Consider the following 61,563-nt stretch of genomic DNA (forward strand, 5'->3'; position numbering starts at 1 on the left):
TACTGAACCCAAGATAATAAAGTCAGAAAGGCAGCCATGTGGCTTTGCAGCCAACTAGACTTAACATCTAATTCACAGCTTTTCTTAAATTTTTCTGGCATGATGTGGCAAATAACTTCTCTTTTATTGTTGTTGTTTGTTTGTTTTGTTTGTTTGTTTGTTTGTTTTTAACTTTTCATTTTAACTTATTTTTTGAAATCAAGCTTGTAAGTGTTCCACAGTAAAATAAGCTGAATGCTAGCCCAGTCTCATTCTATTTTGTATCAGTCTGCTCTTAATGAAAAATGTCATTTTTGCTGGGTCAAGAGATGACTAAGAAAACAGGCAGCTTAAATCACAGGTGAGTCTACAGAAACCCTCTCATTTCTGTACCAGAAAGCTATGAGATGAATGATGTTTGTTCTATAGTTTTAAGAAGCCAAGATAACTTAATAACTATCTTCTGATGTACCTGACATAGATACTCATGCATCCTTACATACCTTCTATTGTTTAGGACATAATACCTGCTTTGTTATGAAAGGTTGGCAAAATCTTCATGCTGTTGTTTCATTACCAGTCTCTGTAAGGCTGTGGTTGGTTGTTTCTTTTTTTCTTTTTGTTTGTTTGCTTTTCCTGTAAGCTGCAAATACAACAGTGTGTGAGAATCTAAACTACGTTTTTGGTGCTAACTGCAACTCAGTGCCAGGATTCTAACACTGGCAGCTCTGCAAGATACCTCCACTACTGCAACGTTTTCACCCTGGGTCTGCAATCAGCAGCATCTATATCCCCCTTTTCAATAGCCTGCTTACAGCAAGGCCTATGTTATTTAGGTTATTTCGAAGTCCCTGCATGCTCCCACAGCTCTGAGTGAGCAATTCTCTTTCAGGGAACAGTTATCACAGGAGTTCAGTTTGCAAAACTTCATGACTACCACTGTGTAGGCAGGTGAAAGCAAGTCTTATCTTCAGCTGTGTGAACTTGACAACGATTGACAGCTGGACCTCTGTGCATGAAGGGCTTTCACAATTCTGTCCAGCCTTGCTATCGTAGTCCCTCTGCTATATTCTGTCCCTGTGACTGGCAACCAATGCGAGACCTGCTGAAGGATCTTGCAGCTTGGTTGTCTGTATGCTTGTCCTTTCCACACATTTTGGCTCTCAGGGTAGTCTGACTTACATTCTTTTATCACAACACCAAGAAATAGGTGACCAAGACAGTAGTCTTCCCTTTTTGCACACTGACATGGTTCCACCATAGTCACTATTGATAGCAGTAGTTTTCCCTCATTAACATTATTCTCAGCATACAACCCAGGATTAATCACCTGAAACAGTATGACCTGGAAACGTTTTCTTCTTATGCATACACGTGTTACGATGCTGTAGCATTAACCAAGGGAGCCACATGAAACTACTGAAAACACATGGGTCCCTTATGATTTTTTTCCCATGGATTCTGATAAATTTATCAGCATTTTACTTCCATTACGTACGTCTGCACAAATGTGAAAAATCCAGAAGAAATATGATTCTAAAAGTCATATCTATTCTTCAGGATATACTTCATGCTATTTACTTCCTATGTGAGGATTAGAAAGTATTTTAATGAATAGGATACTGCTATACTCCTAAAAATTAATTTACTAATTTAGAACAATTGTTATCTGCAAAGCAGGCCAAAACAGGTTCAGAGAAGAGTCTATAGCAAAGAGAATGCATGTAGCAGATGTGCTGACTGGCATCTGTCTGATGGCAGGGTACCTGATGGTAAGGCTTTTCCAAGGTGCATGTTCAGAAAACTAAGGTAAAAATATCTTGACATTTTGCTTCCATATATATAGATAGATAGATTTCCAAGATATAATAGTTCTGTTTATGTTCTAAAACATACAGACAGATTTCAGCTGGAATATGGTAATAAACAAAAGATGTTTATTATCAGAAGAGGTGTTAGGGTAGAGTACTCCTTAGCTGTGGGAAGAAGCCATGTTCTTTGAAGGGAACTAGGTAACATGCATACAATCTGGGGACACCACAGTTCAAATGAGCTCCTGCAACAAGAAGCTCAAAAAAAAAAATGACTTAACAAGCTTCCCCAGTTATAAAATACTTGAAGCTGAACCTTTCCAACTCATGTGCTGGCCTTGGAATGGTATGGACACATACTGTCAATTCTCTTCCATCTTTTCCATCCCCTCAGCCTGACTCACTACATCCACCGGCGTACCTGAGGTTTAGACAATCCTCCCTTCTCACTAGACACTTCTGATCTCTCCTTCATCTGTGAGCAAAGCACTTTAACAGTTTTGGAAGTGAGAGTGGAACATAGGCACTGGCAGAAAAACAGCTTAGAGAAAAATGGTTTTATTTTTTATTTTATTTATTTATTTATTTATTTATTTCAGATTAAAGCATTCTTTTATTCAGATCATCCTTTGATGGAAGAAATGCCAGTTATCAGCATCTGATGGAAACTTGGTGCCAAATACCGCACTGTTGCACACACACTGCAAGCGTGATTCCTCTTGCACCCGCATTCCTCGTCCCCAGAAGAGCTTCAGTGCCAACACCTGTACTAACAACTCACCCAGATCTGTTCACCAAGATCAAAAACCTCTGGCGCACTGCTGCCAGTAAACCTCTTCATCGCCTGAACTGCAGGCAAAGAGCCCCATTTTGTGTGAAACCTCCAACAGGACAGCACCCATGCAGAGAACTGAAGTTCAAATATGCAGCCTTGCTCCCGCGGCAGATCCAGGAGACGAGACTCACCCCGGCACCGCCTTTGGGTCTGCCTGTTCCTAAGGTCATAGAAAACCCCGAGCTGGAGGGCTCACCCAACGATCGAATCCATTTCTGGCTCCACACAGGCCACTGCCAAGCACACCCCGCACCCACCGCCCCCTGCTGAAGCGCCCCAATCTACCACCCACCGCATGCGCATGCGCGGTACGCCACGAGCCGGAGGGAGAGCGCCACGCACCGCCGCGCATGCGCACGGCGCCCACCCATCCCCTTCGCCCGGCACGCCCCCTCCGCGCTCCTTCGGCGGGGAACCTTGACACGGCGCCCCCGGACCTGCGGGGGCGGAGCCGCCTCCGCCTCTGACGTCATTTCCGCGCGGCCCCGCGGCCGCGGCCAATGGGCGCCTCCGCGGCCGGCCCCGCCCCCTCCCACTCCCCCTTCCTCCGCCGCGGGGCCGCCGTCGCGCTCGGGGCCGTGGCGGTGGGACCGGAGTTGGGGGCGGGGAGATGGCGGCGGAGGCCCGAGCGGCGACCCCCACAGCGACACCCAGAGCGGGCGGGAGAGGCACCCGCGGGAGGGAGGAGCCGCCGCGACTGCCGCCGGCCCGCGCTCAGCTGTGACCGCTCGCTTCTCTCAGGCCGCGGCCCGCCGGACGCGCGTCCCCTCCTCGCGCTCTCCGCCTCCGGCGCGGCGCCGATCCTGTTCTCATCGCCTCTGCGCGGCAGCGGCGGCGGCTGGAGCCCGGCCGGGAGCCCTCGGCCGCCCTTCTCCTGGGCGGCGGCGGTGATTATGCGCGGGCGGCCCCGGGCCCTGCGGCGCTCCGAGCCCGTGGTCCCGAGGCCGTCGCGCGGGCGGGGAGCGCACCCCGCCTAGACCCAGCGAGCGGGCGGCCGGGAAGCCGCAGCCATGTACTTCCTTAGCGGCTGGCCGAAGCGGCTTCTGTGCCCGCTGGAGCGCCTGGAGCCGCCTCTGCACATTCAGACGGACCCCCGGAGGGCCTTCTTCGCAGTGCTTTCCCCGTCACAGCTCAGCATCTGGTACTGCAGGGTGAGTGTCCCGGCTGCGCCCGGCCCTGCCGTGTGCGGGCCGTTTTGCTCCGGAGTGGCCGTGGCGAGTGGGATCAGAGCTCACGGAGTTCTGGGCTACTTGTGAGTCGCTCCTCGGGGCCGGTGCTGCGCAGTCTGTTTCTTTGCTGCTGGCTGGGCAGTGTCGGGAAAGCACGAGATCCGTCTGCTCAGACTGCACCACGTATTCCCTGAGATGAGACTCAGAACCAACTTTAATTTCTTCCTTTTTTCTTTCTTTCTTTCTTTCTTTCTTTATTTATTTATTTATTTATTTTTTTATTTTGGCCGTAGCTGGATCACAAGCATAACATAGAGGCTTCTCGTGGGATTCTTTATTGCAAACATGCTTCGTGCCTTTTGTGTGCATATGCTACGCGTTCTGTGTAAAAGAGCATATATGCATTAAGAAAACCAACAACGAGGCACATGTGTTTTTGTGTTGTTTTTTTTTATAAAGCAAAACTGACTGTGACTACTAATTATGTAATCCAGAAGTCCACAAACATTGTTTGATGAGAGTTTAACTGTTTGGTGACCCTGAGAACAGCAACTGCAATGGCTTTTGGTTGTAAGTTGCTGCTGCTTTAGCAGTGTCGTATGAAACTGCATGTAATTGGTATTACATGCTGTGCTTTAAATTAGCTTTGGTAAGATTGTTAACACAAAAATGCTGCATGTCAGTTTGATTTGGAGCAGCATTACAAAGCAGCTGTAATACTGGTTTGAAATTTTGATGCTGGATATTTCAGAATTCTGCCTAAGTAAAAATCTCTGCCTGCCTATAAATATGTCTGATTCCAGGTAATTTTCTGAGATCAACTCAGATTACAGAGAAAAGTGAAAATCCAGTTTTAGAAAGCTGGTATAGAGCAGTGTCAAACGGCAGTTGTAGCCTTAAAATCTTGCTATAAATTATGCTGAGATTTCATCACTCTGTGTTGTGCTCTGCCTGTCTATTAATTAGTTCCTGGGTGCGGTGCCAACGCTGTATTTTAACTTTCATGTGTATTGCATCAGGGGGTATCAACCCACGTGTGAACTTTGTCCTGTGGCCTATGGTCCTTTTGATTTGTGCCTTGTAGTGTAGATGAAGTATGCAGTCTGCTAGCTTTTGCTGGTTATTAAATTTCTAGCTGCAGTTGTCAAGTAAACATAATAGGTGGCCTTGTCTGGGAACATAGGTAAATGAGGACAGGCTTGTAGAATGCTTAGCAAGATGTGTCCTATTGTCCAGAAGGCAGCCTGTTCTACAGTCTATTCAGAGCGGCTGCGTTCATTACCTGACAAGTTTGGACTTGTGTTGGAATGCTGAGCGATGTGTGGTTGACAGAAAGACAGAAGGGTAGATAGAGGAGTTTATTTGTTACAGGGAAGGTTGAGCAAACTTAGAAATCGTGAAAAATTTCTCGGCACATTCAGTTCTAGTATGTAGTGGTTTATTTTGGCACTGATTTTGCCTGACTTGATTTTAGATTACAAAAGGATTTCAGTGTCACCTGTAAACAGAGATTTATGTTGAGCATTTTTTATGAGACTCTATTGCTTTGTTAAGTGTGTTTATTGCAAGTGTGTTGTTTGTTGTTTTTGTTTGTTTCTTAAGGGTGAGGTCTTATGTTTAACTGTTACGAAATAAACTAAAATTTTAGCGTTCTACAAAATGTTATCATTGGGCAGAAGTATCTTTAGAACAAAGCTATTTTTTGGCCAGGTTGAACTAATTCAGTTTTGTGAAGTGGAAGAGCCTTCAGGCCAATGTCCTTGATAAAGCTTAATACTATCTCAAATATATGTGGAAGGCTTTGTGTGAGGATGAGGTGATGAGGCTGGTGAAACTGTTCTGCGGTTTTCAAGAGCAGGGGGCCCTTTCAAATACTTCCAGGCTTGTGAACTTACATTGAGTGTTGTGTGTTTTTTCAAGCGTAGTGGTAATGTTTAAAGCTCCTTTCTATCTCCTCTGTATTAGGACCTAACAATAGGGAAAATCTCTCTGAAAGTGTGGATTGGTTCTGGGGTTGGAAAACATAGACATTAAGGTTAGAAAATGAGTTAAATGACGTAGGTAAAAAGGGATCAAACTCTCTTGGTGTCTTTGAAACCTAAACAATTCCTGGACTGCTTAACTTGTTTTGTAGAGTGAGTTTTGACTTTTAGATACAAAGACCACTTAATCAGTAATGAACTTATTTCATTACATGCTGAGCACGCTCATCCTGTATCAGTATATTGGTTTATAAATATTACGTGTGTGTTACTGTACTTATTTGTATGTTATTAAACATACACAGAATGGAAATTAGGGAATGAAAAGATAAACTTAAAAGGACGGTTTATTTCTTTTAATTATTTCTTTTAATTTTTATTAGTGGTACAAAATTGCTTTCTTCTTGTTACCCCTTGGATTCTCTTAGTTTGGAGACAGCTGATATTAAGTGCTTTTCTTGATTATTATGATTATTAATAATATTGTAAGAAATTTGTGGCCACATTAAGAGCATTCATTGTCATTGAAAGCCAGTGAATCTGTTTTCATTGACAGCATTGGGAAGCTTGTTTGACTGTTCTGCTAACGTTAAGTACTTGGATGTTTGAAACATGAAACTTCAGTTCTTGAAAATAACTTTCTGAAATACTAAAAAGAGGTAATTTATTAATCTGGGAATGGAAGGTGTGCTTTCCTGAGGCTGCTGTGCAGTTTGAAGGGTTGTCATCTTCACTGCTTGAACTTGTATTTTTGTGGCTACTATTGGCTTTTATGGGGCAAGTCAACTTGCTGAACAAATGGAAACTTGCTTTTTGCTGCTCATGGAGGGATGAGAGGAGCATTGTTCTTAGCTCACTAAGAGTGTTACTTCTTCAGAAGCGGTGACTTTTTATTTTAGTTGTTTGGTTATCTCATGAAATAAGAACTTGAGGCAGTTTAGGGAATTTAGTTATTCTCTAGGTATTTAGTGTAGAAGTGTGCAGCTGTAGAATATGTTACAAAGGCATGGATTTTTCCACTGCGAATGCTGAAGAGTAAAACAAGAATAGAGTCTGATTACGTAGTTGGACATATAAATATAGTCTGGTGTTTCCTTTCTTTGATCTTAGCAGCTTGATGGCAATGACAGGAATAAGTACCAGCCTTAAATATTTAATGAAAACCCTTGCACATTGTCATACTGTCTGGTATGAGTCTGCCTGTCTTTGCCTGTCATTACCAGTCCTGCAAGCTCACTGGAGCCTATTCACTTTGAGGAAAATATTGTAATTACCTAGATGTTTACCAGCTTACAATTTAGATTTACCCATGTTTTTAAACTATTTCTTTTTGTGATATTCTGATGCTGAATGAGATCACTAAACTATAAGTTTGTAGGATAGTATGCATGTCAGAATCCTAGATTGCTGAGTAATCTATCTTTATTCTAAATGCTGACTTTCTCTATATTCTTCTTAGACACTCTTCACATGCTTTTCAGTCTCTAATTGGTTCTTTGTTAGAACTGAGCTTGATGCATTCTTTAAGCAAATTGGACACAACAGGGGAACTGTGCTTCTCTTAGAGAAGTGATCTCTGTAACCTGGCATGTTATAAAAGGAGTTATTTGTGAAACCAGAGCTAATAGGAAATGTGATGTGTGAAAAGATATATATGTATGCATATATATTAAAAATGCCAATGTAACTGTAATTGTTTTTTTATTATTATAGGTGACTATCAAAAGAAAAGAAAACAGGTGATTGTTTTATCTGTGCTTCCTGGATTAAGCTTTCAGAGTTATTCTCTCTAGCATTTGTACTTGAAATTTTCTTGGAATATGGACATCAGACATGTTGATAATCATAGAATCATAGACTCATAGAACTACCCAGGTTGGAAAAGACCATGAAGATCATCAAGCCTAACCACAGCCTAACCATAGTACCCTAACTCTAACAACCCTCTGCTAAATCGTATCCCTGAGCACCACATCCAAATGGCTCTTAAACACATCCAGGGATGGTGATTCGACCACCTCCTTGGGGAGCCCACTGAAGTACTTGACTACCCTTTCTGTAAAGAAGTGTTTCCTAATATTCAACCTAAACTTGCCCTGGCGCAACTTGAGGCCATAGTGCCATATGCATGCCATAATGACATGTTACACACTGTGAACAGTGTGGCACAAATGGCATCAGCGAAGGCTGGATGTCTTGCCTCTTCTGTTGGGGTTTGTGGTTTTTTGGCTGTTTTTTCTCTCTCTTTTCTTTTTTAGTTTTCATAGTAAGTTTTGTAAATTTGCTCTTCATTACAGAGTCCCACTGTTCTGTATTTCAAGTTTAAGCACTTGATAATTAATGGGACTGATAAGCAGCAAAGAGTACAACCAGTGTTTTTGAGCAGTAAGCCAACTGAAAACTTTTGCCTGGGAGACGCAGTGATTGCCATCAGCTGGGCAGTTCTGCAGCACTTTGGTTTTTCTTCTTCCATATCATCATCTGTGAAGCACAGTACTGGGAGTTGTTCATGTTGTGGTATTTCTTTGATGGACATGCTGCTGTTTTTAAGCCTTCCACTGCTTTTTTTTTTTTTTTTTTTTTTTTTTTTTAATTAAGAACAATATTGTGATAATCAACGTTACTTTCAGAAATCCTTCTACTACCATCATGTATCTACTTTGCTTACAAAATAGCTTTTCGTGGTCTGCATTTACATCCCTTTCTCCCCCCTCTATTTGAGCATTTGTTAGTAAACCTACACAGATTCAGCCCTGGAAGCAGATTACAAACTGACAACATACGCTGCTCAGTGTTATCCACTCTTCATTCTGTGTTTGTCAGCCTGCCGTTTAAATTCTAAGCTTGTCAGAATAGTACGTTTGGTTTTTGTCTTGTGCCTACATCCTAACACAGCACTGAAAAACCAACATTTCTGTTTCTGAAAGAAATTGCCTCCGAATTCTGAGCAAGATAAAATTTTTACGTCCAAGATAGTAAGTTGTTAGAGGGGAGGGAATGTAAGAGTTTCAATAGTTTACTGTGGCCAGAGGGCAAAAAAGATGTGGATCAGAGCTGAACTTGTTGGCCGTGTGTAGAGTAAGCAAAATATCTGGAACTCTGTAGAGTTTTTAGGCATTTGGGCAGAAGTGATCACATTCTGTGCAACTTCATCACTAATTTGGAGTTCCTTTAACTTCTTGCCCTGAGTAAGCATTCAGACATAGAACCTTGACAGTGAGGTTGTTATCCTTGCTTAGGATACAGTGTTGCAATTGGCATTTAACTCAGCTATCATACCTACTTCATTGTTCTGTGTAAAAATCAGGAGTCTGGCGATGCCTTTCAGGAACATTGCAGTCCTCAGAGAGCCTTCGTTCACAGTTCTGCTAATTTTTGGGGTGACTATAAATGGCAGTGCTCCTATCTTGTTCTTTCTGTCTTTGTTCAAGTCAGTTCTCAGTGAGAGAGCAACTGAAGATGAAGGAACATTAACAGGTTTCAGTATTTGAATCAACACATGCTGTTAGGATTTTAATTCTCAAACTTAGTCCAGTAGTTTTATGCTGTATTTGCTTGCCTCTTTAATGTGTTGAATGTGCTTTAGGTGTGGTTTGCCACTAACCCGCAGCAGTCAAACCACAGTATCCAAATTAAGGAAAACGTATCCTTTCATTATGTTCTGTTCTGTCAAATAACCAGCAACTGTACCTTTCTTCACTTGGCTAATATATCTTTTTATTTTGAGGCCTTTGAACACCTCAATAAAAGCAGGCACTTGCTCCTGTGAGAGCTGCTGTTCAAGTCCGTACAGCTTGTGCTATTTGAAGATGGACAGTTCAGATTTAAGAGTCTGCTCAATGTGTATTCAGTTCACGTGGTGGAATGCCTGTGTTTGGAGAAGTAAACCTATAATGTCTCACGTCTAGTTTGCTTAGAGAATGTTATGTGCAGCCAGTATATCTTGATAGCCCTTTTCATAGAAAATTAATTCATATGATCCTATGTTATGAGGCTGTTTACTCTGCTTCTGGTTCATGCAAAAAGAAAGGAAGTGGGAAAGGTGGTACACTCTTTGTCGGGTAGAGTTAAATGAAACTATTGATTTCGAATAACTTTCGCTGAGTGTTTGTTGTGGTCAGGTCTTGTTTTTTTTTCTTGGTCTTTATAAAGACTCTGTCTTTCTCAGTTAAAAGTCCAAGGGAATTCTTACTAAGCAGTGTTATGACTATTAATGAAACGAAAGTCAATTTTAAAGCAGGTAGTTGAATTGAATGTTTTTGCCTGTGAAACTGGCTTAATACAGTAAGGGTTTTATAGGTAGTCCAGTTTTTCTATTTCAGTACTAGTCAACCAAAATGTTTTGTTTCTTTTTTTAATTAAAAAGCTTTTTTTTTTTTTTTTTTTTTAACATTAGAAAGTAACAAGAAGCATAAAAATTTCAGAGTATGAGACCTGTGGAAAGGGTTCTTGTGAGAAGATAGGCAAAGTAACTGAGTGGTGGATAAGAAAGGAAGGAGATGTGGTATATTTAACTGTGGGAACAGGAAGTTGTATTTTATTCCTCTCTCTTTTTTTTTTTCTTTTTCTTTTTTTTTTTTTTTTTTTATTGCAGGAACACTAGAGATTTAACTTAATCTTTGGTGGATGATATTGCTGTGCTTTTCTTTTTTTAATTGCCCTCCCTTTTTCCCTTTTTTATCTATTTTTGTATCCTTTGAACATCCTCCCCCACTGTTCTGTTCATAAGCAAGTGCTGGCTTCTGGCTTCTGTTTTTGCCTGACCTGATGTTCTTTACTGAGAGGCAAAATGTACTGCATCAAAAAGCTAGACTTTCTCTGCAACAGATTGAGAAATGACTTCTTATCTATTCTGGGAAGCTTTTTCTAGCTTTAAGTTTCAGTTTGAGTGAGAGAATTATTACTGGTTTTGCAGGAAATCTTCCTTTGTTAAGAACTGAAGGTGTTTACTTACGTTTTGTGGACATTCTTTTTTTCTTTCTTTCTTTCTTTTTGAAGTGTGGAGAAGGAAAGAAAATAACATGGAGTTTTCATGAAGATGATATAGGGAATTGGTCATCCCAACAGAAGCAAATGCAAAGATGTAGAGAAAGTTCTGTACAGTGGAATCTAAATACCTGCTGTTTTTGTACATACTATGAGGTAGTTATCTTAAATTATCAGAGAAAGGTATTGTATTGACTGGGCCCTTATTTAAAAATGTGTGTCGAATGATTTGGTCCACTTGGGGCTAGTACTTAAAATTAGGCTGATAGTCTTATTTTTATACAATGTACTTCTGTGCTGTTATACCTCTTAGGGTCACTTTTTTTTTTTTTTTTTTTTTTTGTAATAAATGACTTCAGATATAAAATGGGTGTTTCACTTGCATGTGCAGAGCTTTCAAGGTGTGTGAAGCTTGCAGCTGTTCTGTCTCTAGTGGGGAGCTTGTAAACCTAGGCAGTGAACATTCTTGTGTTAGGGGTTTTCAAAACTCATAGTTCTCAGTATCTGAATGTGGAAATAAATTGCTCTGGTGAACTATTTATGGTTTAAGCATTAGTTAGGTAGACTTCCTGATTTATTGAATTAGAAATCAATCTGCTTGCTGATAGGAGATTACTGAAACTTGAAATAATAGAAAGAGCATGTACGCTTAGTGGTAACTCCTCTAGTCTTCATCTGTAAAAACTAAACGTAAATCAATCTAGAAATCAGTTTTGTGTGAATTTTACAATTGCTGTGTATGCAGAATGTTCTCCCAGATTCTAAGGTATAGTAACAGCTTTCTCACGGATAAATATCACAAGAACATTATGGTATAAATATGGTCATTATGATTTGTAAAAGTAGCAATACAGAGGGGAAAAAAAATGCTGTGCATTAATTTGGTTCTAGCACTTTTCATTCTGCTTGCTGCTAAAATTCTTGAAGCACAGGAGCGCTTTAAGGTTGGTGTTAGAATGATCAGAGCAGGTTACCATGGTTGTACTGTCACAAGGCACTTCTCTTCCTTTTATATCTAAGACCTTGAACTTGGTTTTAAACCAAATGGTGAAAGACCAAGTTGTTCACAAGAGCAATAAAGAAAATTCTGTTATGAGTGATCTAATTATTTCAACTCCATGCAATGCTACAGGCTTGGGGCAGAGTGGCTGGAAGACTGTGTAGAGGAAATGGAGCTGGGAGTAGTGATTGATGCTCAGCTGAATGTGAGCCAACAGTGTGCCCAGGTGGCCTAGAAGGCCAATGGCATCCTGGCCAACGGCATCAGAAACAGCATTGCCAGCAGGAATAGGGAAGTGATTGTCCCCCTGTATTCAGCACTGGGGAGGCTGCATCTTCAGTACTGTGTCTGGTTTGGGGCCCCTCACTGCAAGAAAGGTACAGAGGCCCTGGAACGTGTTCAAAGAAGGGCAACAAAGCTGGTGTGGGGTCTGGAGCACAAGCCTTATGAGAAGCAGCTGAAGGGGCTTGGAATGTTCAGTCTGGGAGTAGAGGAGGCTCAGGTGAGACCTTATTGCTCTCTATAACTTCCTGAAGGGAGGTTGTTTTGAGCTGGGGTTCAGCCTCTTCTCTCATGTAACTGGTGATAGAACTAGAGGGAATGACTTCAAGCTGTGTCAGGAGAGATTTAAGCTGGATGTCAGGAAATGCTACTTCTCTGAAAGAGTGGTCAGGTGGTGGATTGGGATGCCCAGGGAGGTGGTGGAGACACCGACCCTGGAGGCGTTCAAGGAATGTTTGGACACTGTGTTGAGGGACATGGTTTAGTGAGAACTACTGGTGATTGGTGGATGGTTGGACTGGGTTATCTTGTAGGTCTTTTCCATCCAGATTCTGTGATTTAGTGTTAGTTTACTTGATCTACTAATAGCTGTGGGGAAAAAACAACAACAACAAAAACCAACAGCTGTCTGAACTGAAAAAGCTGGTGTAAATAGTTCTTAAGGTAAAGATCAGTTTGTTTGTTGTGCTTTACAGCATGAATTCCTAACTTTATTTTAGGAAATCAGTTCTATGTAGATGTGAAATCTAATTAATAGAACTGGTCACAGATTGCAAAGTCATACTACGGATATGCCAAGGCTGACTGTCAATGTGGTATTAATTAAACTCCTTGTTTAAATGTGTACTAATTTCATATAATTTGTGGCTCTGCTTTTTTCTGTAGGGAAACTTGAAGCAACTGGTTTCAAATATGGTGGTAGTAAATACTCATGTTTCATGATTTCTGTGTAGAATTAATGATTTTTATTTATTTATTTATTTGCCAGTTCTGCCATTTGAGCTAGTAGGCTAGAAACAATCTTAAGTTGATGTCATCTCTGTCTGCCATGACAGATGATTTTTCCCATCCAGACGCTGGGGTAGTGTACTCTTTTTTTGTGTGTGTGCAGGGTTTGTTGCTACAGCTCTGAAGAGAAATGAACATTGAATGTGGTTTGAGAAAGCATCTCTTGTATTGATGAGTTTGTTTAATATGGCTGAAGGCTAAGGAAGCATGGTTGTGGTCAAACTAATGTATATGCACATAATTCTCTGTCTTCCTTCCCAGTGGGGGAGGGCAGCAAACAAGGGAATACCTGTCTAAGCTGAAAGCTATTATTGGTTCAAGAATGAGAAAAGTGAAAACAGATCTTAAATAAGTTTAGAGAGGAAGCTTGTTTCTAAGCCTGGGAGCAAAACGAGGTAGTTTTTCATTAGGATTTTATGTCAAATCTAAACTTTCCAAGAAAGGGGATGAAGACTTTGTGCCCTTGGTAGCTTTGTCTGAGCCTCTTGACTCTGGAAGTCATATTGGTCCCTAGGAATAAAGGTACAAATTAGCACTTCCCTTCATATGCAAAATCAGTTCAACAAACTGATTTTTTTTTTTCCCCCCCTCCTTTTCTCATTTGAAGCTTTGGTAACCCTTTGTCTAATTTGAAACTATTTTGTTCCCTGAAGTGACTCCTTTTTTGTTTGTTTTCATCTGAAATCCAGGTAGAAACTAAACTACTGCCATGAGGTGTTAGAAAGCAGCATTCCTTTATTCCTCACGAAATGTACCAGAAGACATAACAAACAGGAACATTCTCTCAGTGTTCAGGTTCCACATTTAAACAGTTAAGACATACATCTACAATACATTGGCGTATGTATTCATTCTTTTCCAAGAAATCATTAGCGAATGCTAAGGTTCCCCTAGCCTGCACAATTGCACTAGGGTGGTCCTATGCCCACTTAATCCCCATTTTTCCACCATCAGTTTCATCACGTAGGTTTTTGGCTGACCTTTAGCTGTTTTTCCCCAGTTTGGCAAATTTCCATTTCATGCCATAAGGAACAACTTCAAAAACAATATAGTTGGAAATCTGAGGAAAACATCCTTGCACCTAGTGAAATGCAAAGATAAGTAGTCTGTTATAACTCCAGTGCTTCTTCTAATTCTGCTTCACAAGAAAACAAGGCTGTTCACACACCAAGCAAAGCTGAAATGGAAAGTTTTAGAATTGGCACTCATTGATTCCTTTTGCTAAACTAATGTATTGGTCATTGTGGCAGGATTTCAAGTTATTATTTGTAAAAGCAGCATTGTATAGTGCATTGACAAATACTCATTTTTTTTTTAACTTTCCTTTCTGAGAGAAACGTGTTGTAAGGAAAGATAATAGCTTACATTCCCGTTTCTTCTAGACAAATAAGATAATCATTACCGTGTTCCTTTTTTTTCCCTTCAGCCCAGCGTATTAATTGTGAGCTACAAGGAACTGTCAAAAGCAGCTTCTCAGTTTGGACCTTATAAGCAAGCAGAGTGGCGGCCTGATGGCACCATGATAGCTGTTTCAGTAAGTAGTTTTTTTTTTTTTTTTTTTTTATCTTCTTATTGTGGTTAAATTATTGTAAGAAGAGTTTTGTATTACTGGTTTCCTTGCAGAAATCTGGAGTCTATACATGCACCTAACTAATTCTTTATCTTGCATGAGTATATAATACTACCAAGGGATAATAGAAACTTTCTTTAGTAATTCTACTGCTTTTTTTCTTTGAAGAATGAGTTGTAGTTCTTCATTAAAATGTTTAGATGTGTTTGCTAGAGGTTGTGCAGAACCTCAATATTTTTGTGATCTGATCACAAAGAATAAAGATATGAATGAAGGAAGTAGTTAAAGAGTTAGGAAACATAAGCATGTTCAGCTTGATAATTAGTATTTATGGGTTTTTCAGAAAGGTGAGTCTTAAATGGACAAATAGTTGAACTCATGTCTTGCATGTGGGGAAAAAATGTGTTTAGTCACATTTCATAGGTAGCGCTATGCTCACAGCAGTTCAGTGGGGTATTTCAGCTCCATTATTTGGGAATAAGTTGGAGGTGTAAGACACAGCAAAAGTAGATGTTTTAAAAGTCAGTATATTATGCAGCAGTACAGTGATTTAGAATACAGTATGTGATTCTTGCAGCTTTTGGCCAGGTAATGTATTACAAACTGGTCTTAAATTAGTTGTGAATCTTTTTGTAGCTTTTAAAGTCAAGGTTGTAGAATTTCGTTGTGAGAAACTGCAAAAGATTGAAATCATTAAAATTACCCACCAAATGGTGAAAATGTGGAATCTCAAATTGTGTAATAATTACTGTCTTGTTTGGTATGGCTATTTCATCTCCAAGTATAAACCATCTTTTATACTTTAAATGGTGCCTGTAGCATCTTGCAGATTTTAAACCAATTGGACATTCTATTATAGTGGAAAATAATTGATAATTAATAAAATTGTTCCTGCTTCTATTAAGCTTCCTAAGATCCCATTTTTGTATGTAATACTGGGGTATACTTTTCTTGAGAGTTAGCTTACAATGTTTAAATCATTTAAAAGTATCCATTGAAATCAATACAGTAATCTATTATTACTGCTATTTATTTTTGTATCAGATTATATTTGCAGGTTGTAAATGATCGTACTTATACACAATAGCAAAAAGGAGACTTCTGTAGAATTTACCAAGAGTAAACTAATCATTCTTCAATTTTATAATGCAGAATTTAATCACAAGTAAAATATTCAAGCATGTTACTATTACATCTTTGTGCAGGAATTCAGAAGAGACCCAGTTTGTTATATTGAAATAATTTGTGTATTTTTTCTATGATGTTGAGATCCAGTTACTCGAGACCTTATAGTTCAACTATGGTTAACTAGTGTTAAGGCTATTCTTATTTTTTTTCCATTTGGTTACTGGACTTTCAAGGTATTTTTTTGTGGTTAAATGCATTGTGTTGTATTCTTGCAGATGATATCAGATTGTACGTGCCTATATTGCGGACTTACGTATCACAAAGTAAATTTTTAAATGGTCAAACAGGGGAGGGGGGAATCAGTTTGTAGCATCTGCTGTGGGGCAATTATTGTTCTGATGGCAAACTTTGATCTGGCATGTAAGGCTTTATAGTATCTCAGGTATCTTTAATGTAGGCAGTTAAACAAGCTTAAGCAGTTTTCATCTGTTATCTAGAAATTCTAAGATTTTTCTATTGTATCTTCTGGTTAAATTGTTGGTACATTTCTACTACTGTATTGCTTTGGACTATCATATTCACCATCACTGTTCATGTATTGTTCATTTTTAATAGTTTGATCTCATTCTTTTTTTTTCCTCCCCAGTATTTACTTTGTGGGTTCTTTTCTCATATTACTGTATTCTTTTTCTCGTATTGCTGAGCTTAGGTTAGTATGTACAACCATAACATCTGATTCTAGAGGAGGAAAAACAAAAAACAAAACTTGGATCAAGACACTTCAGTGCAGAGAGAGATAGTGTCATTGTAGACATTTGCCTGATTTGGGCATTCCTCTGATACAGGCTGTTTTTTTAGGCTCTGTTCCCAGAGCTAAAGTAGAACTTTATGCAACGCCACAGTATATGAGAAAACATAGTGAAATCCCTTGTAAGGCATGGAATGTTTATGCTTTGACTGTCAGAGGTGAGAATGATTAGGGAATAGATGGCAGTGATGAAACTTCAGTAAATTTCATTACAGTAGAAGTGTTTATAAAGCAGTGGAGAAAACTACCTGAATGAATGTGATAAATTTCTAGCAAGTATCTGGTTGGATTTTATGCATTTCAGCCAATTATTCACGGAATAATTCTGTCTAGAAATGAACCTGTAGCAATAGTAACTCGTGTTTTGAATGGGATTCATCTAGGCCCTTTGTACAGTATCAGTATTAAGATTACTTCACAGTATTGTTTTACTTTTCCTTCCAGTATAAGGTAACTTAGAGGTTAAATATTTAATGATGTAATGGAAAGAACCTGTAAAGATATTAGAAATGAGCATCTTTGTTTTTTTGTTGCTTTTTGTTTGTTTGTTTTTCCAGTTTAATTTAATCTTCCACTTCTTTTCAGGCCATCTCAATATCACCTTTATGCTTTGGATAGTATTACATAGGAAAAGTATTTGCTTTGACTGCAAGAATTGTGTTTTTATTATGTTAGTGGACTTTTTTGAAGCTGAAACACAAGTTCATTTCAGAAAACTTGATTTCTGTGAACTGATGAACAAGGCTAACAAGTGTTACTTTTGTTCACAGAACAGGAAACCAACCTTGCAAAGCAACTTGAAACTATTCATTTCAGTGCTGCTTATCATAGTAATAATGTTTTAGGTACATACTCAGTCCATGTTGAAGTGTTTGTATGGAAATACTGTTTAACTGAAGTGCATTTGCTAATTTGTCTGAAGGTTAAATCTGCTTTGAGCAAATCGTACTTCTTGTTTTTGAACAAAAACTTTATTTGCCAGTCTTGAACTGGATCAGGTTCTCTTAATGATTGCAGCATTTGAAAACTAAATGATTTGTGTTTGTTCTTTGAATAGTGTTGTAGTTTGAAATCAATCTCTCAGAATAGCAGAATATAACTGGGTATTGGATTATAGCAGAATTTTTTTCAGACACAGAAAGAAAAAACCTCCCAGCTTGGTGTCATCTGCAAGCTTACTGAGGGCACACTCAATCCCCTCATCTAGGTCATGAGTAAAGGTATTAAAGAGGATGTGCCCCAGTACCTACCCGTGGTGGCACTGCTTGTCATGGGTAGCCAGCTGCACTTAACTCCATTAATCACTGTTGGGCAGACTACATCAACAGCCTTTCCCTCATCTACCAGTCTGGTCACCCAGTCATGGAAGGAAATGTGGATGGTCAAGCATAACCTGCCCTTCATGAACCGGTGCTGGCTGGCTGGGCCTGATCCCCTGGATGCCACGCACATGTCCTGTGATCTCACCCAAGATGATTTGTTCTGAAGTTTCCCTGGTACTGAGGTCAGGTTGACAGGCCTGTAGTTCCCTGGATCTTCCTTACAGCCCTTCTTGTAGATGGGAGTCACATTGGCAAGCCTCCAATCTTCTGGGACCTCTCCAGTTAACCCGGAGCGCTGGTGGATGGCAGGAGTGTCTCAGCAATCACTCCTGCCAGCTCCTTCATCACCCGAGGATGGAGCCCATCTGGTCCCATGGACTTGTGACAGTCCAGATAGAGGAGGAGCTCTCTTACTGTCTCCACCTGAATTGCCAGGGGTGTATTCTGCACAGCATCCTAGACTTCCAGATTGGGGCATTAAGTGCCCTGAGGATAACTGGTCTGCCTAGTAAAGGTAGATGTAAAGAAGGTGTTGAGGACCTCAGCCTTCTCCTTGTCCTCATTCACCACATTCCCCGCTGCATAAAGTAAGGATGGAGATTTTCCTTGGTTCTCCTCTAACCATGGATATATTTGTAAAAGAATTTCTTATTCTTTTACTGCAGCGGCCAGTCTGACTTCAAGTTGGGCTTTTGCCTTCCTAACTTCCTCCCTGCATACCTTAGCAACTTCCTCGTAATCTCCCCAAGTAGCCTGTCCTTTCTTGCAGAGGACATAGACTGTCTTTTTCTTCTGGAGTCTCAACAATAGCTCATGGTTCATCCACATTTGTCTTCTTCCCCTTATGGCATTTAGGGACAGCCTGTTCTTGTGTCTTTAAGATTTCCATTTTGAGGAGTATGCAGGCTTCCTGAACCCCTTTGCTCATAGCAGGCGACTCCCAAGGGACCCATGCTACAAGCATCCTGAACAGGTCAAAGTCCGCCCTCTGGAAGTTCAGAGAGCAGTTTTGTTAGTCACCCCTCTGACATCTCCAAGAATAGAGAATTCTACAATTTCATGGTTGTTCTGCCCAAGAAAGCTCCCGTGACAATGAGTCAGGACTCTCTTCCAACCCTCTTCTTCAGTCAGGTCTGTCTGACTGACAGGGCAGGGGATCAACCACTTTTCTGGGGATGTCTCCCTGGCACCCTTCCCTTGGGCACCAGTGAGTCACTCCACCAGTCAACATCTCACTCACATTCCCTGATGGTCCTTAGTCTCTGCACATCTTTCTTGAGCTCCACCACCAGGCTGAGCAGCTCATCCACCTGCTCACACCTCACACAGGTGAAATCCCTGCCACCCTCCCATGGCAGTAGCAGGTTCAGGCACTCCCTGCAACCAGAGACCTGACCAGCTACATTTCTGGCAGACCCTCTGTCTGTGTTGCCACAGTCTTCTAGAAATAAGCCCACTGTCTGATGAAGACCATGTTGAGGCCTGGAGTCTCAGAGGTTGCCAAGAGGAAAGCAGGTCTCCTGAGCAAGGAGGGACAATACTTAACACTCATCACCACTTGACCCACCTCCCACACCCACAGCTGCAGCATCACATGGGCAGCGCTCACTTAGGGAACCTTCCCATTCTCAGTGGACAGCAACAGTGGTTGCTCAACTGGTGTGATCTGTGATTTCCCCGAGGCTATTTTAAGCTTATCATCAGGTGTGAATGTTAAGGATGGGTGTTTAAACTGTACCACTAATGTGCCAGCTGACTCAGTAGCCTGTCCACAAGCTGCCAGCTCCCCAGCACTAAGCGCAGCATGGTTGCTAGCTTCAAAAAAAGCCTTAAGAAGAGCTTTTTCATTGGCCTTTTTTATTCCAGATCCCTTTCCCAGTGCAGTCATACCTGCTCTGAAGCTAGTCTCCGCAGCAAATGACACATTCGTACGGTGTTTAAACTGTGCTGCTAGATGAGTGACGTGTCCAATGGATTTTGAGTGGTAGTATGGATTTTATAGAGAATGAATTTCAAAGCATTTTTTTTAGTATGCCTGAAAATTGATAGCATGTAGATGCAATCGCTCTATATAAGACATGTAGAAGTGACAAGAATCTGTATAGAATTTACTTATGCATCTAGATGTCCAGATGTGCGTTTGATCAGTATTTCTCTTTCAGACTGCGAATGGATACATCTTATTTTTTGAAATCCCTTCAGCAAGAGACAAGTATCTTTATGAACCAATGTATCCCAAGTAAGTATTGTAAACTTTCCTTGAGTTTTCACAGTGTAGGATAATATGACCAGACAAGTTCTGGGCAGATTATATGTTCAGATACATTTTATTTTTTCTTGTTTGCGTTTTAAACCTTGATGACTATATAGAGTATCTTTCTTTGGAGTTGGAGTCCATTCAGTGAAGAAGCTGATCTAATTGGCTTGCTGTACGCTGACGGGATTCCTGGCACTTATTGGCAATTCATGAGGTCTCAGAATTCTGAATAGCGGAGCTAATAATGTCTAATTTTTTAATTGATGTAAGACAGTTCTTTTGGATTCCTGATTTTGCACAAACGTTAATAATTTCTTAATACTAGTTCAGTTAAATATATCATGTTTCTTAGGAATTTTTTTTATACATTCCTCTCCTCCCTCCAACTTTACAGTGCTTGAGATATTTTTGAAACAAATGGGGAAGAAATTTCCTGTATCTTATACATACTATGAGCTGTTTTTAGCAAGTACAAATATTTTAGTTTTAAGTGTTGTCATTATCATCTTATTTCCCCTGTGAACCATATAATGAATTGCCATTATTAAAATGTGGTGAGACTGTACCTGCGATGCATCTGTGGTTAACTTCATTGACTCCTAGTGTGATTTGGCATGATTTGAAGCTATTTGGGAGAGGTTAAAACCTTAATAGTACATTTGTGTATTTGCATCTTTACATAGGCAGACTGTATAGTTATTGATTGAATGCAGTTTGGTCACAGGAATAATAAAATGGTTTTGATTTATTATTGGCCATAGATGACTTCTGTGGGGGTAGGAGGTGCGTTTTCATGTTCACAGAATAAGTTAAAGTTGATGGATAGGTGTCATGGATTGAGGGCTTTTTGTCTGTGATTGGGCCTGGCCCTCCCCACCACTCCCTTCCCCTGTGAGAAGCTCCTAGAAAAGTGAGAAGGAGGAATTACTCAACTGAAATAAGAAATAAAATGTTTTACTAAAAATGATAAAGGAATTTGATATAATATAAAAGGTATCAAGAGGAATAAGTCACAAATGGGGAGAAGAGCATATCAGCAGGTCAAGTGCTGCTCACAGCTTCTGCCCATGGGACAGCCTCTCAGTGGCAGGATATGACAAAGCCCTTGTGTCTGCAAGTGAAAACCTGTGAGGAGTATTGGAGGCAGATGATGTCATATAAGAGGAAAACATAATACATAACTACTAAATCATGAACATTTAAAACTTCAGAGTTTATGAAGGCTTGTTCTGTGTTTAAAAAAAAATAAATCTAATTTACAAATATGTATTGGGAGAAATGACTTGTCAGCTAGTAGAAAATTTGAAACTGAATTAATTTTCACTTCATTGGGTGTTACACCATTGTAGTGCATCTTTTCCTCCTGAAATAGTCCTCAAAGCTGTGGAACATATTTGTCATCTTTTCAGAAACTTAAGACAAATATAGACAAGTTATATTACAATGCTTGCCTTTTCTGAGACCTGAGTAGGTCAAACTTGCAAACTGACTTTTCACATCTGATGTGCTGTCATAAGAAAAAAAGGAGAGGGATAAGATAGAGAAGCCTAACCTACCAAAAAAACCGTTAAAATAAATAAAGGAAATAGTATGTCTGTAACTGCACATAATGCAAACAAAGTAAATGATAACTGATAGCATACTCCTCTACTGGGCATATATTTTTAACTGGTAAAATCTGAAACTGTATGGAAATACGTATAACGTATGCAGTAAGAATGAAAGAAATTTTGGAACTTTTTATGTGCCATGTTAGGGAGGGATTTGTAAATAGCTATCAAGCTATATCAGACTAACTTACATATATTAATATTGGAAAGTGACTTGTCAACCTAAGAGTGCGTGTTTTTTGAGAAAGTATTTGTTAGCTGAGTTGTCTTTTGAATGGTGAGGACTTCAGGGTATGTTTACCAAGCCAAAAGGATACTATAATGCTTTTCCTGTGAATGAAAAAGACAAGGTGCTTTTCCCAACAGTGGTTTTGCTGGTTTTCTCAGAAGCTCCTAAGGCTAATGCATGGTCTTAAGAAGTTCTCACTGAATGTACTGGGATTACTAGTCTGTATGTTCAGATCTCAATTTTGAAAACCTTCTTAAAACTGCTGCAGTTCTGGTTATATTAGACCACAAGAAGGACAGCTAGCTAGTATTGTTTGTGTGTATATTATGTTTGTTGGGATTAACTGTAGATTGTTTTATTATGAGTTGAGCTTCTTTTCCTATACAGGTGCACTGCTTTGTCAGTAGGTAGTTTTGCTTTATAGTTTCTCCTGTGTTAATCAGATATTAAACAAATAAAAAAAAAAAAAGTCCCAACTTCCAAACCAAACCTAAGCCAAAATGAACCCACAGACAAGTTAAACAAAAATCTCAGAACTGAAACTTAAACCTTTTGGGGGGGATGTTTTTCTTTGCCAAAGATGAAACTGTATTTTATTTCTGCAGGACTGAAATTTACCAGTTTAAATTGCAGTTTACCAAATCTGTTAACTATGAAACAATTAAAAAATCATTGCAAAGGCTCATGTGTTTCTTGCATTGTGGCTGAAAGGGATGATCTTACTGTTTTCTCACACTGTAGCAGTGTGTTCTTTGGCTCCTTCTTATGTGCTGGCAGTAGTGATTATGCAGCTGTGATTTAAGTCAAACTAGGTTGCTGACCTGATGGGGAAACTAAACCTACCTCTTTCCCTTCTTTAACTCCCTGCATGCTGTCCCTGAGATTCTAGTGGCTTAGCTTGTGCGTCCTCTTACAGTGTAACAGGGGGGCTGGTGTTAGGAAGTGGTGACTTTGAAGTAGCTCCAAGTGCAAGAAGCTGGTTGTTAGAACTTTCTGTACATTAGCAGGATTGCGAAGTTCAGGAGTGTGGAACAGCTGGCTAGTGATACTTGTGTGGTGATTCTCTTCAGTTCATGATAAAGCAGTTGCTTGTGATATTTTTAACACTCATGCAAACATTAATTCTGACTTATCCAACTCTGACTTATGTAGTCCCTTGTCTGTGTTACCTGTGAGTGGAGGTGTGGTGAGTTTTGCAGAATGTTAGGAAGATTGAAGACTGTCCTTTTCTTTGAGTAGAGCAGGACGGTGTCTTATCAGCTGCTGGAAACAAAAATGAAAGGAAAACCTGTCAGCTGTAAGTCTACACGCTCTGCTTACCTCAGATGAAGTTTTCTTCCCTTTTACCATTCTTTTCTTTGGTTACCTCTGTGACATACCAGGAAGTTAACAGGTTTTGTAGAATATTATCAGCTATTAGACACACTTGCTTCTTCTGCTAATGTGTTCTTTAAAGTTTGGACTTGGTCTTATTCTTAAAATTTGGAATAAAGGTCTGCTTAGTGTTTTCAATCTGGCCAAATATACTTTCTGTAAGCAGAACAAGGCCAGCCCTGCAGTATCCTTGCTTTAAATAACCAGTTCTGACCGAGTCATGTATAGTAAGCATCGTGACAAAAAAGATAAAAGAAAAGGAAAATCCTTAAGAACTCTTTTCAAGCTGAAATTGTATTAAGCACTGCAGGTAAACAAAATGAGGTCACAGTGCACTGAGAGTACACACCAGAAATTTGCTCAGCTGCACTTGAATCCTGGTGCAAGACTTTCTTGTTTAATGAGTAGTTGAACTTGTGATTATATTTCCTCCCATAAAGATGAAAAAACTAATTAATATTGTGTTTAAGTACTCCTGTCACCTTTGCTCTCATGTAAATACAATGTGCATGTTTTAAACTGACAGTAATAAAAAATGTCAGAAAAACAGATTAGAATATACTTTCTTGGCTTTAGGGTTTCTTTTACATTCCTCTGCTTTAGGCAATTGGTAGATGCAGTGAAGTTACAGCTGTATAAGGCATTACTGTTTTCGAAACGAATTCTTGTTTCAAAACTTGTTTCACACTATAGAGTTTGGTTGACAAGTGAAATGCCTTAAAAAAATTATTTAACCTCTATTTATAGAAATGGACCAAAAAAGCTGATGAAAATAAAACCCACTGCTCTTCTATCTTTCACACAAAGTTTTTCCTACATATGATGGAACACAATGATCCTGAAGAGCTTATCAATATTTGTACTTTTAGAACTATCCCAAATAAACCCAACCAAACAAGTAAACAAAAAAAAATAAAGAAAGAAACCCATCTACATAGGAGTATGTGGGTGGGAAGTGAGGAAAACGCTTAAGCTGCTTGTACTTCAATATGCATTGCAATATATTGTTTTGAATTCTAGTCTTGTTATAGCTCTTGAAGCTTATTTGGTTTCAGATCTACTGAAGTAGATATTTTAAGTGTTTAGAGATTGTTCAGCATTATGCATGTTTTATATACAAAACAAAATCAGTTTAAAGTGGTAAAATTAATGCTCACAGAGTAGCAGCAAAATTCTGTTGTTCCAAAGGAAAAAGGAAGTTTTAATACTTTATCTAGTGTTGCTCGATCGTGCTGTTTGTTGTTTGTTTATTATTTTTTGTTTTATTGTTTGCCTGTCTTGATATTTTAGGTTATATTACAAGATGTAGCTGTTCAATTGAAGAAATATTTTTGTCTCTGTTAATACTTTGCTGGAGCTTGCTAGTCTGTGGAATAAATGCTAAGTCCTGCTTAATCCACTTGACTAAAAACATATTAAAAAAAAAAAAAAATAGACTGTCTCAGACTATTTTACTGTTCCAGCTCTTAAAAACCTCTCTCCAGTTCATAGCAGACTTGGAAGAGAGTCAGTGTTGGCTGTCAGCCCACATTCTGTGATACTTCCCAGAAGTGAACACAAGTACAAAGTCCTGCTTCAATTAGTTCAGTCTAATTTTATCACCGTATTACTAAAATTACTAGAAAATAAAAGAAAAGAATGTGTGATAGTAGGATGGTAAAATATGACTAATCCCTGTGTGTGATCTGCTTAGAAGTCTTAACTAGTGCAATGTAAGTAGTGTCACATTAAGTGGCAATGTTTTTTGAGGAGCTTCCAAACAAGTTTATACAGATATCATACAGATTGTTTCACAGGGATGAGATGTGCAGCAGCATCACAGTAGAGACTTTTCTCTGCTGAATTGTTAATTATTTCAGTTCAGAATTACAGCAAAAATAGTGACGTTAAGACTTGTAACTGAAAAGACATTGTGTGGTGATTTAATGCTGAGGATATTTTTGTCTCGTATTTCTTCATATCCTCAAGTGGAACTTGCATGGGAGTTAAGGGCCTTAAATTTAGAATCAGGCCTTAATGTCATGTTCTAACCAGCACGAACACGTTAACAAGCTAATGTTTATATTTCAGTTCATATTACTGTATCAATGCTTACATATCTGGTTAGAGTATTTGTGCTCAATTCTTTTTGTATTTTTCAATTTTTTTTCCTTTAGCGAAACTGTTTAGGTGCCATAAATTATATCAGTTGGGATTTTTTTTCCCTCATTCAGTTCACTTAAGATTAGTGTGCAGAAATGTTTTGAACTTTAAACTCTGCAGGGGTAATTGATGAGATATACAGCTAATTAACTTACTAAATAGTTGTTCTTGGGAATTAGACTTGCACAAAGTTTTAAGTGTGTGTGAGTTTTTTTTCCTTGTTAAAATTATAAAGTTGGTTTTAGCATTGATTGGATAATGTATATTTAAAACTAGATTAGTTGTAAAATATTATTAAACATTGTGTCATTTGCTAGCCCAGGACATGGTTCAGAAGCAATTAAGAAATCTTTGAAATTGAATCAACTTGTGACACCGTTTCACTTCTATAAGTAATAGTTGATTAGTGTGTCAGAATCACAGAATGGCTTGGGTTGAAAGGAACTCTCAGGATCATCAAGTTCCAGCCTCCCTGCCACAGGGAGGATTGCTAGCCAGATCACATACTAAGATCAGGTTGCCCACAACCTCATCCAGCCTGGCCTTAAGCACCCCCCAGGGATGGGGCATTCACAGCCTCTCTTGGCAACATGTTCCAGTACCTCACTACTCTCAGTAAAAAAACTTCCATCTGACATCTAATCTAAATCTCCCATCCTTTAGTTTAAAACCATTGTTCCCCTTGTCCTCTCAGTATCTACCAGGGTAAAAAGTTGAGTTCAGTCATGTTTATAGACTTCCTTTAAATATTGGAAGGCTGCAATGAGGTCTCTCCAGAGCCTTCTCTTTTGTAGTTCAAACAACCCTGGTTCCTTCAGCCTGTCTTAGCAGAAGTGCTCCAGCCCTTGGGTCACTTTCATGGCCTTCCTTTGGACCCACTCAAACAGCTCTAATTCTTTCTTGTGCTGAGGTCTTCATGCCCGGACGCAGTATTCCAGATGTGACCTTACATGGACAAAATAGAGGGGAACAGTCACTTCCCTTGCTGTGCTGGCAACCCTTCTTCTGATAGAGCCCAGGATACCATTGGCTTTCCAGTCTGTAAGCACACTCTGCTGGCTTACGTTGAGTTTTTCATCATGCAGAACCACTAAGTCCTCCACAGGGCTGCTCCCAAGGAGTTCTGCTTCCAGTTTGTGTACCTGTCTGGGATTACCTTGACCCACATGCAAAACCTTGCATTTTTCTTTGTTGAACCTCATTAGGCTCTGGATGGCATCCCTTCCTTCTCCTGTATCAACCACACCACGGTACTTCTCAAACCACAGAAACTTATTATTCACTCTGGTAGACTGTATAGAGAATTACTTTTTAAAATCCTTCCTCATTCTTCAAAGTTATTTCCATTTGTTCTCTTTAAATCATTGATTGTCTGGCTTTTTCTGCCTGCATGCATATAGATGTGGACTATGCCAGATGTATTTTATAGGCTAGTGGCTGGCTGCAGTGGCTCGTGGAGATAAAGAAGTTTAGAGTTCGGAAGATTAAGATTGCGTGGAAATCAAAGCTCATAGTGCAACCTGTTCTACTTATTTCAGAACTGGTTGTAAAAGCATGGTAGACAGTGGCTGTTATTGAAAAGCTGCATCTAAAGGTGATGATGGTGGTATAAATTCATCTGCAAACATTGTTTGCCTTGTTTTTTTTTGTTTGTTTGTTTTGCCTTTGTTTCTTTTTTTTTTTCTCCAGGACTACTTATTGCTTTTATTAGCTGAAACATCAATAAATAAATAAAATAAATCAAAACATGCTGCTGAAGGAACTGTTTTAGCAGCAACTATTAAGAAGTCCATAGTCCCAAATATGTATTAACAATATTTTGCTTTGTGTGTTTCAGTTACTTGTTCTAGGTATATTTCCTAATGAAACAGTCTAGAGTTTCAAATGTGTTTTTCAGTAGTGTCTCCACTGCATGCAGGCAGAAAAAGCACCAGTGAGTTGTGGGAGCTGATCATCATGTTGGTGGATTGGTTGGTTTGTGTTTGTTGTGTTTTATTTTTAGTCCCTACCTCCATTTTTGTCAGTGCTGGTTCTCACATCTTTTATTTTCAACATAGTTTTCCAAAAGATTTAACGTATTACTTAGAGAGCCAGTTCTCCCTGCAAGGTCAAATAAATACAACAGAATGTGACTTTATGATAAGAATTTTAGCTGTTCACTTACTTATATGTGTCCCTTTAATATGGGGAAAGTCAAGTTAGAAATCTACATCAGGAGGTTGATATGGGAAAAGTTTAGTGAATGAATTTTGGAAAAGGGGAAATTATACTTACTGTATTTCTATACGCGTATTTTAAGAGTGATTCATGAGATTTAGTTGTTTAGATCTTCAGCATCTTACAGAGACTTTGTAAAAACATATAATGATAGGTTGAGTACTGCTGGATGAGCAGCTGGACATGAGCCAGCAGTGGGCTCTCCCGACCCAAAAAGCCAACTGTATCCTGGGCTGCATGTAAAGAAGCATGGCCAGCAGTGTGAGGGGGGTGATCCTGCTCCTTTACTCTGCACTGGTGAGACCTCACCTGGAGTACTGTGTCCAGGTGTGGAGTCATCAGTACAGGAGTGATGTGGTGGACTTCTTGTGGCTCTCCTGCAGACATGCTCCAAAAATTATCCATGGGCTTCCCTGTGAGAACAGGCTGAGAGAACTGGGGCTGTTCAATCTGGAAAGAGAAGGCTCTGGGCCTTTCAGTGTCTAAAGGGGCTCTATAAGAAAGAAGACGGACTCTTTAGGAGAGTCTGTTATGATAGGACTAGGGGAAACAATTTCAAACTAAAAGAGGGAAAACTTAAATTGGATAAAAGAAAGTTTTTTACAGTAAATTTGGTGAGGCTCTGGAACATGCTGGTCAGAGTCAGTGGATGTCCCATCCCTGGAGGCATTCAAGTTCAGGCTATATGGGGCACTGTGCAATGTGATGAAGCTGCAGGTATCTGCTCATTGCAGGGGAGCTGGACTAAATGATGTTTAAAGGTCTTTTCCCACTCAAATGATTCTATATCTGTGTGTTTGTTTTTCTTTGTTTGTTTGTTTTTTTCTTGGATCACTACTGAAGTGGGAGGTTTTTCCCAATCCTTTGTGCTGAGACATATTCAGAGGCTGAATTATGTAATAGATGTGGCCATATCTTTAGAATCAGTTGAGGCCTAGAAAAAACATGTTTTGATACTTCAGCTACATACGGGAATTAAGACTGAACTCTGAAAGACAGACTAAAGATTTTCCACTGTTTCACTTGCAGTTCACTTAGTTTTTCACTCAGTTTCCTCCCTATTGTCTCAAGCAGGTTCTTTAACTTCATGAAGGTGGTTTTAGTTGTCTCCTTACTGAAGTTAGAATAGAGGTGAAATAACATGCAGCTGGTTGGTTACTGGAATGTGTCCATTCCTCTCAATTCTTGCACAACAGAGTTACTTAAAATTTGGATGCAACAGTAGCAGATGCTGATGTGGCAATGCAGACCAAACATTCTTTCCTGCCTCTGTCAGCAAAGCAAATTCTTTGTCTAAAGGTCAAAGCAGCTTAACTAGTAAGGCTGACTCATGCAGATGTGGACTGCATGAACACAGTGTACCATGTTTTTCCTGCACCGAAGGTAGGGGTTTACTTTGAATTGATAGTCATAGGTAATAAATTAAAAAACTGAAGCTTTTGAGTTTCAATCAGGGTGATAATGGATCTCTGAAAAAAAGATGTACTCCACAGCTTGAAACAAATGTGCTGATATGACCTCATAGAACTGAAATCTGAAATACTCTTACAAACTATTTTTAAATAATCAGAGGTGTTTGAAGAAAAAGAAGCCTGCCCTTACGAAGTAGTATCTTCCCTGAAAAAACATCTTTTCAGCTGTGGTGTTCCCATTCTGGCTTGTATTTTGCCTTCCACAAAACCACTATTTATAATTTTTAAGTGCCTGTCAGACTCATGCTATGTGGTGTATTACAATAATGCTTAAATGTTATGCAACCTTTTTCTGTCAATTTTTTTGTTTGTTTGTTTGATTAGGAGATTAAGTTGTACCACTGATTCTTGATGAGCTACAGTCCTGTCACATTGCTTGGGAACAGTTTGAGCCCATGTGCCCACATGAAAGGCATATACTCAAACATCTGGTGATTTCTAGTTGTTTTCTGTTCCCTTCTCCAATCCCCAGGATTATACATTGCAGGTAGTGGCTGAGACTTGAAGGAACTAAGCCTTTTTTTTATTATTATTTTAATCAGATGGAGCTTCCAAAAAATGCATAGTGAGTAAAGAAATACAACAATAGTAATCATAACTAGTCAAGTTCCTTGCATTTTGGGCCTCCTGTCAGGCTATCACAATAGCTGGCTACTATTTTCCAAGTCAGCTGGTTTTTGTAATTTTTTTATGTTCATTATGTACACTTGTTTAGACAAGGTACGCAGTCTGGGGACATTAAATTAACTAACCTTACAGATTCGTTTATTTTTTTCTATGACCCTAATGGTGTTTTCTTAAAACATGTATTTCAGTCTATAAACTTTACCTTGTTGAAGGTTGCTTTCCTCCTGCCTCAGCTAGCATAAATCTTAAGCTTTGCATAAGAATCAGTGTGGTATACGTCAAAGAACAGTTTATCTGAATGCAATGTTTTGCTATAAAATGATAATTAAATTGAGGTACTTAAAGCCAACTGAGTTCAAGAAAGTCAGGAAAAAGGTTAAGGCATCATTGTGATATCAAACTTCTCAGAAACTGCAGGTGCTTTCTCATGCACTGTGTCTCAAATAGTTGCATTGGCTGCCTTGTTGTAGGGTAAAGTATTTTCTTAGCTAAAACCCAAGATGACATGGATTTGTGTGTATATTTGTTTCTGACTAATGATGTTAGACAAAACTCTAATTCATCTACAGTCAATGCCTTTGAAATGCATAATTGGAGTTATTAACCAGTGTGATGCTTTTTTCAACAAAGGATGACATCAAGTCAGAGTACTTACATAGGACAAGTTTTTTGTTTGTTTTTTTAACTGATGGCACATTGAATAAACTAAATGGAACAAATAAGGATGTATTTATATTTAGTTTGAGAATTAAATGTGAAATTTAAAATGAGGAAAATATACATTAGAAGCTTTATCTGTTTCTAGATAGTGAAAGTTTAACGGTCTGTTTTAAGAAAGTTCTTGGTCATCTCTTTTATCCATTTTCTTGGTAGGTCAAAGGCTCATTGATAATTTACTGCACGGGAATAGTTGTAGGAATTATTATAATAAATGTCTGCCTGTTCTGAGAAATTAAAGATGGAAACATTGATCTGGTAGAAGGAGGTGAAGAAACATGAGTGTTTTACAGCCTAAACCTGCAGTGTTTTTTGAAAAAGAACAAATTTGCAATTGTTCTAACATTCATTGTCTGCTCATTGTCTTAATTTGCTTGCATACTCCTTACAGACACATAAGGTGATACTACCAATTACAATTTTTGCTATAAAATTTTGTTCTATGAGGGCTGTTCTGAAAGTAATACCCCCTGTTTTATTATGTTGGTGTCAGAAGTAGGTGTTGGTGGTATGGCAGTAGAGGTTGAACCTCGTCCCAAGAGTATTCCATTACATGTTGTTGCCATGTGACAGATGGCAGCAGAGAGGCAGTCTGTCAGAACAGTGTCTGACATGGAAGTATGGATAGATGAAAAGTGTGTCATTGAATTCCTCCTTGTAGAAAAAATGGCACCCACTGGCATTCATTGACCAAACAGTGCATGTGAGCACAGTGAGGTGGTAGGTGTTGCATTTCAGCAGTGATGACAGTGACAGTGGCTTGCCTGTACTGGTGCAGATGTGCAGGCTCTTGAACATCATGGGCATAAATGCATAGCTAATGGTGATGACTGTTGAAAACTAGTGCTTGGTTGCTGAGAATTTTCCCTATCAAATACTGTTATTGTGCTCTTTGTATCTCTTGTTGTTTCCATGGAAATAAATAGGAGGCATTACTTTTAGAACAACTTGTGTTTCCTGTAGGCAGATAGTAGGTGTCTGATATACATAAGGAATAGTCAGTAAGAATTATAAAAGTAAGTCTTATCTCTTTTGAGGTAACATCTTGTTTCAATGTTTGTGTTTCTGTTTTAGAGGAAGTCCACATATAAAGGGAACCCCACATTATAAAGAAGAACAGTGTGCTCCTTCTTTAAATGTTGAAATGAAGAAAGTGTTGGACCTGCAAGCTTCGATCACGAGGTATGTTCATTAGTTGCATTAGAACTTTTCTGTTTATTGCAGTTGCTTGTTAAAAAGAGAAGAGGAAACTGGATAGGAAGCTTTAGAAAACCTGAAAAGGCAAAAAAGTCAGGAATTCTGTACTTCTGTGCTTGCCGGTGTATTTTGGCACCCTGTAAAAAAGTACATAATATGTTTATGTTCAGTATTGCATTACTATAAATTGTGTTTGTGTGTGGACTCAAAGTATGGATTAGATATTTAATGGAGACATAGGTACATAGGCAAAAACATTTCCTCCAGTTGTCTGTGGACATTTCATCTGAAAGATATTGTTTACCTCTGTTTTTTTTGTGGGGATTGCCCTTCTCTGCAGATAGACTTAACGTAAGAAGTTGGTGAAACTGTATAACATTAGGGTAGGATGGAAAAGTAACAAAATGCAAATTAGAAATAGGCTTCAAAGGAGGAAATGGATATTGAAATACATGTAGTAAACATTGGGAAAAGCTTTCCTAGAAAGCTTCAGATTGTTATTTACGTACGCATAGATTAGCAGTAGTTTTCAGAAACGTAGAGATCTTTTGGGAATTACTTAAGTCCAGTGTCTGCTGGATTAATGGGCTTAATGAGAGCTCAGGAAGTATTGTTTATGACCTTGATGATATTGTTAATTTTCTGGTATGGATGAATAATTGATTGTCTTCAGTATCTTAACGTTTATCCAGAAGTAGTATGAGTATGATCTGCAGTTCTTCGTGTACCACTTTAACAATTACTCTGATGATACAGGCCTGTTATAATTTCTGATTCCTGGAATAAAACAAAGAGGTACTATATTTTATAAACTTTGTATCCTACTGCCTAAAAGGCTTACGCAGTTCAATTATGACTTAATTGATATAATTTCCCAACTTATTTATGGAAAAGGCAGTAATGTGATGTTTGTTACACTAATCGATAATTCTGTGACACTGATTTGAGTTACAGATTTTAAAGAAAATTACAAATACATTTGTTAGTTTGCAGTCCACACTGGAGGATTTACTTGTTGCTACTGCTGATGGATTTCTGCATCTTGTTCACTGGGATGGTATGACCAATGGAAGAAAGGCCATCAACCTGTGTACAGTTCCTTTTTCCGTGGACTTGCAGTCTTCTCGAGGTATATGTATATGTATGGTGGGGTCTTTTTGATGTAGAAATATTGTATTATATAAAATACAATTATATTGTACATTGTATTACATAAAATACAATGTGCTTTGAAAAAGAGATTAGAAAAAAATGCCTTTTTAAAATGTGGACAAAACAGCCTGTTAGCTTTTGCCGTGAGTAACTGAAAAGTTGTTGGTTTGCATTATCACCGTGTTGACATATTTTTAAATTAGTGATATTTTCTCAGCAGGTTCATTTTTGGGATTTGAAGATGTTTACATCAGAGATATGGAGTACTGTGCCACGCTTGATGGTTTTGCAGTTGTCTTTAATGATGGCAGAGTTGGTTTCATTACACCAATGTCAAGTAGATTCACTGCTGAGGTATATTCCCTCTAGTATTTATAGCACATATTCTACAATAGATATCTATTCCCTGGTCTCCACCTTCCAGTTAGCTTTGTATTTTAACTTCTGCTCAGCTACAAAGAAATATATATTTTTTTTTTTTAAATTAAGAGTTAACATAAGAGTGGTACTGTATTTCAAATAAATGTTTGAATGAGATTGTTTTAAGGACAGTCCCTGCCTGTGGGAGAGTGTAATTAGCAGCAGGTGAAATTTCTAATTTTATTTGTTTGGGAATGTCATCATAGTTCTGAGGTCTTATTACTGTCTGTGACAAGCAGTTTATTTACTAGCTATAAGTGTAGCAACACAAAGAAGTTTCTCCTTTGGCAAAGTATTGCCACTATTTCTAGCTTTCAACTGAAATTAAGACTAATTCTTCTCCTAGTAATAAGCATATTTCTGAGTTTGTTGTCTCATCTATGTAGTTTCTTTCTGTAGCTCAGCCTACAAAGCTTACTACATTTTATCATTCAGTCTCTTCTAATCCGTCAGAAGGACTAGATAATCTCTGAAGGGTCTCTTCAAGCTGAGCTATTTTATTCTATTACGAAAAAAAAAAAAAGAAAAAAAGATTTTATTTACTTGGGCCTAGACTCCTTCACAGTCTTAAAATATTTACAGTTTCAGTGATTGAAGATGAGGGTTTTATTCCCCCACTTTGTGTTTTGTTTCCATCCTTGGTATCACCTACTGGTTTTTATGTAATAGCGGAGATGTACTTGCCTTATAGGTAATGGCTTGCTTTCATTATTCAGAACTTTGAAATGAAGTCCATTGTATGTAAAACCTGACTTAATTATTACTAATTAAAAAAGTAAAGAAAGATGAGCTACGTCATTAATGTTGATATTTGTAATAGAAATTTACTAAGTTGATGGCAGTCAAGTAGCAAATGTGGCATGCGTAGGTAACACATGGATAGAAAGTGGGTATTATGATTGAAAGCACTGTTTAACACAGTGTTTTATGACTTCCTTTCTTTACAGCAGCTCCATGGTGTGTGGGCACAAGATGTGGTTGATGGAACTTGTGTGGCAGTGAATAACAAATACAGACTAATGGCATTTGGATGTGCCAAGTAAGTTTTGTAATAGTGGTTCAGTGGGGAATAAAATATAAATTTCCGTGTGTAACGCAAGTACTTTAATTTTCACCAACTCATGTTGAAAAGGTTTAATCATGAAAATGATTGGTCTTCCCAGTGTATTATATTATGTTAAGAAACCAGGAGGGAAGGCCTACTTAAACTGAAAATGTGATTGATGCTTTTTTCCAGCTTTGAAGAGGAAAAAGTGTTTAGACTAGTAGTAAGTACTAAGTTAATTTCAAAGCAGGATTATAGCTCAATTTTAAGCAATTGTCAAAATGTGGAGCAGAAGTATCATTTTGTAGCAAACTGGCAGAATGATCTGTTTTGATTGGGAAAAATCTTGGCTGTTTAAATATACAGTACTTAGAAAGAAAACTTAAAAATGTAGTTGTGGTTTTTATTTACTACTTTTTTTTAGTATAGGAGGAACTGCAGTTCTTCCTATATAACAGTGTTCTAGATGGTGTAGAATGCAGTTTTAAAAAAAGTTTTTTGTTTTTTTCATAGTATTTTATGACTGTGATTATATAGGTCGTCAAATGTCTTATCAAGTAGTGTTCTAGTAGCAATGATAGTGTGTTGGCATTTTGCCTTTGAAGAACAGTTACTGTAATACGTAGGTCATAGTTTTCACTGCTGCACTCCTGATGAAACCCTGGCACCTAGTAAAAATGGAATTTACTCCTACAGCTTGCAGTGCAGTTGGAAGCCATAAAAATGTGTGGATCATATCTACACATGTTTGTTTACAGAGAATTTAAAAGACTTGGTGTATTAATTGTAAAACTTTTTTTTTCTGGTCCTTGAACTGTATGTATAAGTGTAACTTGACATGGTATGTCCATCCTATGTACTGTGCAACAACTTTGTGAAGAAGTTGTTCTGTTGTATACAGACAAGTTGAGTTAGTGAGAAAACAGAGTTATGTGTGAAAATTAAGGTGTAACCCTTTTATTAACTTGAATTATCTTGAAATTGACAGGAAGTTAAAATGGATTGTAGTCTAAAGTGTTTGTAATCTCTTCCAGCGGCTCTGTGCAGGTTTATACAATAGATACCACCACTGGAGCCATGCAATTTTCTCATAAGTTGGAGCTAACACCAAAACAATATCCAGGTGAGGTAATTTTTAACTAGTTAAAAACTGTTATTTTCTGACACCACTGATGGCATTAGTTACTACTCTTGCACATGCATACTGAATTGCTCTTGTGTACTTACTCTTTTTGCTGTTTGCTTCTAATGTGAGTTTTGGGTGTTTCATATGTGAGTTTTTTGATATAGAGTGAATCTATAGCTGACAGATCATGCTGCTGTCATGCTGTGTCTTTTGAAGTGCTGCAGGTCTTGGTAGTTCACATGTCATCTCTATATCACTTTTCCTTTACTTGCTAAGAAAATGAGAGATTTTTGTCAAAACTGGTAACGAATGTAACAAAAGAGGCAGGAGTTAACTTGAAGCAACTGACATGCAGAGTGCTAAGATTACAGAAACTATTTTTTTGAGTAATCCAGCAGTCCCCTGCCAAAACTGCAGTGAACAAAAACCCAATTTTTAGTGTAGGCGTAGAAGTGAGGAACATAAAAAGGGATGAGTTATGTCTTGAATTGTGCATGCCTGGAAATAACAACAACAACAAAATAAATAGGTAAATAAGAGTTTCACATTCATGTGATGTGCCAGGGGAAGAAGTTTCAAGACTGGCTGTAAGCTCTTTTTTTCCCTGAAAACCATCTTACCAGAATTGAAATTATATGACTGTTATGGCATGATGTGTTTCTGGACTGTTTTCACATGTTCTTAGTTTTCTATTCAACCCAAAATTTATTTGAAAGAAAATGTTAATTCTTAATGTATTTTTTATTCAAGTGGATGAATGCAGTGAAGAGTTACTGAAAAATCAAGTACTTATTCTCTGTGTTCTGGTTCTACTGTTAAGATGAGCGCAGTTGGAGAAGATGGCATTTTTTCACATGATATTTTGCTGTCTGTTTTTTATCAGATATTTGGAATAAAACAGGGCCTGTTAAGCTAATCAGGTGGTCACCTGATAGCTGTGTTGTCATGGTGACCTGGGAATGTGGAGGCTTGTCCTTATGGAGTGTTTTTGGTGCTCAGCTTATTTGTACTTTAGGAGGTGATTTTGCGTGAGTATCTTTCTCTCATTAAATTGTAAATTATTATATTAGAACACTTCATTTTTCTAATTAAGATCATTAGAAAATAATACACAATTTCAGTTTTTGATCCTTTTCTTTTATACTTCCTTACCTGTGAAAGTCTTTGGTTGTTATTTAGGAGTTTTGTAGCGATCTTTCTGCCCATAAAAGCTAATTCTGCTAAAGGTAGACTTTGGCAGACAAACACTGTTAAAATTCCCTTGGTGCCCATATAGCATCAAGGACATTGGCTAACACTCCACAGTGTTATGTTTACTTTAGTCGCTTAACATCACTTTTAGGCTTTATAGCTGAAGATGGATGTAAATACAGAATCATGTGGCAATACAAAGATAAAATAATTTCTTATTTTGATAAAGTAATTCCAAACTCAAACTTTTTGTTCTGTTTTTAAGGTATCAGTCTGATGGTACCAAAAAGGACCCCCTTAAGATCAGTTCTATGGTAAGTATGAATGTAAAAATACCGTCAATAGGTGGATGCCTGTTGATTTATTTTTTTTTAATTATTTGTAGTAAAGCAGCTTTCAGAAAAATGAACTGTCTTTCTTTAGCATATAATGAATGAGGTGTGTATACTGTTCTTCCTTATGCAAATGTTTCTTTGAAAGAAGAGGGGGCAGCTGATGATTTTTTTCATCTATTATGCCTGATAATGAAGTGCAGCCTTATTTTTGATGTTGCTTGTAAGAATTGAGTGCTTTTTTGTGGTTTTTTTTTTTTTGTTGTTGTTGTTTTGTTTTGTTTTTTAATTATTATTATTTACATCTAGACCTGGGGTTCAGAAGGGTATCATCTGTGGGTGATTTATGGGAATACTTCTCAAAACATCAAGTCTGAAAGAGATACAAAAAATGAAGCTCACCAAAGTGGTATTCTGCAGTTTCATTTCATCAAGAGTGCACTCACTGTTAACCCTTGTATGGTAAGGAGTTTTGTTTTCTTGTTGAGTTATTCTTTGTTAAATTGGTCATCTTGTTGTAAAGTCTTTGGAATAATTGTTTAAAAATACTGCTTTGAAATAATGTAACATAAAGCCTACCACTATAAAGTAATACGACGGTTGAGAACTGCTGTAATGCCTGTCTTTCATGTTGTTTAATTTGTTAATTACAATGATCAGATGTTTTTCCTTTTTTTCCTGTACAGGGAGCTGAAGGCTAATTTTGTTTTATTTTGTTTTGTGTTAATATAGAGTAACCAGGAGCAAGTCCTCCTGCAAGGAGAAGATCGTTTGTATTTGAACTGTGGGGATGCAACACAGGCTCAGAATCCAAGAAATACTTCAGCATACTCTGAACATAAGCCTACCAGGGAAAGAGTTCCATTTTCAGAAGGCAGTTTAGATTCTCAGGGTTTAAGCACTTTACTAGGACACCGGCATTGGCATGTTGTACAGGTACTTCTTACTGGTTACCTGTGTGTTCTATGCTTGCTAGGATTTTGTAGCTGGTCTCATCCCTCTCTGCCACTCTCTTCTTCTCACACACCACTCTCTTCTTCTCTTTAGTACAAAACTGTTGCTATTTTACTTTCTCTTGGGTACAGCTTCTTGACAAATGGTAAAGGAATATTGACCTTTGTGGTCATGAATTTGCAATCTCATCAATGAGAAAATTGGAATATTTTTTTGATCTTAGGAAGAAGTGGTTTAATTCCTTTCCTGTGCTGAGAGAGAGACTAAATGTGACATGCAAGAAATCCTTAAGGGATTAGTTCTGTTCTTTATATGTTTATGCAGATTGCTTTTAGCATATGCAACTGATGAATACAGCCTTATGATGCTTGCTGTATTTCAAGTAGTCCTAAATGGCACCTGTCTGTGTAATTCAAACCTCACAAAACAAAGCACGTGAAGAAGAAATTACTTTCCAAGGGTAGTAATGGCACAGATTCTTTTTTCCCCGTCATAGAAGAAAAACTAAATATCTCCTAATCTATCACTTTCATACTGTAATTTGAGATGTTTTGCAGAAATTTATTTGGAAAATTATGTACTAGCATGTTATTTTTCACATAAAGCAATAATTGCGCTTATCAAGCAATGTGTGACATTAAACATGTGGGTAAGATTCTGAATACAGTTGAATTTCCACTTTAGCTGACTAGTCAGCATTTCTGCACTCTGAAACTGAGGTTGGGCAAAGTCCTCATTCTCTGTGGGAAGAAAACTAGGACAACTTGGAATTTTTGTGGAGAGCAACAACCCTCTGAGAACTAGCAGTTAGTTCATACTGAAGGCACTTTCCTGCCTTGCATTAGACCAAGGACTGAAGCTTGATTTTTGGATTGTCTCTTCATTGTCTCTTGTGACATGAGGAATCCAGGACAAAGATGTAATAAGGGAAGTGCTTTCATAACAAGGCTTTTGATCACCTTGGTTTGCGTTTTTGATTGGATCAAAAATTTCATGTCAACACTGGAGATCCTCCCTGACTGCTGTGTTTATCAAAATTTGTACATTTCCATGAAAGATTCTCGTGGAAGAGAAGTGACTAACGGGGGAGAGGTTAGTTATTAATCTATGATGTTGTATAGTATGTTGTTAATGAACTTCTGTATTTCTTGTATTAACAGCCTAACATTTATGATTCAGTAGTGTTATTGGGGGAGAAAAGTAATTGTGGTTAAAAAAGGAGTACCAACATCAAAGGTGTTAAAATTAATCCCTATTTTATTGAAGCTTGAAATGGTAATTTTTGTTTGTTTGTTTCTATTTTAGATTCATAGTACTTATCTAGAAAGCAACTGGCCAATAAGGGTGAGTGATTTTTTAGAATGTGTTCTTTTTTTCTTTAGAAGTATTGCGTTCTTATAACCATTCTTTCTGATTAGATGAGTTCTTAAAGATGAAATCATTGTTTTAAATTGCAGAAAGACAACTGTGTTGGGTATAAAAAATAGAAGACATAAAGATACTTAAGAAACTTTGCAATGCTTCATTGCTTCATGGTGACATATCTGAGTTTGTTTTGGTTTCTTTTGACCAGTTTTCAGCTATTGACAAGCTTGGGCAGAATGTAGCTGTTGTTGGCAAGTTTGGTTTTGCACATTATTCCTTACTCACCAAAAAATGGAAGTTGTTTGGAAATGTTACCCAGGTGAGAGATTATTGGGGAATACTTGGGAGGTTGTATTTGTTGGAATGTGATTCTCAGAGAAAACTGAAAGCATCTTTTTAAGATTATGAGCCTGTAGATGCACTGATTTTTTCATATCTTGTTAATGAAATGCTTGAAACATCTTGTGGTTTCTGTGTAATTATTCATGTCTGATTATGAGCTGTTCCAAACATGACTACATTTAGTCAGATGCTGCCTTATGTCTCGTCTGAGAGTTTGTGTGCAGCACTTTTTTGAATGTTAAACAAATAAATTCTTTCCAGATGAAAGGTTTGAAAGAGTGGGGGGTTGCCAGTAGACTAGAGAAAGTTGTGTTTCGTAGGCTATTTGTCCTTCATGTACAGTTCTTTAGTACTTTCATTATTTTCAAACAGCTTTTGTAAACTGTGTCTCCGTTGTCAGTGAAGTTTGTGTAGATCATCTCTGTCTTTGAGATTACCTACAGAGTGTACGTATGTGTATGTGTGTATGTATTTTTATGTATGTAGTTCACTCCGAAAGTAATTTCTCCTTATTTCCATCAAAACTACAACAGACAAAGAACATAAAACACTATTCAGTAGAGCAAATTCTCAGCTACAGAACACTGTTTTTCAAGATAATCACCACCATTAGATATGCATTTTTGTCAGCAATGAACAAGAGCCTGAATACTGCTCTCATAAAAATATGCACCTGCAGAGATACCCACTGTCACTACTGATGGGCACACCACCTACCGCCTCACCGTGCTCACATGCACTGGTTGGTCTCCAGAAATGTTCAACAAGTGTCAGTGAATGCCAGTAGGTGCCATGCATCTGCTCCATCCTCACTTCCACATTAGATACCGTTTTGTCAGACTGTCACTTGGCAGCCAAATGCAATGAAATATTGGTGGAAAAGTTCAGTCTCGACTGCCATCCCATCAACATCAGACTCTGGTGTTGTGGGACAACATAGTAAAATAGGAGGCATTACTATCAGAGTTGCCCTCGTATATGTATATATGCATTTGTCATTTGCTTGCCTTTTTTCCTTTTCAGGAGCAAAATATGATGGTAACTGGTGGCTTAGCTTGGTGGAATGACTTCATTGTTCTTGCATGTTATAATTTAAATGATCACCAGGAAGAGGTGAGGTATTTTTCTTCAAAATTAATAAATCTTGCTTAGTATATCAGATCTGTTCCAAAGCAGTAGTATAAATGTGAAAAAATTCAATTAATTCTTTTTTTCCAAACTAGTGAATGGAATTCCTTCTTTAAGTTTGTTCAGTACTTCAGATTTGGCTCTATTGTTCTTTAACTAGTTTAGATGCAGTAGCATAATGTAAAATGAATATAAGTGGATGTTGAAGTACTATCAGTTTGTTAAGTAAACAGTACCTGTACTTAAACTGCTGGTTTTCCTTGTAGCTGAGAATCTACTTGCGAACATCTAATCTTGACAATGCATTTGCACATATCACCAAAGTGCAAGCAAACACGTTACTACTGAGTGTCTTCCGAGACATTGTAATATTGTTCAGAGCAGATTGTTCCATTTGCCTTTACAGTATTGAGAGAAGGCATGAAAGGTGAGTATTAGTATTTAAAGCTTCTTGCGGTAATGTACTTGTAAGTCTGTTCTCAGTCTGAGTGAATTCTTTGAGCAAAATAAAGTTGTTTGAGAGCCTGCTGAATCATATTTTTAAATGTAATGTTAGAGGGATAGGGATTATCAACTGTGTACAGAGATAATTCATGAGTTTTGTCATATGGCTATATTCAGATGCACAGATGCAGAGTTAATGGCTGAGGTACACAGGCTACTTCTGTACAGATGAGTGCTTTGTTCTACCTGATAGTAACGTAAAAAATTGAATATAAACAGAAGAGGAAGGTACTGAATGACACCCACTGAACTCTAGTCTTTTCAGTCCAGACTGTTTCTTAACATCAGAGGTAGAAATTTGTGAGGGTGGAGGTGGAAAAGCAAAGGAGGAAAAAGGTTTGGTTTGTGGTGTGGTTGTGGGCAACTCTTCTGGTGCAAAAGCAGCAGCAACAAAGAGACATATTTTCAGAGAATAAGCCTAGTGACCTTGGAGAAAAGAGAGGTCCCCAAGTAGGTTTTGAGTATCTGAGTAGGTGATTTTTCTTCCACATTGTATATTTGACTTCAGTCAAGTATAGGGGAGCTTTTTTTAGCAGAAATTAAGCTATTGACCCATTCCAGAGGAAAATATTTTCAATGTTGTTTTTTCACAAAAACCTAATTGGTTTAGACCGAACCACCTGGGAGTTAACTGGAGTCTTATTCTAAAGTATCTATCTGATGACATGTTCCATCCACTCACACATTCTGTTACCCAAAATGGTCAAGATATGCATATTTTATAACATTATGTAGTGCAAATAGGTGAACCTATGTGATACCTGATTAAAGGGGAAGGAAGAGGAGACATCATTTTCATCTGTAGAGTAAATTGTTTGCGAGGTTAAATTGCTTATTTTCATTAGGTTTACTTCAAGAAACTAATTCTGTGCAAAATACTGCAAAACAATTGCTAAATGGTTACCTTTTATTTCAGTCTTAACCCTACTGCCAGTGTCCAGGTTCTTCAAGAAGTGTCCATGTCTCGATACATACCCCATCCCTTCCTTGTAGTGTCTGTTACATTGACATCTGTGAGGACAGAGACTGGCATCAGCTTGAAGATGCCTCAGCAGGTACGAAGAATTTGTTGCGTGGATTTGTTAGCTTAAGTCTGAGAATGGACTGATGAATAAGTGATAAATCGGTTCTGTATAGTAAAATTACTTGTGTATTTTTTCTGTTTTGCTTATCGTGTAGACTTCGAGAATTGAAAGGAAAAAAAGTAAACTCTTACCACTTTTTCATACCTTTACTTGTCATGTTGTAAAAGTTGGGGCTGAATTTTGGAGGAAAAATTAAACTTGGCTATAATGCTGGGGGTATGTTTCTCTGTTTTGTGTTAAATACTGAAAACTAGAGCTGATAAACATTGACTGAGATGTGAGTTTTATGCTATGTCTTACCTATAGGAAATTATTGTGGACACTGAAAAGCACAGTGTGAAGAAAAACTGGGTTTTACTGTCTGTGATTTAAGCTTAATTATTTGTTTAGCTGGGGTATAAATTCCTGTCATCTCAGAGCAGTTACGTTAAGATAGTTGTAAAGTTGGACTAGCTGTGAGGTAAGCCTCTAGATATATGAAAATATGTCTTTTTCTTCACTTACCAAAGCCAGTGGCAGGCACTGAAATGCAACGCATAGAATGCGTTGTAGAATCTGAAGGTTTTGTTTACTTCATCTTGTTCTAATATAGTCTCCCATAAAGCAGAACATGCAGCCTGAGACTTCCATGTGTTCTTCAGGAGCATAAGGGACAGTGTGCTTGTCATTTCCTAGTCTGTTTTGCTGTGAGCCCATGTTTTTACATGTGAAGTATCTGACCTCTAGCATTTCTTAATTTTGAGGAAAAGGTATTGATATTTTTTAGAGCACTGCTACTATTTTAAATGTAACTTTACATGGAATTTATGCCTTTTTTCTTCCTAAGAGCTCATAATCTTCAAGCTGTCAGTCCTGCAACTGCATGTTTTCCTAGTAGGCAGATATTACAGATGCTTGCTTACTCTGATGTGTTCATGTTCCAAAATGATGTTTCACTTCTATCCTTACCTCTTCTCTAATAAGTCCTGAAAGGACATAATAGCATGCGTAATCAAGTGATCAGATTTAAATAGCCCAGATTGCCAAACAAAAGCTGTCAAGCCAGTAGTTACACAACACTATCTACTGACATAAATATCATATGTTGGTAGTGATTGAAAGATAATCGTTAATGTTAGCGCTGAATATGATATTATGCTGCCCTTTAAACAAAGCAGTAAGCCTGATGTAACGTCACGCTTTTCAGTGTTGTCACTCATCAGTGACCGTAATTCTTCATGCTTCAAATTTCTTGGAATGCTGATGGATTTCCTGTCTCCATGGGCTTGGCTGGAAAAAGACCCTCTTAATTTTAGGCAATAACAAACACACAGAATGAATCTAATAAAGAAAACATCCAGTGTTTACCTCTTTTGCACAAGGACTGTATAAATGAGTCTGTAGGTATTCAGTTCTGCTTCAGTCTTCTGATTCCTCTGCACTGAGGCGGACTTTATCAGCTCTGTATGGATCAAGTGAATTCATTTAGGCTGAAAGGGGATTTAAACAGATAAACAACAAATGAAACAGTTCTTTGAAAGGTTGTGTGCCTAGAAGCATGTCTGAAGGCTAAAATAAGGGATATAAAATTGTAACAAAACATTCCTTGAAAAATTTTTTATTTCTTTTGGATTGATAAATTAACATTATATGTGTGTATATATACACAAGTGTTATTCCAATTCCAATTTTGCAGCTTACTGTATAGGATCATAGGGGTTGGAAGGGACCTCTGAAGATCATCAAATCCAATCTCTCCCTGTTAAAGTAGTTTCCCTGCAGTAGGTTGAGCAGGAAAGCATTGAAGAGTATCTTGATTATCTACAAGAGAGGCTGCACAACCTCTCTGGGCAGGCTGCTCCAGTCCTCTGCATCCTCACAGTGAAGAGTTTCTTTCACATGTATATATGGAACTTCCCATGTTCTTGTTTTTGCCCATTGCCCCCTGTTCTATTGCTGTACACTACTGAAGAGAGTCTAGCACGATACATTATTGTGAGTGCGGTATCAAACTATTGTAAATACAGTCTCATGGCTAATGATTATGAAAAAGCTAACATCTGTATGTGTATATTTATAAAGATAATGCACATATGTGCAATTGTTGTGTGGAACATTGTTTAAATTAAAGTATTACGTAATTCAGATTAAGCATTATGTAAATACACCTGCGTCATGAAGTTTCAGATCAGTTGCGGACATGTGTGAACAAGCCTCTTAAGTTTACTAGGAGCTGGCAGTTCATTTAACATAGTTGCAGCTATGTAACTAATGTCTTGCAAGTTTACACAGCATCTTATCTTGTAACTTGTCAACTGCTGTAAAATGGCTATGGAAGGCAGTGTGTGGAGTTCAGACATGCCCTGTTTATACATGTTATTTCAAGCAGGTAAAAGTCCTCAGAACAGGCTGGATAGGTTTGGGTTTGTTGGGTTTTTGTTGGTTTCTTTGTTTTTTTGTTTTACCAGAAAAGCATAAGCTGAGAACTCTGTACAACTCCCCTTTATGGGCAGAACTTGTCTTAGAGGGTAACAGAAAATGTAGTATCTCAAAATTTATGGTTAACAACTGCAAGCTTTTCTTGCAGAGACGTGTGGTCAATTTATTGTTTTTATTCTGGGATTATGTTGTGGCTGTGTATGCAAAAATCTTGTAGTTTTGTGTTGTTTGTTTTTTTTTTTACTAATGTAATTTCTGTAACACTTGTTTATCCTTAGGCTTGTGAAGCTGAAAGTATTATGCTAAACTTAGCAGGACAACTCATTATGTTGCAAAGGGATCGATCTGGTCCACAGATACGTGATAAGGATAGTAATCCTAATCAAAGGAAGCATGTGAGTAATCATATGTTAAATGTTGTGATGGCTTCAAAGATGACAATGACTGTAGAAGTTGTGGATGAGAGTGGTTCAGGAATTTAAAATGCAGGGTAGATATTTATGAAAGGTAACATATAATTTTCCAGGATGAATGATTAGCTGGAAGTAAATAACTGATTTCCCGATTATAATTTTTTAAATTTTTTTTCCTAAGAATTTCTTAGAATGATAGAATGGCCTGGGTTGAAAAGGACCACAATGATCATCTAGTTTCAAGCCCCCTGCTCTGTGCAGGGTTGCTAGCCACCAGACCAGGCTGCCCAGAGCCACATCCAGCCTGGCCTTGAATGCCTCCAGGACTGGGGCATCCACAACCTCCTTGGGCAACCTGTTCCAGGGCGTCACCACCCACTGTGTAAAAAACTTCCACTTAATATTTAAACTGAATTTCCCCTGTCTCAATTTAAGACTGTTCCCTCTTGTCCTATCACTGTCTACCCCCATGAACAGCCATTCCCCTTTTCTGTTTTTATGTTCCCTTCAAGTACTGGGAGTCCACAGTGAGGTCTACCCTAGCCTTCTCCAGGCTAAACAAGCCCAGTTCCCTCTACCTTTCCTCACAGGAGAGGTGCTCCAGGCCTTTAATCATCTTAGTGGCCTTCCTCTGGACCCATTCTGAGAGCTCCACATCCTTCTTGTACTGGAGGCCCCAGTATTCCAGATGGGGTCTCACAGGAGCTGAGTAAAGGGGGACAATCACCTCCCTCTCCCTGCTGGCCACCCCTTTGTTAATGCAGCCTAGAACACAGTTGGCCACAGCTGGCTCATGTCCAGCATCTTGTCTACCCAAGTCCTTTTCTGCAGGGCTGCTCTCAAGGAGTTCTTCCCCCAGTCTGTATAAGTACCTGGGATTGCCCCTATCAAGTACAGCACCCTGCACTTGGCCTTGTTGAACCTCATTAGATTCTCATGGGCCCACTTCTCCAGCCTGCCCAGGTCCCTCTGGATGGCTTCCCTTCCCTCAAGTGTATTGACTGCACTGTTCAGCTTGGTGTCATCTGCAAACTTGATGAGGGTGTGTCATTGTCCATGTCATTGATGAAGATGTTGAAATTTGTGAAAATCACTTCTTAGTTGTGTGAATGTGTAACCAAAGTATTTACTACTTGTAGTGCAATGAAAGATACAAGTTTTAACATAAAAGGCATGCGCAAAATATGGTTTGCAGTACTAACAGAAGGTCTCCAGTCTGTCTAAAACTGTTATATGTTTTATGGAATGTTACCATTTTTGCAGAATACATTTACAAACTTCTTAAAAGCAGAACTTTCAAGTACTAGTTTTGCTGTGGTGCTGAAAACTCTAATGACTACATGAAGCAAAAGACTTCTGAAAAGTTTAGATGAAGAATTGTTTACAGTTCAGTCTAGCACGAGCAAATTTTGTCTTCATAGTGATTTTATCATTTGGACATTTAGGCTAACCAAAGAAGTAGAGAGCATGTTTTTGTTTTCCTCCCTTATTTTGGCCCTTCTAGCTTCCTGATAAATTTGAGCTTATTAGAAAAATGAAGATGATGTCTTCTAAGTTAATATAGGTAGTGTTCTCTCAGGTGCTTTGCAGAGAGATAAATTCTTGGCTAAAAGAAGAGCTCCTCTGAAGGTTTAAAAATAAAGAATAATTTGTTTGATGTGTTTTCTTTTTGTTGTTGTTGTTTTTTCTTTTTTAGCTGCCTTTTTGTGCTCCAGTTGTACTAGCCCAGTCTGTTGAAAATGTATGGACTACTTGCAGGATCAACAAACATAAACGCCACTTATTGGAAGCTCTTTGGCTCAGCTGTGGTGGGGCAGGTATGAAAGTCTGGCTTCCCCTCTTTCCCAGAGATCATCGAAAGCCACATTCCTTTCTGTCAAGACGGATCATGCTGCCTTTCCACATCAACATATACCCACTGGCTGTTTTGTTTGAAGATGCCTTGGTTCTTGGTGCTGTTAATGACACTGTGCTCTATGACTGTTTATACACTCAAACCAGTGCTAGAGAACACTTGGAGGTTCTCTTTCCTTTCTCTATTGTTGAGAGAACCTCTCAGATCTACCTCCATCACATCTTACGCCAGCTCTTGGTTAGGAACCTTGGTGAACAAGCCTTGCTTTTGGCTCACTCCTGTGCCACGTTACCATACTTTCCTCATGTACTAGAACTGATGCTTCATGAAGTGCTGGAAGAAGAAGCTACCTCGCGGGAACCCATTCCCGACCCTCTGCTTCCCACTGTGGCAAAATTCATTACAGAGTTCCCCCTCTTCCTGCAGACAGTTGTTCATTGTGCTAGGAAGACAGAGTATGCTCTGTGGAATTATCTTTTTGCTGCTGTTGGAAACCCAAAGGACTTATTTGAAGAGTGCTTAATGGCCCAAGACTTGGACACAGCTGCCTCTTATCTCATTATCCTACAGGTAATGGTATGCTCTGTATTGCAACTGGATTATTAAAAAAAAAATTAAAAAATCTTCATACCGAAAGTTATTTATGTTAACAAACTTTAAGTTCAGTGATAATGAATATTGGAATATCAGACAATGTGAGTTGCTAGCGTACTATTACAAAAGAGCAAAATCTTTCTTCTAATTTCTGGTTTTTTTGAATGTGACATAAGGTTTGACTTAATACCTTTACTTGTCAGTGGCAAACACAAATGACTTAATTATTCTATTTTATTTGCAGAATATGGAAGTTCCAGCAGTTAGTAGACAACATGCTACTCTCCTGTTTAACACTGCCTTAGAGCAGGGAAAGTGGGATCTTTGTCGTCATATGATCAGATTTCTTAAAGCCATTGGTTCTGGAGAAACAGAGACACCTCCAGCTACACCAACAACTCAGGTTTGTGGTGAAAACAGTAAATACTGTACATCAACTTTCCATGATCTATCTTGCTGTTATGCAGTATGTTTACTCAGTTGATAATAAGTTTGGGTTTTCTTGGTTTTAGGAACCTAGTTCAAGTAGTGGCTTTGAATTCTTCAGACATCGCAGCATTAGTTTATCCCAATCAGCAGAGAATCTCCATAGCAAATTTAACTTGACAAAAACACTGAGTATGCCCTCTGGCCCATCAGGAAAAAGGTAATGTCTTCTCCTTCCCTACTTTGCTGGGTAATATACTAGCTCTCTTCCCAGTTTAAGCTATAGTATTGCATGCTAGAGCTAAGTTTGTCATTATCTCTCTCCGCAGCCTTCTGTATTTGTTGTTTCCAGACTCTTGTAATGCTTGTGCCTCGCTTATGTTCTCAGATGAAGATGAATTCACACATGCAAATGTACGTGTGTCTATATATAGGTACTTATATGGAAATATATGGATATTACTGACTACTAGAAGGCTGAATCAACTGGATACATTTTTAGTACTTTAAATAGCTAGTTGAACCTTATGCCTTCTACTTGAAAAACCATGAACCACTCACAGTACTGCAGTCATAAAATGCATTGCACAGTGATACTGTGCATATCAATGCAGTTGCTGGCCCACAGAAAATGTTATACCTTTGGGTGGATCCCTTTGAAGCTGCAATGCACAGAGGTCATATTGACCCCAGTATTAATGTTCAGAAGAAACAGCAAGGAAGGATTCATTATTATCTTGGATTTATTTTTTCCCATAAAAGGCTTTCAAAATCTTTGTACCAACTGAAATCCTTTTATTTAGTAATTTTCCATAAATGACACCATCTGAAGACCTTTGAAAGAGGGGTACCTTTCCAGATATTTAGAGGTGGGATCAGGAGAGCCATGCCACAGATGAAACTGAACTTGGCAAGGGAGATGAAAAAGAACAAGAATGGATTCTACAGGTACAGTGGAAAAGAAAGGCCTAGGAGACTGTAATCCTTTTGATATATGAGAAGGCAGAACACACAAAAACAAACATGGAGAAGCCCAAGGTCCTCCACAGTCTAGTCTCAGTCTTCACTCACAGTCACACTTCTCAAACCTCTCACACCTCTGAACCTTGAGGTGGGGGTCAGAGTTGCAAAATTCCCAACTGTAGGAGCAGAGCAAGTCAGAGACCACCTCATGAAACTGAACTTGCACAACTCCATTGGGGCTGAATGACTTGCATCCCAGGGTTCTAAGGGAGCTGATGGATGTGGTTGCCAAGCCACATTCCGTTATATATGAAAAGTCATGACTGACAGGTGAAATCCTTGATAAATGAAAAAAAGGAAACATCACTCCCATTTTTAAGGAAGACATGCTCCTCAATATAGAAATCTTGAAGGCACAAGAACAGGCTGGCCCTGAATGCTGTAAGGCAAGCCGTAAGGAAAGAAGACAAGTGTGGATGAACTGAGAGCTACTGTTGAGAAAAAGAGAGTCTGTGTCCTCTGTAAGCAGGAACAGACTACTTGGGGAGGTTACAAGGTAGCTGCTAAGGCATGCAGGGAGGAAGATAGGAAAGCAAAAGCCCAACTCAAATTTAGATCAGCCATGACAGTAAAACAGAATAAAAAATCCTTTTACAAATATATCAATGGTAAGAGGAGAACCAAGGAAAATGTCCAACCCTTACTTGATGCAGCAGGGAAATGGATAAGGAGAAGGCTGAGGTCCTCAATGCCTTCTTTACATCTGTCTTTAATGGGCAGACCACTTATCCTCAGGGCACTTTGAGCCCTGATCTGAATGACTTGTTATGGAATGCAAACCCTGGCGATTCTGGTGGAGACAGTTAAAGAGTTCCTCCTCCACCTGGACTGCCACAAGTCCATGAGACCTGACAGGTTCCACCCTCAGGTACTGAGGGAGCTGGCAGGAGTGACTGCTGAGCTGCCCTCTGCCATCTACCAGCTTCTCCTGATTAACTGGAGAGATCCCAGAGGATTGCAGGCTTGCCAATGTGACTCCCATCTACAAGAAGGGCTGTAAGGAGGATCCAGGGAATTACAGGCCTGTCAGCCTGACCTCAGTACCGGGGAAAGTTATGGAACAAATCATCTTGCATGAGATCACATGACATGTGCGTGGCATTCAGGGGACCAGGCCCAGACAGCATGGGTTCGTGAAAGGCAGGTTGTGCTTGACCAACCACGTTTCCTTCTACGACTGGGTGACCAGACTGGTAGATGAAGTAATGGCTGTTGATGTAGTCTACCTAGACTTCAGCAAAGCCTTTGACATGGTCTCTCACAGTATTCTCCTGAGGAAACATGCTGTCTATGGCCTGGACAGGTATACCCTCCTTTGGGTAAGGAACTGGCTAGAGAGCTGTGCCCAGTGGGTAGTGGTTAATGGAGTCCAGCTGACAACCTGTTACAAGTGGTGTCCCCCAGGAGTTGGTACTTGGGCCCATCTTGTTTAATATCTTTATTGATGACCTAGATGAGGGGATTGAGTGTACCCTCAGTAAGTTTGCAGATGACACCAAGCTGGGAGGTGGTATCAACCTACCTGAGGGTAGGGAGGCCCTTCAGAGGGATCTGGTTAAGCTGGATCACTGGGCTGGGGTTAGTGGAATGAAGTTCAACAAGGCCAAGTGCTGGGTCCTGCACTTTGGCCACAGTAACCCTGTGCAGCACTATAGGCTTGGGGTTGAGTGGCTGGATGACTGTGAAGAAGAAAGGGACCTGGGGTTGTTGGTCAATGCTCAGCTGAACATGAGTCAATGGTGTGCCCAGGTGGCCAAGAAGGCCAACAGAGTCCTGGCTTGTATAAGAAATAGTGTGGCCAGCAGGAGCGGAGAGGTAATCATCCCTCTGTACTCAGCTCTGGTGAGGCTGCATCTCATGTATTGTGTTCTGTTTTGGGCTCCTCATTACAAGAAAGACATTGAGGCCCTGGAACGTGTCCAGATAAGGACAGCAAAACTGGTGAGGGGTCTGGACACACAAGTCTTATGAGGAGCAGCTGAGGGTGCTGGGATTGTTTAGCTTGGAAAAGAGGAGGCTCAGGGGAGACCTCATTGCATCTACAACTTCCTGAAGGGATGTTGTGGTGAGGAGGGTTCTGGACTCTTCTCCCAGGCAACAAACAGGACCCAAGGAAATGGCTGCAAGTTGTATCAGAAGAGGTTTAGATTGTATGTAAGAAGGAACTTTTGCTCTCAAGAGAGTAGTCAGGCACTGGAATGGCTGCCCAGGGAGGTGGTGGAGTCGCCATCCTGGCAGTGTTCAAGAGGCATTTGGATGAGGAGCTACTAGATATGGTTTAGTAGCTTGTGGTAGAAATGGTGATGGGAGGATGGTTGGACTAGATGATCTTGTAGGTCCTTTCCAACCTTGAGATTCTGTGATTCTATGTTGCTGAGGTACACACACTGCTATTTTCCTGTGAGGCCTCACCTGGAATATTGCATACAGGCCTGGGGTCACCAACACAAGAAAGGTGGGGAGCTGCTGGTGTGTGTCCTGATGAATTCATCTCTGGATGGGGCTCTGGGCAGCCTGAGCTGGTGGGTGGCAGCCCTCCCTGTGGCAAGAAGTAAAACTGGATGATCTTCAAATTCCCTTCCAACACAAGGCATTCTATGATTCTATTACTAATGCTTGAGTTTTCTCTGAAATTATTTCTCAGAAGTCACTTTGCAATGTCATCTGCTTTTTGTATTTATTTGTTGTATTGTATTGCTTATGGTTTGGTGTTCTATGGATGCTGCTGTTGCAATTTCCTTTGGTTATTTCACTTTATCCATTGTGGCAGTGGGATCTTTTGGAGAATATAAGGCAGGAAGGAGTGTTGGAAGCTGTTTTTATTGGTATACGGAAAACTACTCCACTTGTATCAATGGCCAACAGTCCATACAACTCAGTTCAGTGTTTCACATGACTGTTGTCTGGTTTGTCCATAGGTGGAGTAAAGATAGTGACTGTGCTGAGAATATGTACATTGACATGATGCTCTGGCGACATGCCCGGCGCCTGCTAGAAGAAATCAAGCTGAAGGACCTTGGTTGTTTTGCTGCACAGCTGGGCTTTGAGCTCATTGGCTGGCTGTGTAAGGAGCGAGCCAGAGCTGCCCGTGTGGAAGACTTTGTTTTTGCTTTGAAAAAGCTGCACAAGGATTTCCTCTGGCCATTTCCAGTCATGCCAGCTTCATCTATTAATTCACCGTTCAAGAATGGAAAGTACAAGACAGGTGCTGTAACATCTGGGTTGATTTGGATTAGGTTCTCTTCTGCAGTCCTACTTCCATCAGCTTGAATATCTCCTTCAGTTCAGCCAAGCAAACAGGCTGAGAGACTTACCACCTGTGTAGCCTGCTCACACCGGGCATATTTTCTGAAGGGATTTTGTTTAGCATAGACCTCATCCCTTCTGTAGTCTGATTTACTGAGGTTTCTTACTTTCTTGGCTGCACTGGAATGGATATCACTTGTGCGGGTTGTAAGTTGGACTGAGATATTGCTTGCTGATGTGTAACTGCTATATAACATTATAAAAATGAACATTTTTATATAGTTTTTAGATGAGAATTTAATTATTATGTATTAAAAAAAATACAAAAACCTCCCCTTAAAAATTTTCTATCTTGTAGAGGACTAGAAGTTTGAAAGCTTGCTGTAAACCTCCTTTGCACTATTACTCTCAGTACACTGATTTACCTTCTTACAGCAGAGTTGATATTCACTACCAAGTATTCGTCTTCCTGGTAGTAGCAGCACCATTATTTAGTTCTGTTGTTGCTATTACTGTATTAACTGATGGTTCTTTTATGCCATTGCAGGTATAAAAAACTGATGAGAAATTTTTGAAATACCTGAACTTGCTATATTCCTTTGATTTTGTTGAGCTCTACAAATTGTGCGTTGACTTAGTTGCAACTTATAGCTTCCTGAAGTACCTGAAGAGAACTGTACAACTTTTCTTTTTGATGATTACATGACTTTTTTCTTTTTTTTTTTTTTCTTTTTTTTTTTTCTTTCAGCTATGGGGGAACAGCTGATAAAATCTCAGTCAGCAGATACCTTTGTAAGTATGGAAATGGACACAGGGGTTTCAAACACACCTCGGAGTCGCAGCTGGCTTGGCACTATAGGCTCCTCTCAGAGGGAGATGGACACAGCTTCATCCCATGGACCACACATGCAAGATGCGTTCCTTTCTCCTTTGCTAAGTAAAGGTTAGTCACACTTCTTTCTGTTTGCTTACTGGAAAAACACACCTGGAAGTATTGCACCTACATTCTAGTATTTCTGTGTGATTGCTGTATTGTTGCTTCTCACAGCTGGTGAAGTAATGTTGGGCTGTAGGGATGAGGAAGAGAACATAATGAAAAATAAAGACAATTAGCCTGATATTGTTTCTTTTATTTTTTCCTATGACTTTTAGAAAAGTAAAGTTGTCTAATTCTAAAAAAAAAAAAAAAGTATATAGCAGAGATTAAACAAGAAGAAAAAATATTGCACCATCTTGTACTGCTGTCTGATGTTGATCTGGATGAACACCTTTGAGTTCAGTGGACTTTGATAAGCATTTTGAAGCACTTTGGTTTAAACAGAAGTTAAATCAGTAATATCTAAATATTGACAGGTGAATTCCAGTAATAGTTTCATAAATACAGTGGTTTGCAATTACTCAGTAACTGAGAAGTTTCTATAGGGAGTGTTTCAGAAATGCTAGTCTTAATTTGTGAATGTTTTTGGTAGGTGACGAATGCAGCATTGGTTCAGCAACAGACCTGACTGAAACAAGTTCTATGGTGGATGGTGACTGGACCATGGTGGATGAAAACTTCTCCAGTCCAAGTCTAACACAGTCGGAGCTTGAACATCTTTCTCTAGAACTGGCTAGTAAAGGGCCACACAAGTCACAAGTTCAGCTGAGGTAAGTTAAATTCTCATTGCATTTGAAACAAGAAATGAATAGTAGTATCCAGCATTACAAGAAAGGAACACCATCTACAGACTCGCATGCCAGGATTTTGAGGGGTAAAATGTTCAACAAGACCAAATGCCAAGTACTGCACTTGGGCCACAACAGTCTCAGGCAATGCTACAGGCTTGAGGCAGAGTGGCTGGAAAACGGTGGGAGAAATGGATGTAGGGGTGCTGGTTGATACTTAGCTAAATATGAGCCAGCAGTATGTCCAGGTAACCAAGAAGACCAATGGCATGCTGGCTTGTATCAGAAATAGTCTTGCCAGTAGGAGCAAGGAGGCAGTTATCTTCCTGTACTCAACTCTGGTGAGACCACACCTCAGTATTTGGGCTCCTTACTGAACGAAAGACACAGAGTGTGTCCAGAGAAGGGCTGTGAAGCTGATGAGGGGTCTGGAGCCTAAGTCTTATCAAGAGTGCCTGAGGGAACTGATTGCTCAGTCCAGAGAAGAGTAGGTTCAGGAGTGACCTTATTGCTCTCTATAGCTGCCTGAAAGCAGGTTGTTGAGAGCTGGGTGTTGGCTTTTCTCCCACTTAACTATTGATCAGACCAAAGGCCTCAAGTCACACACTGAAGTTGGCTATTAGGAAAAATTTCTTTGCAGAAAGAGTGGTTAGTTGCTGGAATGGGCTGCCTGGGGAGGTGATTGAGTCACTGCCCATGGAAGCATTCAAGAAACATTTAGATATTGTACCGAGGGACATGGTTTAATGGGGAAATATTAGTGGTACATAGATGGTTGAACTGGATGATCTTGGAAATTTTTCCCAACCTTGGTGATTCTGTGAAAACAATTCAGCGGGATGCTTTTCTTCATATAGGTACTTGCTACATATCTTCATGGAAGCAGGATGTTTGGATTGGTGTATTATCATAGGTCTTATCCTCAGAGAGTCTTCAGTAATCAACCAGGTTTTCAGTATAATGCAGTCCTCTGACATTGATGGAGAAATCTGTCAGAATATCAAGACTGGCCTATATGCTGTTGACAAATGGGCGTCTACAGATTGGTAAGTGTTATTTTCCATCTTGATTTCCATTCCAGTTATGGATACTTGGTTACTTGGTAAGTTGCCCAAAAAAATAAGTTGGGGTCATCTTAGCCTTAGATAAGCAATTATTTTAAAACACTTTTGCAAGAAATTTATGGATAGGCACTTGGTGGAGTTGGAGTCAACCTTTTACGGGTTCTGTACATGAAGAATGCTGGAAGATAACCTTTTATACTCAACATCTCATACTGAATGCTTATTAGGCGTTTGGCAGAAGTAGTATTATTAACTCAAGGTTTCCCATACCATTATTTTTCTAGCCCTGGGTACAAGCCATTTCTAAATGTCATCAAACCACAGATCCAGAAGCTAAGTGAAATAGCAGAAGAGCAAGTGCAGCCTGAAGCTTTTCAGCCAGTGAATCCCTCTAAGGTTACAGAACAAGCAAACATCAGAGCTGAGGAGAGCAGGACTTCGTCTAGCCATGGCACTAACCCTCAGAGTGATGCTGGCAATAGCAGTGCTAGCAGGCATGAAGAGGACAAGTCCAAGACTGAGGATGAGGAATCATTTCAAGAGGGCAGTTATGACTGCACTGTGTCCTAAGTGAAAAATGAACTACTTCCCGAACATCAGGTGTGAAAGGAAGCAAACCAGCTCTAGACATGCTTCCGTGTTTTGGAGTAGGATTTCTCTTTTGTATTTTGATCTTTCAAATCTAAATTGGGGATAACATAACTAAGAAGTAGTTTCACCTGGTAACATCAGAAGATGACAGATTTTCTTTCTTTTTTTTTTTTTTTTTAAATGCAATCTTCAGACTGGAGCTCTTGGTTTTGATACTTAACAGTGCTGAGAGACAGTGGACGCACACATAGACAGGTTCAGCTAATGTCCATAAGGCCCGCTACAGCACAGACACATTCTGGAGATGCTACTACAGTGCTTTTTACTTGAGCTTAAAAATTAAAGAGGAGCTTAGATCTGAAAGTTATTCTCCTTCCCACCTAGCCTGCCTAAGAAATGTCTGATCAATGCAAATGGGTTTAATATCAATATTTTGTATGAAAGGAGTGTAAAATATATTGTATGTTTTTTGTGAATACTCTTGTACAAATATTCAAGGTTGTACCATATTTGAAGGTACCCGATATGTATTGTGCATGTTTCTAGATTCCTAGTAAAGTTAAAGCAGAGTTGCACTTCTTTCTGGATGAAGCATACTTTACTGACCTAGCAGAGACACAAGGTGGCTTTTTTTGTTGTTGTTTTACTGCCACTTACAAATCTTATACTTGGGTTTAAGGGATTGCTGAAGGTTATTTATTTTATTGTAAATTCTTTTCTGAAAAATGGATTTTTTTAAATGTAAATATTCATCATATACTCTAGCTATGAGAAATCGGTTTCAAAGCTCATACTTAAGCATTTTTTCAAGCATTTTATAATATGCATTCTTGTAACTGAGACTTATTTAACTTTCATACAATGTTATGAAAAGCTGGCTGCAGAAGTCTGTTGCTTTGAGGTACTTATTTTTTCTAGCTGCTGTCCCTATGTAATAACTACCTGTAACAGTATTAATTTAGATATTAGCTTCTTTGTACTGTGCAATCTGAACAAAAATGCAACATTGCTCATTTTATACAAAATAAACTAGTTTATTTTTTATAACATCACTTGATTACTGACATGGACCAAACAAGCCATCATAGGGTAGTTGCAGCACCTGTTGCTTTCGTAGTGTAGTTACTAAATGCACATCCTTTTAAACCCTGAAAACTAACAGCATTCACATTTAAGATGAAATAAATTGTGGTTTCATTGCCTCTGTTTCCTTTGCAGATAAGATCAAGTGCTTTAAAATGTAAAATTATTAAATGGTTGCTTTACAGTGGCTTTACTAAGCCAGCACAACCGGTACAAGTGCAATAACAGTATTACCTGGAAAGATGGAGATTTAGAGAATGGAGCTTGAATCTTCACCTAAGAGTTGAAACTAATATCAAAGTTACAGCAAAGAAGTCCACTTCAGGAGTCCAAGCATTAAGTTTAGTCTGCATTATAGATACTGGTTATAGGCAGCGTCCGTCATACTTCTTTCCTTCCAATTTAGGACCTACAAGCCTGTTGTGATCTGACATCAGAACCCACTGTTGTTCTAAGGGGATATTTAGAAGGCTTTTTTGTTTTGTTTTGTTTATGGAAAAACCTATTTAATCTTTTAAGTTTTCATGTTAAAACAAATAAAACCTGTGCTTCAAGTTAATATTTTTCTGTGATTCTGTGGTAATGCTGTAGGCCCAGCCCAACCTGATCGTCTTTCTGCTGTTCAGGTTTGGATCTGCACAAGCGAACAAACACGTTAACTGATATACGACAATTCTTGATATTAAAATTCTTACTGCTGTGCTACTGTTGTTTAGCAGTTAAATCTTTTTGGTTGTGAAATTTTAGAAGTTTGTACTTCTCTAGTAGTAATTATATCTATGCAAATGACGTGCTAATTTTGTATTTAAATTCCACTGCTGTTATACTGTGATTAAAAGATAAATACGTTCAAGTTTACCTGCAGTTCCTCCTGTGGAAAATCACACTTCAAGCTAATGGCAGTAATCCCTACTCGATTTCCAGCGTGTTATTCTGGAGAAAGTAAACTCTTCACAGAAAATGCCTGACAAAAATTGTGGTAGTGTGCTATATAATATATAATATTGTTTGTTTTACAGGATAATATCAGGCTTCTAAGTTAAGTACTGCTTTGTTAGTGCTTCTTTCAAGTTAAGTAAGCCCTACCGTTTTGATAACAGATATATTAACTTGCACTTGGCTAGACTGTGATAGCAGAGGGTGGGGTTGCACAAGTGGCTTCTGTGAGTGGAAACAAGGTGCTCCCCTCTTGTCAAACAGCCAATTCCATCCAGCTCCAGCCCACCCTCCCTGGGCCAGAGCTGAGCCCATCACTATTGGTAGTAGCATCTGTGATAGCATCTCAGAAAGGCTAAAAGCACTGCAAGCAGCTGAGAGAGATAAGAGTAAAGGAAAACAGGACAGAAATGGCTCTGCAGCCCTCAGAGGCGGTGCAGGGAAGAGGCAGCAGGTGCTGCAGGCATGGCACAGAAGTTGCTTGCAGCCCCAGAAATAACTGTGATGGAGCAGGCTCTGTGCAGCCCAGTGATGACTGTTTCAGAGTCAGGATCCATGATGCAGCCTGTTCCAGAGCCAGAGGATAGGCTTGGCTTCTTACTGCAGCATGTGGAGAGCCTCTGCTGCATGTAAGCTCCCAAAGGGGCTAGGACAGCACAGGTGTAGTGGAGTAGATCATGTACTGTGGAGCAGCCTTTTCCTGAAGGACTAAATGGCGAAGAGGAGGACTGCACTGAAATGGTTCATGAAGAATGAAACCCTGTGGGAGGGACCCCACACTGAAAAAGGAGATAACCACGATGAGGAAGGAGCAGCAGAGACTTCCCCAGCCCTGTGTGCACTGCCAGGAGGGAAGGAAGTAGAAAACTTGGGAGTGTGCAGGTGTAAAGCTGAGCCTGGGAAGAAGGTGGGGGTGGAAGAAAGGTATTTTCAGTCCTATCCCTTTCTCATCAACCTACTTTAATTTCAGATTGGCCATAAATTAAATCTTTTCCCCTATGTCAAGTCTGTTTCTTGCCTGTGATGGTAGATTATCTCTGTCCTCATCCCAATCCCGAAGCGATTTCATCATACAGTCTCTCCCTGCCCTGCTTGAGGAGAGGCAGTGAGAGCAGTTTGGCAGCCAGATGAGGTTAGCCCACCACCAGAGTTTTAGTCGTATGCGAGTGAGAGCTATCACCTCAGATGGGGGGAAAAGCCATTTTAGCAGGTTGAGTCTCATCTTGTTTATGCAGACTATACAGCCATGCCAGCACATGGGCTGCACGCAGCCTGGCCCAGCTCTTCCTCTAGCCACCCCTTGCTCCATACTGAAAGGCAGTGGCTCTGCCCTGTCAAGCTCAGCCCCAGGCAGGCACCCACACTTACAACAACAAGATGTCAGTGTGTGAGCGCACCCTGCGAGCTGCAGCCGGGATGGGGAGGGCACAGTCAACACAAATGCATGTTTTCAGATGGATGTATGGAGTTGCAATCAGATACTCAACTCAAAAACTTCACCATGGCTCCTTACCTGTCTTCTATTAAACTTTCTCTTACCTGAGAGAGGTATCCCTCGCCTCACAATCCTGCCTTATTCATGTCCCTGCCTTTTAGCAGTACATGTATTTGTGAGCAACTGTTTTCAAGGGTGAAGCACAGTAAAACTTGATCAAAAATCTCTGAGGAGCACCTTGAGAGCTCCCTCAGAACCATCACCACTGAGCCAGGCTGATGCATCAGTGTCATGAATTCAAGGCTATGTATCCCACTAGTTCTATTATTTTGTCACTCTTTCTTAAGTTTAAATTAAAAATAATTTTTAAAAAAGTTAAAAAAAAGTTTCATTGCTCATGTACATCAACTATAATATTATATATTTTGCAAGGGCTGCTTTGTTCTGTTGGCCGACAATGTCAGAGATGGTGGTATGGGAGTAGAGGTTGAATGCCGTCTCATAACTGTTTCCTACATCCTACAGTTCAGAGTTAAGAATTATGGAGGAATCTAGTGCTTAGTAAGATGAGTTCTAGCAAATAATGCAAAAATAATTCCAATGCTTGAACACTGAACTGGGAAAAAGGGTCTTGTATAGACCTGACAATGTGATGTACACTATTACCTACATCTTCAGAAGTGAGGTTAAACTGCAGAAAACTGAAGATCTCCAAGGCTTGTAGCAGACTCCAACCACCAGATATCCTTCATAGGTCTGGTCGCTGATTATCACTCACAAGCTCTCAAACTAATTGTGACTATTTCTGAGGCAGCTCTTTGCACTCCAGCCCCTCCATAACATGGGGCAACTTCCCTGCCCATATCCTCTAAAAAGCTTGTAGCCCTCAGTCATCATGCTCCAGCTATATGAGTCATGCCTCTGTGTTCACAGGTAGCTTCTAGTCTTCCTCCTGCTTATCACCCATTCCTCCTGCTTATCACCCATGTTGCATCCATTGGTGTAGAGGCACTTCAGTTGGACTACTGGCAATGTTACCACCCATGAGGAGCCCTCTTGAGATCCTTCAGGACAATTTAGAGGTTTTCCCTACTGTTTCCTAAAACAGCAGCATTACCTGTCCCTTCTTCGTGACACAGAACTCCATCCCCTTCCACCATCAAACATAGCTTAAGCTCTAGTAATTGAACCAGCCGCCTTGCTACCCAGAACACTTGCCCCTCATGCTCAGTTGCATTCCATCTGATTTCCACACGCCCAACACCTTCAAGGCCTGTCCAAGATCAGAGAACATGAAGCCTTGATCATGACACCATCCATGCAGTAAGTTATTCACCTGAACCGTTCCTCTCCTTTCCAGGTCCCAGCCGCCAACTGAAAGAACAGAGCAGAGCACTCTGAGCTCTTCAGCGTCCTTCTGAGTGATGTAAAGCACCTTTTTAATGTTCTGCATCTTCTTTGTCACAGCTTTCTGAGATCCAGCTTGAACGTAGAGGAATGACAGCAGTCAGCCTGCTCTATCAGATACATTAGCCTCTTCTTGGTCCCTACGGCAAACAGAAAACCTCTGGATGATAACTGGGGGCCTCAGTGCCTCACAGCAGGAAGCCCCCAGTTACTGAGCCTCTGCACCTCTGTGCTGGCGCTAGTTCTGATGTAGTTCTTGAGTTGCTTAATGTGTTTCCCCAGGTTTCGACTGCTATCTGCACCCTCCCTTTCTTCCAGCCCCCGAGCCTTGTACCACAAGCTGAGAACATTCTGTTCAAAATACAAGTCACGCTTAATTATGCAATTTGGTATTCTCTAACCATACTTTTGTGACAGAACTTAGGGCTATTTGTTTCCCACAGTGTTTTCCATGCTGCCTATCAGTTTCTAAGTTGGGTCATCCTGCCAACTTCTTCCAGACCGTGCTCAGTAGAGCATCAAATCACACTCAGACCCCAAGGAAAAACAAAGTGCTGAACAATATTACCATGCATGCAAACTCTTCAGTAGCTCTGTCCCATATGCCACAATTAGGTTTGTACAGGCTTGTTAGATCTTGTCTACTTGATTAGTGTTTTCCAGCAGGCACTAAAGGCATGTTTTGCTAATACAGAACAACTCCACCCATGCTACCTGAAACTCTTCTGCTCCCTGAATTTATCCCAACATTCTTCCTCCTAATGCACGCTGTTTCTAGACACGTGATGTGAAAGGACAGTGATACACTCTGGTGCTGCCTTTATCTGCATAACCCCAGGACACAGACCATAATGGTAACACACAAAGGCTCCCTGTGGAAACATCTGTTGAAAGCAATAGATCACTTATTCTCCATTGATGTATGCTAATAAATAAAAGATCCTTCAATCCATCCAAATTTAGGGAAGAAATCTAGCACAAGGACAAAGCAAAGAAGCTTTTAAGAAGCGCAAGTAATCATTTCAGAACTAGCCGCCATAC

General features: G+C 39.3%; 1 protein-coding gene across 1 annotated transcript; it reads left to right on the top strand.

Annotated features, from left to right (window-relative positions):
• The first annotated feature begins 3,521 nt into the window (after positions 1 to 3,521).
• Positions 3,522 to 57,608, top strand: RIC1 (RIC1 homolog, RAB6A GEF complex partner 1). The gene is made up of 26 exons (XM_072360382.1): positions 3,522 to 3,776; positions 14,479 to 14,586; positions 20,043 to 20,119; positions 31,600 to 31,707; positions 32,709 to 32,851; positions 33,092 to 33,228; positions 34,242 to 34,333; positions 35,374 to 35,462; positions 36,349 to 36,493; positions 36,922 to 36,970; positions 37,298 to 37,450; positions 37,721 to 37,924; positions 39,248 to 39,286; positions 39,516 to 39,626; positions 40,673 to 40,762; positions 41,044 to 41,204; positions 42,198 to 42,336; positions 45,063 to 45,179; positions 46,894 to 47,622; positions 47,891 to 48,049; positions 48,159 to 48,292; positions 52,014 to 52,300; positions 53,090 to 53,284; positions 53,811 to 53,988; positions 54,864 to 55,052; positions 55,355 to 57,608. The coding sequence occupies exons 1-26, from the start codon at positions 3,636 to 3,638 to the stop codon at positions 55,638 to 55,640; spliced, it is 4,260 nt and encodes a 1,419-aa protein (XP_072216483.1). The 5' UTR covers positions 3,522 to 3,635; the 3' UTR covers positions 55,641 to 57,608.
• The last annotated feature ends 3,955 nt before the right edge of the window (positions 57,609 to 61,563 follow it).

Source organism: Excalfactoria chinensis, chromosome Z, assembly GCF_039878825.1.
Source record: "Excalfactoria chinensis isolate bCotChi1 chromosome Z, bCotChi1.hap2, whole genome shotgun sequence".
Lineage (NCBI taxonomy): Eukaryota > Metazoa > Chordata > Aves > Galliformes > Phasianidae > Excalfactoria > Excalfactoria chinensis.

Bases quoted from the DNA above. Each gene is read 5' to 3' on its own strand.
- RIC1 (XM_072360382.1), top strand. From the start codon at position 3,636: ATGTACTTCCTTAGCGGCTGGCCGAAGCGGCTTCTGTGCCCGCTGGAG. The intron at 41,205-42,197 runs GTGAGTATTAGT...CTTTTATTTCAG, and splicing joins ATTGAGAGAAGGCATGAAAG to TCTTAACCCTACTGCCAGTG. The intron at 42,337-45,062 runs GTACGAAGAATT...GTTTATCCTTAG, and splicing joins GCTTGAAGATGCCTCAGCAG to GCTTGTGAAGCTGAAAGTAT.